Source organism: Poecile atricapillus, chromosome 1 (assembly GCF_030490865.1).
Source record: "Poecile atricapillus isolate bPoeAtr1 chromosome 1, bPoeAtr1.hap1, whole genome shotgun sequence".
Lineage (NCBI taxonomy): Eukaryota > Metazoa > Chordata > Aves > Passeriformes > Paridae > Poecile > Poecile atricapillus.
In genome coordinates, this window is record NC_081249.1 from 68,731,659 (window position 1) to 68,803,747 (window position 72,089).

General features: G+C 39.5%; 1 protein-coding gene across 1 annotated transcript; it reads left to right on the forward strand.

Moving 5' to 3' along the window:
* Window positions 1-1,135: 1,135 nt before the first annotated feature.
* On the forward strand, window positions 1,136-57,376 carry UBL3 (ubiquitin like 3). The gene is made up of 5 exons (XM_058848460.1): window positions 1,136-2,173; window positions 47,235-47,343; window positions 50,872-50,958; window positions 55,131-55,208; window positions 55,614-57,376. Exons 1-5 carry the CDS (start codon window positions 2,147-2,149, stop codon window positions 55,664-55,666), a joined length of 354 nt encoding a protein of 117 aa, XP_058704443.1. The 5' UTR covers window positions 1,136-2,146; the 3' UTR covers window positions 55,667-57,376.
* Window positions 57,377-72,089: the final 14,713 nt, after the last annotated feature.

Here is a 72,089-nt window from a genome sequence, read left to right on the forward strand (position 1 = left end):
ATCAGGCACTGCCTTTCTTTGTTGAATGTTGGTCTCCAGGAGTTGCCCAGAATAAGGGATAAAACACCAATTGTACACACAGTTTCTGATAACTTAGGTCCTTAACAAAATGCAGAGCTCCTCAGGAAGCAAGGTGGCTTTTGAGGGGGCATTTCACATGATGAGGGAGCTCCGTTTCTCCGGTGCTTCCAAGATGGCAGTCACTATTTGTGCTGTGAATCTTACAGGAGCCTTCTTTCATTATTAAAACTACAGAGTTTGGGAAACAAAGAAACAAATAATTAAAATAATAATAATAAAAAAAAAGACCCTAAAAAAAAAATCTGGAGAATAATGTGAGAATGAGAAATAGAAAAATGTAATACACAGGCCCAGACTTGAAGATCTGGGGTGCAAAACAGTTAAAACAACAACATGAAAATATCGCATATCTACAGGGAATCTGTAGAGGGGCTCTTGTCAGGAACCATAATGATAGGACAACGGGTAATTGAACAAGGAGTAATGGGTGCAAATATAAAGAGTGAAAATATAGATATTAGGAAGAAATTCTTTACTCAGAGGGCAGTGAAGCACTGGAAAATGTTGCTCAGGCAGGTTGTGGATACCCCAGTCCTGGCAGCGTTCAAAGCCAGCTTGGATAAGGCCTTGAGCAACTTGATCTAGTGGCAGGGTGGGTTAGGACTAGGTGATCTTTTAGCTCCATTCCAACCCCTTAACATTCTATGGTAATGACTTTTTTTTTGTCCTTGTTGGAATCTGTCCAAGAGGACAGCGCGGGCCCACACGCCGTGCACGGCACCCGCTATGGGAGGCAGAGGCTGCGGGGGGAGCGCCAGAGCCCCTGAGGGAGCTGCAGTTTTCCCGCGGGGGGAAAGCGCCGGTTCATATGGCGCTCGGGGGCCTCTGCTGCCCGGGGGGAAGCGGCGCCGCCGGTGCCGCGGAGCCCTCTCGATGCCGCCCTGGCCGACGCTGCGGGAGCGCGGCGGGGCCCAGGGGCTCCCGCGCTGGGCCGGGCCGGGCCGGGCCGGGGGCCCGCGGAGGATGTGAGGCCCCGCCCCGGCGGCGCTCGGCCCCGGCCGCCTACAAGCCCCATGGTGCCGCGCGGGGCGGCGGCGTGTGACGCGGCGGGAGCGGGGGTGGCGGAGGCGGCGGCGGAGGGTCCGTGTCTCCCCTGCCGCGTCCCCTCGCTCGGCTCGGCGGGCGCCATGTTGGCTTGAGCCGAAGATGACAGGGGGCGGCTGCGGGCGAGGATCGCGCTGAAGGAGCGGCACCTCCGGCTCGCAGCGCGGCTCTCGGGGGGCGGCCGGAGCCGCCGGCGGACGAGGCGGGGGAGGGAGGGAGGGCGGGCTGAGGAGGAGGAGGAGGCGGCGGCGGCGGCGGCGATGCGAGCGGAGAGCTGAGAGCTGAGACTGCGGGAGGCGGCCGCCGTCGAACGCCCCCCGGCCCCCTCCGAGCGCCGCGGGGGAGGGCTCTCCCTTCCGAGCGCCCTCCCTCCCTTCCCTCCCCGGCCCGCGTCCCCGCCGGGCGCTGTTGGATGCCGCACACCGCCTAGGGGGGGCCGCAGCCCGGCGTCCTCCCCAGCGGCCCCGGGCCCACCCCGGCCCTCCCGCCTCCCTGCCCCGCCGCCCAGGGCAGGAGCCAGGTCGTGCCTGCGCGCCCGGGTCGCCTGCGCCGACTGAGGAGGTGACTTGGACGCACTATTATCCCGTGTGAATCATCCTGTCGTCATTTGTCGAGGCTGGGAGAGAAGGCAGAGGGCGAGAAGGGGGGAAAAAGCCCGCACGCAGCTCATGTGGCGGTGTAGTCCTGCTGCCTGGTCTACCTGGCACCGCTGGTGCTGCTGCTGCCGCCGCTGCCGCTGACAGGGATCTGCTGCCATCTCTGGTCTCCCGCTGGCTCCTCCGGTCCAGCCCGGCACCGCTGCCCCTGGATATTCCTGCTTCTCAGCCGGCCGCCTTCCCCACTGCTTATCGAGCACCGCTTTCGCGTAGGGAACGTGGAAGCTGCTGCCTCCCATACTGACACCGGTTTTGCATCTTGAAGATCTCCGGCGGGCTGCTCTTGGTGCTGCTGCTTTTTTTTTTTTTGTTTGTTTGTTTTTGTTTTTTTAAGTTGATTTTAAGCCATTTAGGGTAACATCAAAATGTCCAGCAGCGTTCCAGCTGATATGGTGAGTGTTGTACTGTTTATTTAATAGTTTTATTACAGTATAACGTTTATTTCAGCCTGGTTTTGACAGAGAACATAGAAAGAAGAGGGGCGTGGGAAGGAAAAAAAGGTCTTAGTTGCATATTTAAGGAACATAAAGTTCCCAGTTAATTACATTCCCCCTCCCTCCCCAGATGCTGGTTTTGCTTCGCTTTTAGGTGGTGGAGTGGGAGATCTGCAACGTCGCCTCCAGTGTAGCGAGGGAAGGGGGATGCCAGACTCCCTTACCTATGGCAGTCAGTACCTTGAGTGCTCACGTTTGAGTCGTGTAGCACTGCTCTTCAGCTCCGTTGAGTATTTTTTGGGGGGGAGATAAATACGAAGCAGAGCATTCGGGATGAATTTCTCTACCCATTTCTTTCTTTCTTTTTTTTTTTTTTTTTTTTTTTTTGGTTTTCCTTTCTTTCTTTCTAAACCTCTTAAACTTGGCTTGTGTCTTGCCAACGCTTTGTCTTCCGATGTTGGTGGGAAGTTAATCTCTTCACTTGCTCTCGGCTCAAGAGAGAGAGAGAAATTTTCATGCGCTTTATTTTCATGGCGAGGTCCTTTGTGCACTAGCTGCAATCTGGACATTTTTCAAGGGCACTCCTAGTACTTCTTATGGCGGACTGTACTTCAGCTTGTATTGGATACTCGGCTCGGTACATTTAAAAAAGGAAGGTATAGCAAATCCTGAAGAGGTAGGGTGAATCAGGTCTGCCAGGTAATCTTCCGTTCGGCACGACTTTCTCCATTTGTATGTATTTCCATAAATCAGGTTATATTTTCATAAGTCACTTAATTGGAAAAAACACCCACGAACTTGTAGCTGCAGTTTGGTATGTTAATTCTTTATTCTTACAGCAGAATATTTTCACGTGTCTCTGCACGGCTGTTCACATTTAAAGGTACTTTTTTTCCTCCCCAAAAGCAGAGGAGTTGTCTGTGCTTTTTTTTTTTTTTTTTTTTTTTTTTTTTTTAAATTTAAGGACAAAGTTCTGTTTTGTGGGTAAAATCTGCCCTGGTAGTGAGAACAATAAAACCGAGTAGCCCTTGTTTAAGTCACTGATGTACAGTTAATTGTGATATGTATGGCAGCTAGGCTATTGAAATAATGGTATCTGTTTAGTTGCTTGCTTTCTGTATTTCCTTCACAGCTTTTGTACAGCAGTCACAATGAGTGAATTTTTATCAAATAAAGCAGAAACAGTGTGATACAGAGGATGATCAAACAGCAAGTTATAAGCTTACAGGTTTTTTCTTTTCTTCCCCCTGCCTTTCTCAAATACTATAAATCTATAAATAAATTTTACCTCCCCTGGATGAAAGGAGCAAGGAAAGGATTAAAACTCAGAGGCAATAAACTCCTCAGCTCTCAGTTTTCACGTATTTCTTTTTAGTGTTTTTCTCTCTCTGACTCTAGGAGCCTTTTGAACCCCCTCCTCTCCTGCACGTGGCTGTCTAGCATTATATCGCAGAAATCCTCGCCTGGGTCGTGGAGGATTAGGTGCAAATCTCTCAGTGCTGCTTTTTAAGTTGCCTGGAGGAGTCCCTTGACGGTGACATGAAGCACACTCCTCCTCCCTGTCACCCTGGGCTGAGCTGCCACCTCCGTGCTCCTCCTAGGGCCTGCCTGCCTGGGAGTCCCGGTGCTGCCACTAGGCTTGTAATGCTTGCCGTTTTCTACAAAGTACACAGATTTTAAGATAGGCAAAATACATTTTTTTTCTGTGAAAAGTACTTCCTTGTGTTGTTCTGTAATGAGAATACCACTGCTGGGGATAGCTGGGCCTAGTGCTGCTCTGTTTATTCAAATCAGGAAGAAGCTTGTTATGCATAGTGATGTTTAAATACTGAGTCATTACAAAAACATTTGAATGAAGATGTTACCAATGTCAGTAGAATTTAACTAAATAAATAGATATTTTCTGGCCTGTCAAGGGATCATTTTTCTCTTAGTTCCTGCATTATTAGATGCAGTTTCTCTCTGAAAGTTTGAACTGTGCTGTAGAAATTCCAGTTATTAATTACAACTAATAAATATTGCTTTATGAAAAGATTGCTCGAAAATTCATTTTTAGTCTCCTTTTGTTGCCATCCTCCATATTTGAAAGGAGTTTGTTCAGGAAGGAAAATGGGGTTGCCATTCCTTAGCTATTTGAAGAGGAGCCCTTACCAGGCTGTCACCATGTTTATATATGTTTTTATTTAGTGTAGGATTTTGCAGTTTGCATTTCTCTTACCCACCCACTGTTTAATTTGCATTTGCAAAAAAATTGATTTCCCATTTCTGTAGGAGCTGGCAGCAGTGTGATGGAGTGTCATTTTATGAAGACTCCATTATACTTAGTAAATCTGCTATGAATTACATAAGTATTATAATAATAACGTTTGAAACTGTTTATGCCAGATTCACGAACTAACCTGCTCATAATGATAATATTATAATTGCTGCTTCTTAAAAATGTGTTAATTTGTCTTCCTGTCTCACCTTTGAGAATGATCTGCTATGCAGGAATTCATAGTAAATTATGTGATTTCCAGTAAGCTTCGTTATTTCTAAGTAGACATAATTTGACCCAGCCTCCTGTTCTCTGACACTGAGTTGACTTGCTTCCAGAGCTACAGCAGTTTTTACCAGCTAACCATTTCAACATCACTTCTTAAATAATTAACACAGTACTTTATCACTTGCATTCCACTAATAGATTGGATGGTGACATACCACATTCTGGGTGTTGTAAGTTTGTGGTGCATTATTCCTTAGCAATGTGTGCTACTTACGGCTTAAAACTCCACTCCTGGAATGAAACCTGCTAATATTGACCTCTCTACCTGAGTAGTTTCATTAACTTCATTGGGACTAGATGTGTCTGGGGCAGTTCTTGAAGACTAAACTGCATATCTAGAGCCTAATTCTGTTCAATTTTTCACATAAGCACTGATGACTGTAGTGGCAGCAGGGCACCTCTGATTACATTCAGTAATTTAATAAGGTAATTTATCAATTTTACCATTTGGTAGCAGTTAGAGTTTGACTGTGAATAACAGCAGGGCTGTTTGCAAGTTGTATTTCTTTTGTAATGATAAATAGACATGCAGTGGTTTATGGGCTTGTGAAATTAATCACACTGGCTTTTTGAGTGGACCAAATGAAAATGGTTTGATATTTGTTTAAACATTCTAGCTGGCAATTTTAAAGCAAGCTATGAAAAACTTATGCTCAGTCCAGATGTTCTTGCTCAATTGAATAATCCCCTTTATTTTAGTGGAGTTATCATCAGAATCTGGGAAGCTTCCTCTCTGTATTTTGTGTGCCCATGGTACTTCTCCTTATGGTTAGAATTCTCCAGGGATTTTAAGAGTCCACAGAAAGCTGCCTGCATGACTAAAAAGTATTAACGGTGTCCACTGTTTCCTGTAGTCGGTGTGTTTTATGTCTGTATGAAAAGGTTCTGCCAGCACTTTCTTTCTGGGCAGTTCTTTGCATGCCCTCTAGGAGATCCAATTCTTTTTCTGTCTGAGTAGTAACAGAGGGTGATGCTTTTGGCTCGTGGTGGAGTTTTTCTTGTTGGTTTGTTTTCTTGTTGATTTGCTGGTTTTTTTTTGCTTTTGGTAAACAGCAAAATGTTGGAATCAACCAAACAATTAAAGGTTTTAATTTTAACATGCATGGCTCTTCAATCATATATACTGAAGAGATGTAGGTGGTATGGGAGAGGTTATTTTTAAGAAAACTGGATGTTTGGTACAAGACATTTGCAGACATAGAAGAGCATGGATATGTCTGTGGTTTGTATATGGTCTAAAATGGTTGTATGTGGTCAATGTTAAAAGGGGGCAGTAGGTGGGAAAGAATAACAAATAAAAACCCTGCTCAGTTCGCTCCTTGTTAGAGTCAGCATCTTTAGTGGAAATGTGTATGTACATCTTCTTTTTTAGGCAATTTAATATAGAATGTTGATGAATAGCTGGACATATATAGAGGCATTCTTTTTGATACATATTAATGGAGGATAACAGTGGAAAAGGATGGACAGAAACTGATGCTACATCAGTAAGTGCATCCAAGAAAAAGGTTCAGATATGAGAGACTTAAAGGAGCAGCTGGTTGTATGGCAGCTGAGTTTTGTTGTCCATCATTCAGTCTAAAAAATTATTTAATTTATGAATAATAAGTGCAGTAGCATTATAATGCTATATATATTAGAACATAGAAATAATTTGTTCACTATAGCATTTTAATGTATCAGAGCAAAATGTGAGAAGTCCTGTGTCTCTGTTCTTCTGTTTTAACTGCTTTTTCTTTTGCCTTCAGTAGATCCTTTTTGTGGTTTTGAAAATTATTGTATTCCTGTAGCCTTTGTGCATAATATTCTTAAGTTAGTCCCTTATGTTTTTGTAGCAATAGAAGTATGATTATTTCTCTGTATTTTTGTATTCCCCACATGTTGAAAGTTCTAATTCATTATATTCTGTGATAAAAATAGCTAATTGAGTTTTTCTGTATGGATATTTTTTCCTTCCCTTTTAAATTTTTTTTCACAATTGTTTGCTGATTGTAACATAAATGAGGAGCCTATCTTTTGCCATTCTCAATGTTTGTTTTGGGTTTGTTTTTCTCCAGTTGGGGAAGGAATTAGAGGTGGTGTCTGAGAAAGAGGAGCTTGGAGAAGCTTCTTTCTGACTCCTTGTATATTGAGTCAATATAGCCAATATTGACTCCCAATATATTGAGCTGGTTGAGCCCTTGTAGTATGTTGCAATGCTTCTTGTAATGAAATGAAGAACTTCTTTATTATCTGAAGCAGTGGCTGGGGATAAACTTACTAAAGGTCATCTTCGGTGTTTATATATTTGGGTGTACTCCAAAATTATTTGTATTTATCATTTCCCCCACCCACTTTTATTTTTTTTTTTTTTTTTTGTTTTGTTTCACAGGTTAAAAATGTATCTAATAACCAAAAAGAAACATCTTGGCAACAACTGACATTTTTAGGTATGGCACTGTAGCAGAAGCTTCATAACATGCTCATACATCTGACATATCCTGAAACAATGTTTGCATGACTTTCATCTCATTTTCTTTGGGGATGAGCAGCTGTAACCTGTGGTTGAATTGATCCTTGCTCTGGGCTGTGGTGCAGCTCTATACTTCAGATGGAAGTGCAGGCTGATGATATAAACTGTTCCTTCCTTCCTGCCACACACCCTTGTTGTTGTCATTACCTGAACTGGTTTCTTTCTGCTTTTGTTGTCTAACTTCATGAAATACTGGAGGGGATGTATACTGAAGGAGATTTAACTCCTCACATGTTGGGAATGCTGGGAAGTAGCTACTGGCAGGTTCCAGCAAGACTGGGAGGCAAAAAACAAATGCTGAGTATATGTGAATGTAGGAAAACGATCATATCTGCAGCAGAATCTGCAGCTCAATTCTGCACGTTAAAAAATTAGCAGACATCATCTGGTAGCTGGACAGGTCAGCCAGGGCCTGAATGAGGACGAGTTGCACTTCTCAGATACGGAATTAGGGACAATGTCAGGTATCTGTAGTGTTTCACCATGGAGCTTGTGACTACTTCATGCATACCTAAACCTAAACTTTCGATCATTCAAAGCCCATATCTCACTTCCTTGGTTTGGCTTAAGGCTGCAGGAGGAACTTAGGCTGTCTGAATGTGGTCCTTGCAGCGGTCTTGGTAAGAAATATTTTCATGATACTATAAACAAAATGACTAAAGGCACGCTTTACTACTTCTTTTAGTTGAGAGTTCCTCCTGGGTATAACTTCTGTGAATGTTGAAAGCCATGGTCTTGGTAGTTGTATGTGATTTACTTGTTTTCTGGTCAGTCAGCTTTGTTACTCAGTAAAACTCAGAATGTAAACTTCTGGAGATGTCTCTGTATCTACTTATGCAGTACTGAGCAGAATGGAGACCTTGGTTCTGACTCAACCTGTAAATGCTACACTAGCTTGCAGGAATCTAGAAATATAGATCTGGATTGTGACTAATCATTCTTGTAGTTTTATGTAAAAGAGATAATTCATCTTATTTTCTGTCTCTTCTGAGCGCAGTATTGGATCCACTAGGTTGGTTATTCCTTATTCTGAATATGGTGAAAGACATTCCTGCTGATCAGTATTCTTTTTCACATTAAGTCTGTTTTTACTGCAATTAATTGAGCCTACTAAAGTAGAAAGCCTTTCCTGACACAATTTTGCATGGGTAAGCTTTAGCTCATTGTAATTGTTAAAGGAATATGACTGTGTTGTTTCCATTTTAGAAGCATTGGAAAATGAGCAGCGTGTCAATGAGAAATCTTAATTTTGTTATGATAATATAAAATGTAAACTTTGAGACCCCAGTTCTTCACCACTTTTCACATCATTTAGAGATCTGTCTTTTGGAATTCAGTTATTGTTAAAAATTATTCTGTAATTTCTTCTAGAAGGCCAGTCTTTAATTTTCGACAGCTTCAGTTATAGATATGTTGCAGAACGTCTTAAAATAATGACTGAAATGTTTTTCATTTGGTATACCTCCAGACAAATATAGTCACAGATGTACTACTAAGTGTAGAAAGCACTGATTGTAAGGAAGGACTGAGGCAAAAAAATCCCTGAATAATCAAAACTTTGCCAGAGTTGGTAAAAGAAGGTTGCTGAGACATCAGTTGAGGTTCTGCAAATAGCATTGTGCACTTCAGTATCTGAAAAGAAATTTGAAGTGGGAAAAAACTTGCTATAAAATCTTCCTAACAATATAGATAAATTGTTTAGGAGGTCTGTTTGGTTTTGAGTGCAATACTTAAAGAAAAAGTTAAGACCTTATCTGTAGGTTTGCTTAGCCTGAAAAGTATAGTTCTGCAGAAATACTTAAATTTGCAGCTGACAGCTCTTATATGTTTGTGGAAATTTGGTGTATTTTGTGGTCACTAACTGGGATTGTGTTTAGCTCCTTGACAGAGGATAAATTTATTGCTCCTTGTAACCATCCACAGTGAAGGCCTGCTCTCAATTTGTAGTAAGACTCTGCCTGTATGGTAAAAGGCGATTAAAAAAACTAGTGTACATTTTCCACAGATAGAAATGTGTAAAATGAAGATTTGGCAGATTGCACAACACTGACACTGCCGTGAGCATCTTGGAGTTTTTTTCTTACTTTCTGTAAAGAAATTTGAAAATAGCTTGCCAGTGACAGGATCACTTTTGTGGGTTTGTTTTAGTTTGGCTGCTTACTTAAAATTATTTAGCAGATTCAGTTTAGAGTTAAATGGAAGGCTTGTGGCAGAGTTTAGCTAAGACTATTCCATGACACTGTTATAGAGGCAGAAGCAAGCAAGAAACTCCTTGAATTTTACGTATCCCATTGAAATTAGCCAAGTAAAACCAGAGATTATATCTAGGAGTTTGGTAGGTATGTTTTACTACTACCTAAGAAGGAATCTGTGCCTTAGTGGGATGGAGGTGCCAAAATGATATTTGATGTTCACACAAGGGATACAAACTGGAGGTGTTTGTGTTGGTGTCTACCTGCTGTGATGGTTTCGGACTCTTTCGGGGCTGGTCTGATTTATGTCAAGGGCTTGGAGCACTGCTGATCAACAAAGGTGGCCTTAACCTGGGGTGCTTTTTAGCTGCAGCTGAGGGTCTGGTTTGTAGTCTGTGACTCTGTGGACAATTTGGATGGAAAGTAAAGCTAAGCTTTTTTTTTTTTTTTTTTTCTTCTTTTTTAAAGGAAGTCCTGAGTTCTTCTGTAAGCTCTTTTGTCATCTTCATTATGCAATATTAACTGTTTCATGTTGCATAAGAAATTATCTCCAGCACTTGATAAAAGTGGGATAGTAATTTCAAAATAAAAAGAAGGAAGCTATATGTGTTCTTCTTTGAGACTGAAAGGAACAGTGTATTTCATCTCAAAAAGAACAATACTTCATAGCCATATACTGTAGCACTGGTTGGTATCTCCTCAGTAAAGTTGTGATGTTGCAATGCTCTGTGGTTTGGCAGAGACCCACATCACCATAATCTGTTTCTGATACTTAATATATGCTGTAGATGGTACTACCTAATTTGTCCCCAGAATCTGACATATGTTTTTAATACAGAGAAATAATGGAATAGTGATTAAATAGGGAAGTGCAGTGCTAGTCAAAAATCTTTCATAGCTGAGATTGTAAATTCAGGATTCTCTTCTTAAAGTAGATTAGTGCCAATCTATATGTGAATATATGTGGCATATACTAGTAAGCCTCAAAAAACTCACTATAAATTACATTACTATAAAATAGTTCTTCTAAAATAGCATTTCTTTTCAGTATTTCTTTGAAGATTAAATATTGCACAAGATTTTTAGGCATGTTTACCTTTTATATGCTATTAGAGAGTAACTTAGAAGCCTTCGTGTGCTTGAATACCTGGTTGCAGTATTTTCTTTTGTTTATAGAATTCTTACTTTGTATGGGCAGTAACATCAAAATAAAGTTAATTCTTGGACCAGTGCTTTGTGGTTGTATTTGATGCACAACACATTACTTAGGGCATATTACATGTGAATATTTATGTCATTTTGCCTGTGAGTTTATTTTTAATCTCTGCATCATAACAGTTACGTTGTGTGACAGTGAAAGCTTAGCTCTCACTTCTGAATCCAGGTTATTGATCTGTGATGCAAATAAACTCTATTGGACTTGCAAGTTTTAGTGATTTATACTTTGCATACTTGTGTAGGTTTGGTTTTTTTGCAATAAGCCCCAAACTTGCGAAAAGCTTTATTAAAATATTTTTCATGTGGGGAATAAATCCACGTTTGCTAAGTCCATATGATTTGGTGGTAATGATGTTAACATGAAGTCCAACACAAAATTAGTAACTTCCACCACCTATGTTACAGCACATAAGTGGAGTAATGTTTGACATGAATATTCAAAGATTTTGTACCAAAATGTGCTGTAATGTGTATTCTTCATGCTGTGGATTTCCAATAAAAGGTGTTTTAGAGACCATCTGTATAATTTAAAGATACGTTAAGTATTTTGTTTAAGGTCAGCTCTATGCACGTTCTTTTCAATCTCAAGAAATTAGGAAGGGAAGCTTTTATCTCAAAAAAACCCATTACACTAGTGAGTATTTCTAGTATTCTAGACATAACACTGAGGTTTTTGAGTGCAATAGGTTAGGTCTGGCACCGAGGCAACAGTTTGTTACTGAGATATTTGACTTTGTTTTGCGGATCTCATTTTCATAACTAATGGCAAGATAGCTGGGAGCTCTTAATAAAGAGAAAGTGCAACTGGGTTTGATTTCTGTCTTCTTACTGCATCTGGCCAGTATATTTCTGGATAAATCAGGATTTCATGTAAGTCTGCAAATGGAGAATTTTTTTTTTCAAATTACATATGTTTGGAATTATTTGGAGGTTCAGAATAGCCATTGTAGTGGGTGGAATGTTTGGTAAACTGCTAGCAAGGTTGTGATGAGTGCTCTGGTGAAAGCAGCAGCAGGTATTTGCAAAATAGTTTTAATTTGGAGAGGGTCAATTTTGAATTGTTTCTTCTCACTAGGAAGGGAGAAAGGTAGTTCAAGGGATAGCCAGGGAAATCCCTACAGAGGGCTGCAGCGCAGTTGCACAATACTTCTTGTTCCAGCATTCTCATACAGGCACTTGATGATCCCAGCATATGTGCTCCTTGCACTTAACTGCAGGAGTAAGGAGTGGAAAATTTTTAAGGGTGACTTTTGGTGGGGGTGGACTCCAGAAGGGCAGCTGTAACTGTCCCTGAATTAACTATGAAGACTGAAATATCTCTCTACAAAGAGCCTGGCATTTTTAAGCTGAGATTGTCTTTCAGTACAGATTTTGTGGCTTTCACTTTTATCTTGTATGCTCTGCTGCTGTGAGTGTGGTGTATGTACCATAGTGCTATGTCATACGTGGAAACTCCATATTGGGGGAACTCCCTTGCCTTGTTAAATGAAGTACAACCGGTCCTAAATATCTGACTGTTCAACAGTATTTATCCATCCTGTGGTAAATGCATAATTGTCTCTTCTTCCAGAACCATGTGCTTTTGGCCCTCCCCTTATTCAGCACCTCCTTATTGTTCAGAGACTGGATAGGTATCTTATCTTCCTGCACTGTTCAAACTTTTCTTGGAAGATAAATCTTAATCTTGAGCCTTTCTTTAATACTGGTCTTCTTAACAAGTACTTAATAAAAATCCATCTATTTTTGGGTAAGGTTATTATTTATCAAAAATGGTGAATGTTGTGGAAATGTAGTTTCACTCAAATATACTCTTATGCTAGATAACTCTGCAGCAGAGCTGCAGGGAATAAAGTCTTACCGTTTGAATTGGAGTGAATCAAACAAAATTCAAACAAGATCAAGGCTTTCTTGTGTTTTTTTGCGGTTTGTTTTTTTAAATGACATTTCATATTTTACTCAAATTCTGTTGAAATTTCTCAAGCCAGTTCTGCTCTTGTGCATCTCCTGTGCCTGTCAGTCTCAGTTGTTCAGAGCATGACTTTACCAGGATTTCAGTTAAGCCATCGTGCTCAGTGCTGATGTGAAGGGTTTATTTCAAAAGACTTTTGGACTGCGAGTTAATTAAAATCAGGCAAAAGACAATAAAATATTTATACATTGAGAAATGCTCCCAAGAACATTTGGGTAAAGGTTGTAACTGTATTTGGAAATAAGTTGTAAAAAGCAAGTTTTGTGGCTAATGCATATGGGGCAGCTGTTTTTTATATTAGTATTTCTTTCCACTCTTAATATTTGAGAATCACATGGTTTTGTTGATGTGTTTTTGTTGATCTTTTAATAGAGTAGTAGTTCTGAGCTCTTGATTGTCAAATATTTACTTAAAATATCTGTCAGTTTTCTTGTTCTTGCTTTTGAAATGGCATTCCTCAGTTTAAATCTGGAACAATCTCAGGAGAAGCAAAAAAACCCAGAGTAGCTCCCAGCGTTCAAGGACATGGGGATTTAGTTTTATTCTTAAATTATCTCCTTTAAATTCTGTAATTTTTTTTTTTTTTTTTTTTTTTCCAGGAAATGAAATGTAGGAAAGACAGCTTGCCCTAAGCATTGAGCACAGAATGATTATCAGTCAGTGCCTTTATCTCCAAATGTACTGCTTGGTAAATTTCAAAGTCAGCTTTAAAAAAGCCCACAACCAACAGACAAGCACCAGAGTGAATAATTCAGTGTGCTGAGTGGTGCCAGATAAGGCAGAATGTAGGTAAATAGTTTGCTGCCTTTCATACTTGATTCTGCTTCTGCATGTCTGTCCTGACTTTGATGCCTAAATAAGTGTCCTAAGTTATGAATTTTATTTATAATGAACTTGTGGTTTGGAGGCGATTTTGTTCCTCTTTATTGTTCTCTTCGGGAAAGAAAAAAAAAAATCTTCTTGTTTTTTCTTGTAATTCTTAGCATATAGAAATGAAGACCAGAGGGGAAGAAAATTGGTGTAGTTAGTGCCTCTGTCATTACAGTTTTGAAGTTGTTTTTTCTTTTCTTCAACTAGGTGTTGTTTTGCAGGAAATGGAAGACAGAGAATTATACTTGAATGAACACAGCATTTTCTGCTGTGTTTTGTATCACATCATAGTTCTTCTTGTAAAATCAGATTGTAACATGTTCCAAAAAATGGGATCCAGTTTTTAGGAAGACCCATAGCTCTTTGTTGTAACAATTTAAAATTTTCTATGCAAAAATCACTTACTCAAAATTCAAATATATAGTAGTCTTGTATTTCTGTCCTGTGTTTAACTTTTGGATAAAGCCAGCAGTTGTTCTGTGGTGCTCTGTTGGAAGCTTTATTGGCTAAGCCCCCCAGACAATCTGTGGAGCCATTGGGATAGGGAGAAGTCTTTTGAATTGCTTTAAAGTAGTTCTTGCTGAGTGGCTGGATAGGATGGCATTCATTTGTCAATGGACTACCTTAGCAGTTTATAGAATGGGTAGTGGTAGCAGCTGAAAGGAGTAAAAGGGAAAGACAAATCATGATTATGCAGTCAAGTAGTGATAAAGGTACAGACACTGAACTTATCAGTGTCAAAGCCATCAGGCTTATTTATGGACAGTAATTTGCTGTACAAGCACAATGGGCTGCAAGAAACAGTCATTATAATGAATTTCTCTTACCATGCATAGATTGTACTTGGAGTGATTGAATTCCATTTAATTAAGCTTTCAGTGTGTCAAATGATAACAGGTTTCTGATGTAGAACACCCTTGCTGTTCTTCTGCCTTCCAGACACAAACATATCCAAACCCATCACTTAATATTTGTATTTCCAGTATTGCTGCTGAATGGAGATAAAAAAGCAGTGTGTGTTACTTTGCTGGGTGGAAAAACTGTTAGAGAAGTGTCCATATAAACATTATCTCACCTTTTGGCAAAAGTAAATCTTACCTTACCAAATACAAGCTTTACAGCAATAAAGCTTTAAGCACATGATTTGGTTGCCTAAACGTGGCATCCAGTGCCAGTGTGCACATGCCAGTGTTCTCAGGATGGCCAGAAAGGGCAGGCAGCAATGACACATGAGCTGTGGGAGACCCACGCCCTGCAGGAGATGCAGCTGCTGCTCTGTATGAAGGGAATATTTCACGACACCTGGAAATAGCACTAGATGTATATATTTAGATAATTCTTCTGAGCTGTTGGGGCTTTGAAAAACCTCACTTCCAATCCTTTCATACTGTTTTTTGGTAGGTTGGCTTTTTGTAGCTTAAATTCATTAAGTAGTGTTTCAAAATTATTAAATGGTTCAATTTGCAGGTAATCACAGTTCTACCAGCTTTATTTCCTACAGAAAACTCTCACATCTACAGATGTGAACACTGCAAAAGAAAGAAAATTTTCTGGGATTCAAAATACATTTCTGACATTTGAGTGCAGCAGATCTTCTAATTACAACAATATGGAAATACTGTGCAGCTGCTTGTGGTGGTGAAATAGGTACAGTGTGGATGCAGATCTTTGCGAAGCATGATCCCATCTACGCTGTTGCACACGTCCTGTTAAAAAGAAGAAGAAGGAATTTCAAACACGTTGCCACAGTAAATTTTAAAATAACCTAAGGTATCAAACAAATGAAAATTGTGTTAATTTAATTTGGGGTAATTCTGAAAAATTTTAAAGAGCATTATCCATTCTCATCGTAATCTGTTGTATAAAATTGGACTTGAACGGTGTGTTCTAAAAACCACAGCAGAAATGTGGTGTGTTTTTGCCTAGGTGTGTAATCACACTTGTGGAGCAGGAGCGAAAGAACGCTGCCTGTACCAATGCTATGTTGTTTTAATAACTGAACTTTTTATATGGGAATCTTGCAAAGAAAGATATGGATTGCTTTGGGGGTTTTTGTATTAGATTAAAAGAAAGAGGCTTACTCCTTGAAGCTTGACAGGTCTCTCTTGACATTTGGCCTGAAATGTTTGTAAGATATTTCATATCCTCGGAGCAGAAATGAATATGAGTGGGTTGAAAAATTATGCTTACATAATTAAATAATGAGGATTCTTTGGCATTATGTAAGATACAAATGCAGGGAAGCTTGTTATCATTGCCCTAGGAATTCAATGTAATTTCTCCAGTTGGATACTGGAGTAAATTTCACACTTAAATTTTGATGAATATATTTTCCATTTATGTTTTGGAGGGCAGCTTTTGATACATGTGTACCGCTAATGATTAACTTACAGATTGAGAGGAGTCTTTCTGGTGTGTTTCATATTAGCACTTACGTCTCAATTTCAGTTTTGAAGCATTAGTTTTGTATGTGTGGTGGTTTTTGTTGCGTTTTTGTTGTTGCTGGCTATGGTTTGCTTTTTCAAGTTGAGATAGAAATCTAATGGTCATAAATGAAATTTTCCAGCATAAATTGTCACGAAAATTGTTTTGCTTATACCCTTATTCATGTTTTGAGGAACTTCATGTAGAGGAATCTTTACATGGTAACTGTGTAAATAGATATATATCCACATACAGTCTTCATTCCTTTGACAAAAGTTTTGTTTCAAGCACACTTCTTTTCTGTGGCCAGATTCCATTACTAAGAGGTGAATGAAAAATTGGCAAAGAATTGATAGATTTGGAACCCTGGAAATAATACTTGACCTGAAGAGTCAGATTTTTATTTTTTTTAAAATAATTTTAAATTGCAAAGGAACAAAGAACTATCAGCCCACAAATGTATTCATCAACTCCATCCCTTTTCTCTTGTGGGTACATGGGCTGTTACACATACCCTGTGTTTGAGGGTGAGTGTATCATAATTGTTAAATGCAGGCAGATTTGTTTACATGACTTCTTTATTGTTCAAACTAAGCTGAAAATTATCTGTAAGATAAAGCTGTAACATAGTTCTGGATTTCCATGCTTTGGGAAGCATTAAACTGCCAAATCTCTGCACATGTATGTCTATGTTTAATTTTATTTCCTTCTCTTTATATATTGATGATGCATAAATTATTTTATGTTTAGGAGTTACATGTCTGTTAATAGAATGTGCACAGTATTTTTTTTAATGTTAAATTTTAGGGTTTAATTTTAATGTGAAGAGAATGTTTCACCCAATGTAACATAATGGAGAGGTCAGCCTACCTAATTGATGTGGGCTCTGGAGTAAGTAGCTTGCACATTTGCGGCATCAGCATGTATTTAGGGAGAATTGACTGCCCAGCCTGTAGTGATAGGTATTTGAATTTTGTCAGTCTGATAATTATTAAATCATGGAATACATTAAGCTGAGAAAGACCTGTAAGGTCAAGTTCAGTTGTTAACCCAGCACTGCCAAGACCATCACTAAACCATGTCCCCAGGCACCACATCTACACTGTCTTTTAAATACCTCCAGGGATGGTGACTCCACCATTTCCTTGGGGAGCCTGTTCCAGTACTTAACAACCCTTTCAGTGAAGAATTTTTTCCTAATATCCAATCTAAACCTCCCCTAGTATGTATTCACATTTCTTTTTCAAGGATGGTCAAGCGACTATAAATGAGCAAATTTATTACTTAAATATTAGCATAAAGAATTGTAGTTAAGTAGTTAGGCTGTATTTTGCTTTCCTTTCAAATTCATGAAATATGCAGCTGTGTGACTTAATTAAGCTTGAGTTCAAACTGATCTTGTTTTTTTATGGCATTAAATTTGCTGATTAAGAGTTCACTGAATTGACAGATGTTATTTGCAAGTTTAATATAAAAAACGTTGTTTAAACCAATGTTTTTTGAGAGGATACCTTCATTTTTTTTCCTGTACCATGTGAAAAGCTTGAACTTTGATTTATGAAGGAATAGAAGGGAATGATCTTTGTTATTTATAAAAAACAAATCTCTTTTCCCCCTGAAATCCTGTAACACAAAACAAAGATTACAGCATTACTCTTTTCTCTGTGAAAATCACATGTGGTTGCATGGCATTACATTCCAGAACACCTATGTAGAAGACAACTTGGTAGTTATATGAATGAGAGGAAAGTTTTAACTGTTTGTATTTTTTTTTTAAGCAATATAATATTTAGGTACAATAAAGTCACCCTGAAGTCCTCACTTTTGTGAGCACAGATTTTTTTCTCAGATAACAGAAATGTGGAATAGGATATAATCTATATACACACATGCAATCCAGTAAGTACTTAGTTTTGTTTCATCTGAGATTTATTCTAAGGGTGTTTAAATATTATATCTCAATTATGTTAAAAAAATATTTGGAGACTGAAGCAAAGACCAATTTCATAACCTGTGTCACCATCTGTTAAATACACCAGAAGCTTATTTTTTTCTGGATGGGTTTAGCCAGCTGTCCATTTTATAATGTTGCCTGGATGGAGGCGTGCATTTAAGAATAACACAGTAGGCTTTCTGTGAGTTGACAAAAAGCTTTTTTATTTTCATCTGAAACTCCCCTAGCTTGTCTGACACTTCCTTATATTTAGTCTCTGGCTGAGGAATGTATTTGAAACCTTTTCCCTGTTTCACTCCTCTGTTTTGTGCTTTCATCTTCTCCCACTGAGGTCTGGAGCTGCCCCACAGGAGGAGATGTGCCTTTGCAGCGACCCCTCTGCGAGGCATGTGGACGTCTGTGCTCGGGCAACCAAAGTCCACTCTAATCCTATTGACATCCAGCCCACGTGGCGTTCACTTAATCTGTCGAGTGCTCTCCTTGCTTTATCTGACCCTTTGAGATGATACAGCTTTTTGTAACTTTATTTTCCTTTATATGAGTGTCTTGGGATGGTCGTTTAGACCATTAGAGTTTGCTGAAATCATTCTCTGGTTTCAAGTGTTGTCTTCACTTTAAAAAAGATCTATTCTGTAATGGTGTCAGGGTGACCTGGCAGATTTTAGTGTTATGTTGTTTGTGTACTTGATTATAATTTATATAAGGGATGATGAGACAAGGAAAAAAGTCAGTATTTGCAAAAGCCTGGAAAGAAGGTTATTGCAGGTCAGGCAATCATTCTGTTCTGCTGCTCAGTTTGCAGCAAAACAACCTGTATTCAGGAAAAAAATAACAAATTGTAGAAAATGATTTAGAATTAAAAACTTTTTGCTGACTACAATTTAGAGCTTGCTTTAAAACATAGTTTTAGAAGTTAATTTTCCCCAGAAGTTTTGCCTTTTTTAAATTGCAGAATAATGCCTTAGTAAAATTGAGCAGAAGTCAATTGAAGAAGCTACCTGAGGCAATGCACTGTATTTTCTGATTTGGATTTCCCTGAAACACATTCTGTGTTGTGTCTGATCACTCAGAGTGGCAAAGCTGCTTTCATTGGTTCACTGTTCAGGCAGGATGAGAATGCTGTGCTGGGAAAGATCGCAGTCCTCATTTCTTTATTCTTCATCACTGTGTTAGCTAGACTTCTGTACCACTTAAAAGCATGGAACTTCTCAATTCAATGTTGTGTATGAATACCCCAGTATATTCTTGCCCTGTTCAGCTTCATTTTTGATCTTCCCAGAACAGCAGCACTGTTTGTGTACAGCTTGATGGAATAGCATTTTTCTGTTTCTCTGAAACGTAGTTATGTTAGTTAGATGAAAACAAGAATTTGTTGTGATTGTATGGAGTACATCTGGACTAGTAATCAAGCTATGGTATCAAAATACTTGAAATGCTTGTGTTTTTTTAATGCATATGTGAGTCAGATAAACTGAACTTGAGAATTGATTGCATCCAGTCTCTGCTGTTTGTAGATGGTTTGCTTTGGCTTAACTTTATTGGCCCAGCTCATCAGAGGCTTATTGTAGGAAGATCAAGGACCTCAAATCTATGCTTTTAAAATCTCCTTTGCCCCAGCCCTTGTCTTCAAAATCTCACGGGAAGCTTTGTAGCTAAAACCAGAGTATATAAGATGATTGCAAGATGGTCCATTTATCTGTGTTCCTGGCAAGTGGACAGCCAAACCAAGCACCTCTGGAGCTCATCTAGTCCAGCCCCCCAGCCAAAGCAGGGTCACCTAGGGCGGGTTGTACAGGAGCACATCTGTGTGGGTTTTGAATGTCTCCACATGAACCAGTAGACAAAACTGTGCTGTAAACTCTGTTTCTCCCTCTACCTTCCCATCCAGCCATTATGTCTGTACATGATTAACCATGTAATACTTGCCCTCCACTGGCCACATTTCCACCACATCCTTGCAGGAGGATTTACAGGAGTTAGAGGTCCTACTGCTCCAAGAGGAATTAGCCAGTGAGTGATTTGAGGGAAAGGTAATCTACCAGAAATTCCCCCAAAGCTTTCCGTAGGTCCAGCTTAAACCCACTCATCAGGTGATAGTAGGTCATTAGATCTGACCCCAGCAAAGGGGGGAGAGCAGGAGCATCCCTTTTATCAATAGCCTGTGTCACAAGAGGTAACAGAAAATGCACACTTGTAATGAAATGACCAGCAAGCTGAATGTTAGAGGTCCAAGCCTGCTTACATTTATGTAACCACCACTGTTCTGAGACAATGCCAGTCTCCAAGTCGGATCATAGCAGAGAACATAGCTTAAAGGATTAATTGCTTGTCAGGCAAAACAGAAGCACTCCTCTAATTTTTTTTAATCTCATGAACTGAATATATTAATAGTGAAAGGCACATGAATCCCTAAATAGTCTTCATTTTAGGTAGTTATTTCTATTATTGACTTCTGATGCAATTGAATAACCAAGAAGAGAATTTAGGAAATAAACTTCTTTCATTTTAATACCTTTTCAATGCAATATTTACTCACTCTCTTCTCATATTCCTGGTGCCATATTTATCAGACATTAATCTCCCGACAAGTTCTGAGAGAGCAGGGAGGAAGTAAGTCAGAGGAACAGTGAGGAATCTGTAGCAATTTTTATTGTCAATTGTCTTTCTTTTGTCCATTGGCCTGAGAGAGGGCATGAGTTTGAATAAAACTGTGGTGTGCATGTGTGTGAGAGGCATTGGGCATGTTCACCTATTCTTGTAAAATGTATTTTTTTTGTTTTGTTAGCCCTTCAGCTACCACTTGTAATAGTGAAGCAATAGCATAAAATGTTAAGGTAGAATAAATTTATTTTTTTTCTTTTGAACTCTTGGAGTCTCATAGAAAATTTCTAAGTCAGAATTTGTTATGCCAAGTTACAGTTCTAGACTCATAATAAATCATTTTTCCAGAACTTACAGAGCTTAAATCTGTTGGTGAGGCTGCCAAACACGAACTTTGAAGCTCTACTCAGTTTATCAGTGCTTTGATATATGCAATATGTTTAATACAAATAATAAATAAAAGTAAGAAAATCTGTATTTGTAGATTATTGGGTCTTAAGATTAGAAGAGACCTCTGAAGGTGTGTAGCCCAAAGCATAGCTAGCTGTGATGGTGGTTCAGGGCAGGGCTAACCTCAGACTTAGGTCATGCTGCTTGAGCCTTTTGCATTTGAGTTCTGGCTGTGTCCAAATGTGCTGATTCTGCTGCCTGTTAGGGCCAGAGCTTAATCTGCCTTCACTGGGAAGGTTTTATCTGCATGGGCAATGGGAATTTCCCTTGCTGCACCTTGCCACCATTGAGATGGGAAAAATGCTCTCAGATACTTTTGCTCTTGGAAACCAAACTACATCAGAATTCCTTGCATTTTGAGGTCCATTTGTGATTGATTTGGCATCTGTAGCAGATAAGAAGTTTGCCTGTACATAGGAGCTTGCAGATATGTCTCTTGAACTTTTACCAAAATAGCCTATCATCTGCATTCCTCACTTCGTTTAAATGTTTGCCCTCATCTAAAGGTGGAATGGTTGTGATTATGTAGATTTGTATTGAAAATGAAGCTTACCTGAAATACCAACAAAAAAGGCCGTCTCAGTTACTTGGGTGGAAGTAGGAAAGAGAAAATAAATTTTTTTTTTTTTGGGTTAAGAGGGACTTAAATAGCAAGACACTTCAGTTGAAACTAGATAGCTAAATAGGAACAAGGAAAATAATTCTTCCCAAATGCTAAGCAGGCTATTGTGTGTTTGAAGTTTTGGAGAGGAGCACTTGATCAGATTTTTGTAAGGCAAAAAACAATAAACAAGGAAAAGTTTATTCTCTTTTTGCTGTTTGTAACAGGGAAAAGTGCTTTAAAAGTGTATGTACAATGTTATGTTCTCCCATCCAATCTTCTGGGTCAGAAGTTAGCCTTTTGTTCCTTGCATGTATAGTAACCTGTATTTTGTTCACTTACATACTTTAATGTGTTGGAGGAGTTTTTTGGTTGGTTGCTTCTTGCTTTTGGTTTTGTTTTAAACTTTATTTGAAGCATTCAGGCTGCTGAGAGAAACAAACAGAAAAAGGGGAAAAAGAAACCAGCAAATACCTTATTTATTCTGAAAGGTGTCAGTGATACTGAAAGATGTGGAAATTGTATTTTAAGTTGTTCACTGAAATGCTTTATTGCATGAGTTTCATAAATTTTTGAAAACAGGTGTTGCAAGGGTTGTCATCTCTGAAATATGCATCCTGGTGGAATTTGGTACTAATTACTGGAAAAGAGGGAGATCTGGAGCAGAATATTGCTCTTTGCTTTAGTTATCAGCTAAGAAAGGATCTTGTCCCTGTCTGGTCAAACATGTGATGTGTGTTTCACTGTCCTGTGCTTCACTTGAATGTCCACGCTGTCACTGTACCTTGCTATTTGTTCATAACAAACTTTTCCATTTGAGTGTCTGTTTCCCTGGCCTTATTTCTGAAAAGCCCTTCCATTTTCTGAAGTGATAAAACACAGCAGTTTAATCTTACAGGGTCACTGGGAGCTGTGCCCCTCAGGATAATGTCACATTAGATGTACAATACCTTCATTTGAGTGCTGTCAAGCAGTGTCATCCTTGCAGCAGGTTGTGTAGTATTTTAGGTGGTGTGACCGTACACTGGGTAGTGTTTTTCACTCTGTCACTGCTCGTGTGTGTCCCTGTTGCTCTCTCATTCCAATACCAGGTGTGAACAGGCAGTGACTCAGTGAAGAAAAGCATGTTTATAGCATTTGCATATCAAGGGAATGCCAGTGACTGCTTATACCTGGTGACTCTTTTGAACCTTTCAGATACAGGAAAAAAAAATACACACCTGGCATTCAAAGAAAAAAATTCAAAAGTGGAAATAAAATTATGACCTAAGAAAATGCCTGAACCACCCATAAAGCTTTGTAAAGGGTTTGGGTAATATTCTAGAAGAGCGATGCTTCTGAGTATCTTAATTGTAATGAAAATGGCGCTATGGGATATTTTTCCCTCCCTTCAAATATGGGCCATGAAGAGAAAAGTTCATGCTGTTTTAATGAATTCAAAAATGACCTTTTCATATTTGTAGTAGTTAGAGGAAGAAATCATAAAGGACAAAAAATACCTTCAAATCGTAAATTACTTTCTGAACAGGTATTTATTCCCTGCAATGTTTGTCTTTCTAAAGAGATCCAAAGATTGGTATATTAAATGTACATTTAATTCTCAGGGTCAAGGGAGGATTCTGAATAAAACAAGAATAATATATAAGTAGGTTTATATACCAACAGTTGAAAATTTTATGATTAGGCATACCTTTCTTCCCTGGGCTTTTGCCTGGCCTGAAAGTCCTAACATTCCTGGTATAGTTGTGGAGAAAACTTTCTTAATTCAGGTTTTCTGTAGAGAGACATATGGTAGGAGAAGAAACAGAAGGTTGTTTTTTGTTTTTTTTAATTAGATAATGGTGGAAATCCTGTAGACTGCGGCATCCTACCGTGCCAGCTGGAAACTGTGCCATGCCCCTTGCCAAACTGCTGAAGCTTCCCTTGTCTGAGCTTTCTTCATCAGGACTTTTTGCAGATTCCAGTTCCTGTAAGCGCAGAGATAGTCCATCCCAGGAATGGGGAAAATGAAGGGAAGAGCCCGTAGGCCGGTTGGTTAAACAAGGAACTCATGGTTGGATCATTAAACTTTAGAGGTTGTGCATAATGATTGGTTTCCATCCTGCAGGTTGGAAAGCAGACCTGCAGGGCTCTGTTATTGAACCAGGTTATTTAATATCTTATATCAGTGACCTGGAAGAGGAGACACTCCTGCCTTGTGAACTCTTGTGAACACCAAACTGCAGGTGCAGTTGACCTGATTGATTTGCAGGGCTGCCATGCAGAGGGACCCAGTCAGCTGAGGGAATGGACCAGCAGGAAGTTCAGAAGATTCAGCAAGAACAGATGTCTTGCACCCAGGGTGGACCAGCCTCTAGAAGGGATGCATGTTTGGGGCTGACTGTCTGGGGCCAGACATGATCTGCCAGAGCATCTTGGCAGGAGTGAAGGCTGACAGCACCCAGGTGATACCAAGAGGAGCATAAACCAGGGAATTAGGGGAAGTGAACATTCACCTTTACTTGGCTCTCAGTAGACTGCATCAGGAATATAGTGGCCAGCTTTGAACATTGTTTCCTGTACTGCACTGGAAGAGGAAGCGTGTCCATCAGCTGCAGCATGTTCAGCAGAGAGCACTGAGGTTGAGCACTTCTGTGAGGAGAGGCTGGGGGAACAGGACTGCTTCAGCCCAGAGAAAAGCTTTGGGGAGACCTCACACAAACCTCCTTGTATCCACAAGGAGGTTGTCTAAAAGCTGAATCCAGGCTTTTTACTAAATTAAAAGGGTAAAAGAATGAGTGACAGTGGTCATAAATGGGAACAAGAAAGGTTTTGAACTAGGGGATGGGGGAATACTTTTTTTTTTAATTTTGCATTCATCTATATGAATTTTTTTGACTCATTCATAAGCTTGATTCACATTATTAGTGTTCAGGTTTAATTTGTAATTATTTTTAATTAAGTCTAGGTATAGATAAAATTTAACACCCCCCCCCACCCCCCCCTATTTATAATCTTTCAAATAGAAAACATAAATGATGTAAAGGACATAACTACAGAAATGGAAGAGAGGGTTACAGTTAACTGATATATATTCAGATTGAGTCTGGAATACCTCCCTCTTATACCCAGATGGTTTGCCATATTTTATTTCTTAAAACCTACCTTGACAGGGATGCTGTCTTTTTTGTGTTGTGTTCCATATGTAGTTGCTTCTTCTGGAGCCTCTTTAACTTTTTTTTGCAATTTTATTTTAATTTCTGGCTTTTAAGTCCTGAAAGGCTGTGATTTAATCACCTCCTTTAAACATCTTAATATATGCTTCAGATAATGTCTTCTCTTGTGTTAATGCAAGTACTGTATTACTTTCCTAAAGATGGAATTGCAATTTTTTTTAATGTAATTTGCAATTGTTTTTGTCCTGCTAGGATAACTCAAAAAGGCTTTAAACTTCTTGTTCCAACTTTTGTGCCCACTCTAGTGCCTGTAAACCCTTGAGAGAAATGTCATCTTTAACTACATCTTATCTCTTTGTTCAATATTCATTAAATAATACCCTTTTTACTAACCTCTAAATGAGATGTATGCATATATCTCACTATTGGCAATAAATTACAGTCTTGGGGTCATAATGGATTTGAGGAAGTTTGTCCCTCAGAGATACTATAACATTATTTTCTCTTCTTTTTTTCTGCAGTATCTTTATTGCTTTAGATGGCTCAAACTCTTTCACTCCAGACTTTCTTGTAGAGGTTTCAAAACACACTGTCCTTGGTACTTTGCTCAGCTGTGTTTGTGTACGCGTCTTTGCTCTGTCTCTCCTTGCTACGACTTTCTCAAGCGCTTCCTTGTTCACAGAGAACCATCTGCTGCCAGGTTTGTGTGAAAACCTCTAGTCCAGGCTTGTCTTTTGGTCCAGCTAAAATCTCTGCTCCTCTGATACGTCTTTTATTAGCTGGGCAGAACTGGGCCTAAAGCTGTTCGCTTTGCCTATGTTCTGGTTAAATGAGCAGCACCAGCATTCTGATAATCACTTGGGCCTGTAATCTGGGTGACATTTTTGAATGGGTTTGATTGAAAGGCCTTAATAAGGTCTTCATCTAAAGCTTTCAGATTCTTCTTTCATAGCAACTCTAAGTAAGTTACATTTTCTTGCCCCTACAGCTTGTACTGTCCAGGTTCTCTAATTTTTTTATTTTTTTTTTAGTTGCTGCAGTATTCTTTTCTCTGACTCATTTTATAAGCTTTCAGAATGATCTACAAAGATAATACATGTAATGTTTGCATTCTTAATATGTCCATTCAATGTCTCTTTCTTCCCTAGTTCATGAAAAAAATAGATTGCTTATCTTTGTATTATACTCTTCTGTTTGCTGCTGGATTGTTTGTCTCTCACAGGCAGCTGCACGTGCACTTAATGATCCAGTGAGTACATCTTGACCTTTATCCCATACTGCTCATTCTGTTCAGAAAGATTATTGTATATGTCTATTGCAAAACTAATATTTTCCATTTTTTTTACACCTTGAATATCTTTTGCAAATTTCCGCAAGGATTTTGACAATACACAGGTGTTATTCTAAGACCACTAAGCATAATAATAGTCAGCAGTGCTGTCTTTGTGGTTTGTCTGTAGGGGTTTTGTATTTTTTTATCAACCTTGAGTTATAAGGGACAGCTTGTTTTTTCTGGTAGCTGTTAAGTGTGCAAGACTTGGATTTCTAGGCAATATTGTGATACAGATAAGTAAGGAAAAGGTGGTCAGTGTCTGTCTATGTTTGTAAGGGGCAAATGAAAATTGAAAGGTGCTCCTAGTGAGTCCTGGCCAGCAGCAACTCAGCAGTCAAGAAAATGGGACAATAGGAATAATTACAAGTAGGAATATGTACAAGTAGGAAAGAGTTTGAAGGCAAAACACAAGCTTACTTTGGATTGTGCTGAGACTGAGGTACCTGCAGGTGAAATGAATTGTCACATATGTAAGTGACTAAATTGAGTGAAAGTGCTTCAGTGCATAGTGTCAAATAAATGTGTGAACACAAATGAATTGCTTTGTACTGCGTGCAGATAATGAGCAAACAGGGCTGAAGGGGGGAAAAGTTAGGAAAATAAATAAGAAAACTGATGGGAAGCTGAAGTATTGTAAGAGGTGGAGAGAGCAAGGAGCATCCAGGATCACAGCAGATGACTCGGGATTAAATAGTCATCAGAGTGGTTTCTTGCTAGTTTTGTTCACCTTCTAGGAGTAAATGGGTTTTTGGCTTCTTGACAAGCTCCAGACAAACAGGAAAGGTGATATAATACATGTTTTCTAGTGATTTGTACTCTTTTTCCCATGGAGCAATAACTTACCCGTCTAGAAAAAGTGAAGTTAATTGTATAGGATGATTCCTGAGGGAAGCTGAATATGAGCTAGAATGCTTATAGAAAGATTTCCTCAGTGTTACATACTTTCCTGTATTATTGTGGATGCTTGGTCTCTTGAATAGTATTTACTTCTTCGTCTAGTTGCATCTAGTTCACTGTGAGCTAGGAAATAAACCTAAGCTACAGACAGGAATGTGGGCCAATGAATTAATTAGCAGAAAGCTGTCAGCTGAAATGACATCTGCAAAAGATGACTTGTCACAAAGCTTCCTTTTAAAATGTAACTCTTTCCGGAAAGACTAAATGTTGTGTTCTGATACAGTTTCCAAGATAACTGTAAAGAGTTTTTGTTTTTTTGGTTTTTTTGGTTTTTTTTTTTTTTTTTTTTTTTTTTTTTTTTTTGTGCTTGAGCTAGAAGGTGGCTATGTTAGATAAGAAACATGAAGGGGATGGAATGGGCCTTAAAGATGATCCAGTTCTACCCCCCTGTCATGGGCAGGGACAGATCCCACCAGACCAGGTTGCTCAAGGCCATTTCCAGTCTGGCCTTGAATGCTGCCAGGGTTGGGATATTCGCAGCTTCTCTGGGCAACCTGTTCCAGTGTCTCATCACCCTCACAGTGAAATTTTCTTTCCTAATCTCTAACTTAAGCTTTCCCTCTCTCAGTTTTCATCCAAAGCTCCTTGTCCTATCAGTTCCTCATGAAGTGTCCTTCTCCAGCTTCTCTGTAGTCCCTCTTCAGGTACTGGAATGTTGCTATGAGGTCTCTCTACATATCTTCCTCTTCTCCAGACAGAGCAGCCCCAACTTCCTCAGCCTGTCTCCATAAGGGAGGTGCTCCAGCTCTCACAGCTCTCCCTGGATGTGCTCCAGCAGCTACATGTCCTTCTTTGGGGATACCGTAACTGTAGCCAGTTCTCCATGTGGGGTCTCACAAGAGCAGAGTAGGGCACATGGTACCCAACACTTGAACATTACCACTGGACCTTTACGTTCCTTTCCATTTGTATTAATACAGTTGTTTCAAACTTTAAATTTTAAAAGTTGCTTTTTAAAAAATAAGTGGAAGTGCTTCTCCTTTTTTGTTGTTTGTTCACTTTTTTCAGAAGCAGTTACTTCATTCCAGATCTCCTTCTGGACATACAGAGTAAGCCCTGTCTTAAGTGAAAAGTAGTGTAGAAAATCTTAGTGTCACAGGTGCAGGTCTCAGAATATTAAGTGTGATCAGTGGAGAAGGTTTCAATGGAAAACCTCAGACAGTGTTAACTATCTCTTTGCTGCTAGCATTGTACGTGCTGGTAGTGCAGTGAATGTGGGCCTGTTTTTCTCTAAAAATGTTTTTCTGGAAAGATTGGAGTCAATGTACAACCTGCAGCTTTTTACAACAAAAATGTAGTTATGTTGTTTCTGAAGCAATTAAAATAATTGTGGCCATTTAAAAACCCAAGCAACTCTAACCCTTTATTTTACATAGAAGTATCTAATCTCTTAAAAGATATGTATTCACAAGCACTTAATGCTTTTCTGGAAAGGGAAGCAATCTGTTATTTTAATAAATTAAATATTTGTTCTGTGTTTTTTACTGCTTTCATACTTGAACCATGTGCAAAGGGGAAAATATTTTGGTTAGTAATAGGGTTTCTATGTTAGAGCACAATTTTAAGTGTTACAAAAAAAAGAAGAAAAAGAAGCCACCACAAAAATATACTGAAGTTCTTGAAGTACTGTGGGAAAAACGACAAATTGTTGTCCTTACTAAGCAGTCTGGATCAGAAGTCATAAGGTCTTTAAAATCTTTTCATTTTTGGAAGCTGATGGTTCAGTTCCATTCCCTGCACATTGAACTGCTGCCTGTGGAAGACTGGTAAAAGATATATGTTATTCTTTCTCTTAAGCTCAAACCAAGAGCGTCTACTGAGGGTGGTACTTTTACACCCCTTTCCAGGAACGTTATGTTATGTCTAATTAAAACTATTTCAAATGTGCACATGCACGGCACAGTTTTCAAAATGGAAATGGAAACCTGTCTCAATTTGAGGGTTATGCCTTTGGCCTGTTGTCATGAGCTTATGCTTCCAACTGTTAATCTTGCTGATTTGCCTATAGGATAATTTTCCCCCATATGTATTTCCTAGTGTTTCTGTCTGCACTTGTTTATGTGCAGGAGACAAATCATATGACAGCCTGTGTGTGGTTTTGGAGAGACAGAAGGGAATGGAAGGGGGTCCATTTAGCGGCTTGTCATCTTTAATATTTCTCTTTGGTCTTCTTAATGCTTTTCTACAGAGCCGTAACAGCTCTGTAGGAGAATCTGTTTGGCTTCAGCCCGTTGTTAGGAGGCAGCAGAAGCAGCAGCCTGGGGAGCTGCAAGTCAAACTTCAGGTCAGCCCCACCTACAAGCACATGGAAATGATGTAGAGGCCTCACTTGGAACTTCTGTTGAATCAGTGTCAGCTGGACACTCAGCATCCATTCAGAGCTTAGCTTGTTGAGAGAGGGGAAAAAATAATAATTAAGAGTCATAATGACTTTGTCTCTTGTGGTTTTAATGTCAGTTACACTTCCTTCCTTGATGAAACAAACAGTATCATAACAAGAAAGTATTATTTACTGTTGTATTTTCCTTTGGAAAGTTTGCAAGTCTTTAACTGATGAGTGTTTGTGAATGTAACTTGTGAAGCAGAGGAGGGTGAAATACTGTGTTGATTTATGTCCCTATAGTAATTTAGCTTATTGCAAGTACCTTCCCTCTGTTACCAAACCACAAAAGAATTAATTAGTAGGCAAGAAACATTTGGGTATATGCTGCAATTTGCAGAGTTCTTAAGAACTGTATTTTCTCTGTATGTGTGTGCATGTGTTTTTTTGGTAATGATTATCACTATTTAAAGAAAGATCAAAGTTAATGTTTTTTCAAACCTCCCAGTGTGCACCTTAATGCACTTGTATTTGACTTCAACTTTATCTATATGTGGCAATATCATATTATGAATTATGTTAACAATTAAACATTAACTGAGAAAATAATGGAGTCTGAGTTGCTGGGAATTGTTATTAACCCTTAAATTTGAAGAGAAGTGAGAACTTCATGAGTAAAAATACTGTTTTGGGAGTGAAAGGTTACTTTTTCTTGATTCCATACAATGTTTCAAAATATATCAAAATCAAATATGCCACATGCTGATTTGCTTCCTTTTAAAACATGCTTAAATCCCCCTTTTGAGGTAAGAAAAGGATGGGGAAATGCTGTAAGAGTTAATAACCATATAAGGTGTCTTTGGGCACTGAAGGACATTACTGGTCAGATTTCAAGAACACAGAGGATGTGCAAGGTAAGTATTCAGTGGAATTTACTGGTTTGTTTTAATGAGACAAAGGCTGGAATTTAGTAAGAATCATTGTGAAAATTATTGTCTTGATTTACATCAAGCAGGGCCGTTAATTTTCAAGAGCCAAAACCAGTCGTTGAAGGCAGGAAAATATTCTTCCGTTGTGGCACTGTGGAAATGAGACTCTCCATAAAAATTTTACTCCGTTCTCTGAGATATCCAAAATAGGTTTGTGATAAGGCTCCATCTGCAAGTTAATATTCTCCATAGGTAGAATTAATACTGAGAAGTAATACTATAATTAATAATTGTGGAACTTCTTGCTAGTATATAGACTTTACTATTGTTTATTTGGCAGTTTTTAATGGGGAAAGAGAGAGGTGCTTTTTGTAAAAATGCTAAAAATATTGGAGTTGCAAAGGTACATCTCAGAAGTTTAAGAGAAGTTCAAACTTGTGACCTGACAAGCATTCTAGAATGTAGGATTGAAATACTGCCCCGACTCTCTTTCTGAAAGCACAAATTATTAATATTGTATGTATTGTTAATATTCTCATTATTAGTGAAACTAAATTCTATGGGTATTTTATCTTAATTTTTCACAGTGACATTGCATGTGAGTTATTTTTCTTATAATGCAACCAGATTGCTTCAGTGTATGCTTAGAAAACTAGTGAGTTTTAGCAACACTGGTCACTTTTTTATTATTTAATCTGTTCTCGTATATACAGTCCTGTTTGTTTGGTGTTTTGAAGTTTCAGATCATATCCTGATGGAGACTTATCTTTTATGAAGACTTATTCTTGTCTCCATACTTAGTGTTCTGTTTTATTAATGTATTATATTTCTTGGTATATAAATGTGTGTAATGTAAGTAATATTATATTTATTAATGTAAGGATTTTATTATGGAGGAAGTCCATTTTCTTCACATTTAAAGAAAGGAAGGTGGATTATGGAGAACAGGTGTGCTCTCAGTTCCAGAGTGTGGATGGGTACAAGAGTGCAAGGTCTGTGCTGTCTAACACAGAGCAATCACGCGACCTTTCCTATGTTGTTTTGAGGTGGCACCGAGGCTTTTGAGATTTGACTGTTAGCAGGTAATCATGATAATGGTCTCTTCTTCAGAGAGCAAATAGTACCCTGATGACTTTACTGACGCACTTGGGGAGAAAGGTGAATATGATCAGCTGGTTCAGTACTTGCATAAAAAGCTAATTAAACTTTTTAATCCTACCTTTGAGGCATGTATTGGAAAGGTCCAAAATACCACGGGTTTTGAAGAGAGGAATTTTGCTTATGGTCTGCTACAGTTCTCTGTGCTGCAGTTATTAAAATGTGAAACATGTTTTTGCCAGGACAGAATATAAACTTTAATACTTTATTAGAAGTTTCTAAACATTTGCCTCAGAGGTACTTTGGCCAAGCTTTTATTTGGGGCATATCATGTTAGGTGTATTCACCTGCTCTTTCTTGGAAAGGTTTGCTACTCAAAATACTGAATTGATTATTACTTTGGTTTTACTTATTTCTAATTGCTTGGCCATGAATATTTGTGGCCAGTTACTTTTCATGGCTTAGAGCCTCGTAGGTTTCAGGGAGCTTTCCAAAGTTTGTAGCTGGTGGTCATCAGTCTTTGTTCCATGCTGTGTTGTTCATCACCACTGTTCCTGATTTTTGTCCTTTTGCTGCTGTTCTGTTTCCCTTGCTGATGTTATTCCTGTGTTCTTTGCAGTCTGGAATTGAGTTGGGTTTGGGTTTTTGTGGGGTTTTTGTTTGTAATTATTTTCTGCTTGTGTTTTGCTTTGGATTTGTTTGTTTGGTTTTTACCCAGGGAGACAGTTTCCAGGTTCCACAAGTTTTTGTAGCTGTCATCTTGTTTCACTTCTACATTTCCTTCTCCTCTCTGCGCTGCCTTGTCTACTTGCTTTATAGTGGTTTAAAGCTTTATTAAAAAATCTTGAATTTAAAAAAAAAGGTTTTGAGTATCATTTACAGTACAGATTAAAACGGAACTAAACTGTCCCACATGTGACTCACCTGTCAGATAGCTGACACATTAACAAATGTGTTCCTGAGGTGACAAGATTGAATGTTTGTGTAATGTGATGATGTTTATATTCTAGACAGTATCCAGCAGCGTATGCTTGCTTATTCAGCTTCTCAGACCCTTGACTTATTGTGTAAATACCACATAGTGTTTGTATAACACTTATTTGGTATGGTCTGATGGCCTGTTTGTTGCAAGTCTAGCTTGTTGAAGTAATCAATGGAATAGTTATATGCACATGAGAATTCATTATATTTCTGAAAAGTAATTTCTGAATGAGAATGGGAATGTGAAAAGCAGATGGTGCCATAGCTGTGTCTGGCACCAGTAAGGGACAGTATTACTTGTCGCAGGTTGATGCTGATTGACTCTCTGCTGAATAGTCACCCAAGCCTTGCAAAACTTAAGACAATAGTTTTCTTGATAGCTGGTTTGTATGACAAAAACACTCCTATTTCTAAATGCCAGATCTTCCTTTCAGCTTTGTGTAATTATTTGTCTCTCAAACTGATAGGGAAGAATGGAATAGATCTGACTATGTGGACTTTCATTCTCTTCCTATAGAGCGGCTGTATTTTTCTAGGCCATCTTGTGTGTATGTGCTAGACCCTTTGTAAGAAGTAGTTATAGCTACAATTCTAGTATTGTGCTGCAGTTTTGACTTGGTAATTAGCTAGACAATCATTTGCCTGACAACTGGAAACTTTTAAACCATAACACTGTTAGCATCATGTTGTATGTACAGAATTGACATTCAGCCAATTCACATATATATTTCCTTTAAAACATATTTATAATAATGGATATTGTGTCTCCTGACAGAGAGAGCTTGCTAAATTCTATTCTTATCCTCTTCTCTCCAAAAGCATGCTTCCAATGACTTTATTATGCCATGACAGGAAATGCAAAACTATAGCATCTTTCTTTCATCTAATGAAAAGAAGCCTTTATATATATATATATGTCTGTGTGTGTGTATTTATGTATAATTATTTGTGTTAAATATAGGTCATTGTTGCTGACATGGACATCTGTCCACAACTCTTGAGTTGAACATGTTGAAACCAAATAAGAAGGACAACTTTCTGGCTTGTTAGTTTTTGCAAGAGGTTATTCAGTTTCTTATAACATCAAATTAATGTTTCAATTGAGATAAATGCAAAAGTTTTGTAATTATCTGGGGAATCATTCTTCTCTAACTATAACTAGTTATAACCACTTGTGCCAGTGAGATTTTTCATGATGTAGACAGTTGATGCTATCACTCTAGATCATCAGGCCTTTTCCTTAATGAAAATAGAGGGTTAGAGGGTCTTTGAAACCTATTATAGCATTTGTGTAATTATTAATAAAACACTCTTAATTTTAAATCAGCATCTGTCCTATAGCCTGGAAGTAATATTATATGTCAAGCATAACAAATAGTTATCCTAAAAAGCTTAATAGCTTGAGTACACAAGAAACAAAAATGAGGAAAGAATCAGGTCATCTCTGATCGGGTCATCTCTAGGTCTCGGAGGACTTGGACATGTGGAGGTGATGAGTACTGTGTGCTAGCTGTATTAACCACATGTGCAAAAACATGAGGACAGGCAAATTTAGAGTTTTGGAATATGACTTAGGTCTAAAATTATTTTATTAGAGCAAAAGTCACAACATATGAGAAGAAAAGCATGTTAAATTATGTATTCTCCTGTTGCCTATGTATATAGATTCAAACAAATTAGTTCAGGGAAGTAATACTAATTCCTTTTTTCTTCAAAGGTAAGAATGATAGCTACTTGGGGAGCTGTCAATGACATACCTCTGTGGTTGTCCATAGTGTTTTGTAAACCATAATTGAGATGCAAGCTAGAACACATGTTGCCCCAGATTCACAGAAGCCAACCTTACTCACTGCTTTGACACAGAGCAGATGGCTTGTTATAATGTAGTTGTTGATGCAGTAAGAACTGAGAGCCATGACTGGTGTTGCTTATAATCACTACTGATTAGAAGACTGTATTGCCTTCAAGAAGGCATCGCTGTTGTCTCCTCGTGCTAAGGATTTAGTGAGATCCTAGACCAAGAGGATATTTATGCTTAGAAAACGTCTGAATATCAATTGGGTCTTAAATTTGTGCTATTTGTATGAAGACAGATTTTTCTGAAGGGGTGGAATGAAGCATTTTTATGTAATTTGATGCTTTTTGTGTAGATGCTGGGCATATAAGACAAATGAAGATAGAAGAAAGCTCTAAAAATCTTTTCTTATAATTTTTTTCCCCATCGTCACTAAAATCTGATTTTCTTTGAAGAAAACTCTTGTGTGGATGAAAAAGGCTAAGGTACCTTGCCTGGCAGAGTCTGCTTTGGAAGGGCTTGCCTACTCTGGTGGTGATTACTTCACAAAACCAAGGGGTAGTCATAAAAGGATACTGCATCAGGAACTACATCATGCAAGGGAGTTGGGTGGCAAATTAACAGCTGGTAAATTGTATGTTTCTGACTATGGAAGTCTTACCAATTCTGGAAAAGGAGGAGACCAACATGAAAGGGCAGCTTTAACTCTTTTAGTCATTAATAGGCGGTCTGGATGTGCTAGTGCTCTTCATGATGGAAACAGGATTAGAATTGCTCTTAGACTGACAGCTGGTTAGAACACAAGCACTTGACTGGCTTCAGAAAGAAAGGTAGATAAGCTGTGCCTTTTAGTGTTCAACAGTGAATGCAGAGCACAGTAAATAACTGGATCAGATCTTACTTGTGATGTCATTCCATTAACGTCAGTTGACTTCAGAAAACTTAGCTTGGGGATGCATTAGTGCCATAATGTTTAAACAGAAGAAAAATATATAAGCTTTCTATAAACATGGCTTAAATTTTTTTTTGAACATTAAGGGTAACTCATTGAAGAAAGAAAAAAAAGGGGAAGAAAATGTGTTCATTATTCTGTTCTGAGAAGTACAGGCAGAGGTCAAAGTCAAGCTGTTTGCTCTTGAAGAGCTGTATTCTGAATAAATTGGCATCAGCGTCAAAAGCCTTCTTTTTTATCATGTAATTCAGTGTTTTTCTGGACTATTTTAGGAGGAAAACAATTAGAAAAGGTTGTGTTCTCATTCATATATGAGTTGCTTGGTTTTGCTAGAGTAAATGAGCTCTTTGGTCACCGAAACATCCATTTTGATTAAAATATGAACTATATTTTGCATCAGAGACAAAAATGTATAATGTCCTGTCTCTTGCCTTTAATTATCACAGCTCAGTGATTTATATAGTGCTTTGGAATAGCAAAACTTTGGCTCACTGCCATGATACACAGTAAGCCCTGAGAAGCTAGGAATTGGTAGCTATTAATAAAAATTTAATTTTATAGTATGCCCACCCAAGTGATCCGAAATACATCTCTAAGTCAAGATTTTCCTCTTTCATGTTTTAAAAGAGTTTTATGATTTTTTTCTATCTTGTTTTTGACACATACTATCAAGACCTGAAAAATTTCGTACTTTAATGCTGACCAAGTTAAAGGACCTGTCATCAGAGTCCCAATATGAGTCTGAAGTGAGAAGCTGCAAATTTCTCCTCCTATTGCTGGTATTTCCATTGGGATGTAGGTCCTGAAAAATCCTAGGACAGTTTTTCTTTATTCCTGCAATGTACTTAGTAATAGCTCAGAGTTGATATGAGGGGACTTCCATAGAACTGTGTCACTCTTTATTTATCTTTATGGAGTGACTTTTTTCTCGTAAGAGTTTTTCAAGCTGTGTTTAGTTTAAATGGCAAAGAGTATTTATTTTAGCTATAATCTCCTACTTAGTCACAGTGTGGTGTTTTCTGTACTGCATAATAAACTGTATTAAATAACATATAATGCAACAGTTATTGCAAGAGAAAAGAGAAGATAAAATTTGATTCAGAAGGTTAGGTTGTTTCCTTGCTCTTGTATTATTTTTCTTCTGCTCCAAATCAGGCTATTTTTGTGCTTGGTTGTCGTTGTCCCTTTTTGGGAGCCTGAAGAGTAGCACATTTTAAATATAGGTTTTGTGTTGGAGATCAGTTTGTTTCTGAGGAAAAGTATAATCTCATGCTCTAATCTTCAAGAGATAGATCTCATGAATCCTTGTGCTCTCATATGTAAGGTGTATACTATTAATTTCCAGGACAGCGGGGTGATTTTTCGTGGGTTTGTATATATTTTTTTGTATATTTGTATGTTTTGTTTATATTTGGTTTTTTTCCTTTTTAAAGAAATGCTTTTTCCCCCCCTTATTTAAAGATTTTTCAAAAGATTTTCTGACTTGGCTAGTTACTTGTGTCTTTTTATGTATATGTTCATGTACTTGAGTATACACACTGAAGTGATCCTTAGTTAAGGATTTCTACCATGCCTCACATGGTGGAAAGTGGAAGCAAAGGGTGGAGCAGTTGGACTTCTGCAATAAAGTCTAGCTCAGGAATGCAGAGAGCCCAATACATCTTTATTATGTTTAGGTAACCTTTATATGAAAAATCATGTTTTAAAACTTCTTTTAAAAACACACAAAAAACTATAAAACCCTAAACTTTTCTCTGGAAAATTAGGATGTGGAACTAGATGATATCCATGAGTATGTGCTACTTGCAATTATTTTGATTACTCCAGTAAATAGCAGCTCCCTTGAAATGTCATTTTTTTCATGTATTTTTAATGTTTTCTTTGTGTTCACTTTTTTTTTTGCCCCCAAAGGCCTTCAGTTTTGGTCAGATTGAAGCTGATGTTTATATTCATCCAGGCTATAACTGGAAGACTACTTTGACTTTTGTCTGCGGTCTGACCTGTGTGGGTTATAAAATTGCAATACCTTCCAATCTAGGTAACCTCCTAGATACATCGTTAAATCAAATTGAGCCCTACAAAACTTGTTAATAGTAAGGAAAAAAAATTGACTGGGGATTATGAAGGGATAGAGAGTATCTATCTGCCTCTTGAAGTTGGAAAAAGTAACTGCGTATGGAACTGGTTCTCCTTTGTTAGCAGCAGCGGTAGTGTTCACTTTCAAATTGGAAGTTTTAGGCATTGCACAACATCAGTGTTTACGGACTTGGTGGTCTTGCATCAGTCTTTTAAAAGATGCCATTGAACTGTCCTAAATAATATTTTTAAATAATGCATAAATATTCTCTCTACAGAAGACATTAGAACAATTACTGACTTACATCAGAATTAAATCCAAATTTAAGTGACTAGAATTATCATTAATCATATTTGTGAGGTGGACTTCTAAGCTTCAAATATCAGCTTAATAGGAGAGGATGAAAACAAAGTGTTGGGCTTATCCAGGGGCAGCTCGTGAGACTAGATGGTAGAATGGTTACACAGACGGTACACGCTGATTTCAGTTTTAAGTTCTGGAGTCAAACATTGGGATGTGTGTCATTAAAAGATACTTTTAGGGAGACAGAGATTGAAAATATAGAAGCACACACCTTCTTCTCTCTATCTCCAACTCACGCTCTTTCCCACTTCAGAAAGAAACCCTGGAATGCTCTTCTCTGCTATTAATATATGTAAGTTCTGAAGACGGCATACAGATGCCTGTGTTAGCTTCAGCACTAGCTCCATGCACTACAGGCCAGTCAGGATATGTCACAGCAGGTTGTCCTAGTTCCTGTTTTATGGGTCCCTCCTGAGAACAGGGGCTGTAAACCACCATAGTTACCAAACCACCTCACTGTGGCTGTGCTGACCAGAGCTAATTGTTTCAGCCTGCAAGTATGAACTTCCCTTGTGGGCATTAACATTTGATGCAATTTTACTGCTGTTTCCACTCTTGTGTTCGGAATTGACTGGGTCAAAGTGGTATACTGATTGCTATAATGGTCTCTACCAAAATTTCATGTTAATCTGAGTATATCAATTTTTCTGTTCCATGTTTTAGCCACTTAATTCCTCAGTGAAAGTACACTTATTCCAACATTGAGTTGAAAGGATGAACTTTGAAAATAGCAAACTTTAATGCCACATGGCTTACTTTCTGCATTTTTTACTACCTATTTATATTAAGTCTTCTGGTCTTCTGACATGTGTTAAAGACAAATTAAAGGTCTTTTGTGTCTTGTAATTTGCACATTAGGATCACAATGGACTAAGACAATTATAATGTGCAGGGCAAAACTACCCTGACTATGGCTAGTGGGTAATCAGAGTAGGTCTTTGAGTCTCTCTGTCAGAGTGAATTCTCCTGGGGGACAGCAGGAGACAGTTTGTGATTAAAGTATATACTTGGGATGCAGTAGCCAAAATTCTAGAAGATCAGGTACTTGATCACTTGCCTTATTTCAGGTAAAGCAGTGTCTTAGTTTTCTTGTATTGCTGGGAGAGAAATTATGCTGTGGTAGAGTCTTATTTCATTAAATCATGAAAAAATATTTTGCTAATAGAACCAGTATGTTGTAAGGAGAAGTTACTCTTCTAGTTTTAAAGTCTTGTTAAAATTGATTTTCAGTGAAAATTCTTAGTTCTTAATTAGCTCCAGCAGACATGTTAGTGTGTTGTGTTTACCTCATCCCTCTCCACAAAACCTAAAAAAGCCAAATCAATCCAGAATTGTTTCAGGAATGCAAATAGCCAGGGTAGTAAAGGAAATGGTATGTAAACTTGACTGAAATCCATTGTATTTTGCTGGTTATTTATCACAGTGACTGTATTAATTTATTTTGAAGAAGTGTTTTCTAGATATTTCTTCTGAAAACAACCCTGGAGCTCATGGGAGGATATTGCCATTGTTCCTGTGTTATTTGTACTGAAGCGAGGAAATGGATGAAGTGTGACCAAGCCGTAGGATTTTAAGTTCAAGAGTGTCATGGTTTCCATAGAAACAGCTAGTTCTATCATAGCTACCAAATTAAATGCCTATAGGATTTTACCTTTTTTCCCCTTAAATGAAATTTGTTTACGCTTTCTTTTGGATTTCTCTTTCTTTTCACTTCAAGTTTCTGAAATTTGTTAACTAAATTTTTAGCAGTGCAAAGCTGCTTTAGCCATTCCTTGTTTGAGAAAGCAATTGCACATAAAACCATATTTGTTTTACTTTGTAGTAGTCTAAAGGTGTGTCATTGGAACTGGTATGAAGTTCACCTTAGCCTAGAATAAGTGACACAGGGCACTGGTGTCATGTTGGAATTGCCCTTCTTTCACAAGTGGTGTGGCTTTGAATGAGTGACGCAGATGGCAATGAAATTTCAGAGCTTTGTTCATTCACATGGACAGTTGATGTTTCTTCTCAATTTCCATGTCAATCTTTTTTTCATGATACGCAGTAAATTTATTACACGTACTGCAAGGTACTGTAGATGTAGAGCAAAGCTAAATACAGGGGTTCTGAGTGTTGCCAAGCGAAAATTTTAGGTGTTCAATTGAGGAAGCGTGGTTAAGTTACCTGTATTTCCTATAAAGTGTCTGGTGAAAATAAATGTCTAGAAGTATGATTTGTGAGAACTGTAGTTTTATTTACTTTACCAAGTGATTCTTGAAGAAGACTTCTGGATGAAGGATCTCGTGTCTCTCATTGAGAATGTCTGCATGGTTGGGCTACAAATTTTTATATTTTTGCTCTTTCTTACCTTGTGCGCCTCAGTCCCTCTACCAGCTAGTTTCTTGGCTGAGAAGGAGCTAATAATATTATTCTAGATGTGTCTCAAATTCCCAGAAAGTTCTGGAAGTCTTCAGCAGGCTGCTTGGGGAAATGATTTAGCTTCAATGTCCATGAGCTGATACAGTTAAAATCAAATGGAAGAATAAACAAAGCAGGAGTATATGTAAATGCTTTGGATTTCAAGGGGGCAGATGCTGATTAAACTAAATGTACTGGGTTAGTAATAAGGAGTGTATCTGAAGAATTTGCATGCTTGGTGTTTCTTCAGGTTGAAGAAATTAAGTTATAAAATACCTGCATGCTAGACGAGGGAAAAGATGTGAAGAGAGACTTTGAACTTGACAGACGAGTAACCATCTCGGAAAGGATGCTGAGAAGGAGCAGAGAAGAAATAATGGAATAAAATTAATGACTTATATTTATCCAAAATAGATCATGACAGATTCATCAGCCAATTTTCTCTGAAAGGAGAGTGTTTTCCACTCGAGGGAAATGCAGAGGAGGTGTGATCTGCCTGGACTTCAGTGAGTAGTTGATGTTGTGTAGGAAGGGATCAGCTGGGGAAGGCAGGGTTTGATTAAGTGTGTGACTTAGGTAGAGGAGATGGTAAAGGACAGTGTTCAGGATGTTTCAGGCTGTCAGTTGTGCTTAGTGGAATTCCTTAAAGATAATTTTGGGACAACCTGTCTTTGTAATGTTTTCATTTATGCCACTAGGACAAGGAAAATTGATATGCTGATGGAATTTGATGATGATGAATAGCATAGAAGATGATTGTGGTGTTGTGTGGAGATGGGATTATCTGAAAGACTGAATTAACAGGAACAGAATTAATTGAATTAAAATTAAAATATCTTGTGTATTATGGGTGCTTAAAAGCTGTATTTTGAAATCCAAACTTGAAAGTTTATGTCATAGGAACAACTAGGCTAGAGAAGAGCATTGTCAAATTACTGCATTGTAAATGTAAAACAGCTGTGATGTTTGTAATTGAAAATGGAGAGGCTTTTGCAGTCGATTTAAGGAGGTTCTAGTATCGTTTTATAAATCTCTGAAATACTGTGTATCATTCTAATTATGCATACTTAATAAAGTTTAATCAAAACTGAAGCAGATACGGATTAAAGTGGATTGTGGACTTGTTCACTTTGGGAAGGATTTTGAGCAATTTTCTAGCCCAAACTCCTGCTAGAAGTAGGGTCACCACTGAATTCAGACCAGATTGCTTGGGGCTTTGTTGGTTGGATCTTGAAAATCCACAAGACAAGAGCTTCCAGAGCACTGTTTTGAGATCCTCAGGATGAGAACTTTTTACCTTATCACAGTTCAGAGTCTCTTGTTTCCATTTATGATCATTGTCTGTTGGTCTTCTATCTTGGACCTCATGTAAAGAGGCCCTTCGGTAATTCAGGCATGGGAAGGCTGCTAACAGGTCCCCTCCAGGCATACCAAGCCCAGTCACCTTAATCTCTGTTAATGTGCTTCAGAATTCCAAAGACAGTGTTCCCACCAAGGGCCAGCTTTCTTACGAGGAAAACCTTTGCTTGTTAAATTTAGCTGTGTCCTTGTCTGCAGATGTAGAAGAAAGCCATCAAAACCCTAAGGTTTTTTTGGTTAAAACATGATGTGTGTGGGGCATCAGTGAGTGCAACATATTCAAGAATAAATTTAAATTGGGAATAAGAAGAAAGCACTTAGTGAAACAGCTCAGGTTCTACAACATCCTTCCAGGGCATGTAAAAACTGAAATTCTTCATTAAACTCAGGTGGGTACATTCCAGGAGTGACCTGGTATACAGAACCTGCAGATTCCTGCTGACTTGGCTTGTGTGATGCTGCTGTGATACTTAGACTGTTATTTGGGCTTGGTTCAACCTCATATGTAAATCTGGCAGAATTCAGTCACTAAAGTGGGGCTGGGGGTTTCTCTTTGGCCTAGAGCCATTAGGAAACATTAATGTATCTTTAGAGAGCCAACTTACTTCTTACAATAATGAACTTGAATAAGAAAGTAAGTGTATTGGTGGTTGAGGAAAAAACTGGGTTTTGTATGTATTTTAATCTTAAAACAGCTAAAGAAACCAGTTAGTTTAAACTTGGAGCTGCATATGATGTAGTGATATGACACTTTTCCTTCTCTGCATTTTAATTTTAAGTTGAGGAGCAATCTTAAGCTGCTACTGGAGCATAAAATTGATAACCTATTAGCTTGTTTAACTGAATAGATGAGAAGTCACTTAAACATTAAGAAATGGGATTTCCAACCTACACAATGTTTATTGATATTAAAATGACTTCCCATTTATTTACCATTAGCTGTGAAATTAGAAGTACTGTGGGATTTTGTAGGTGTGCCTTAAAGAATGAACAAACTATGCAGATGCCTAGAACAAAGAAAACACAACTTACTCTATGTCAGCATATATGTGACCCAAATTTCTCTTCCAAAAATTGTGGTCACTGTAATCTTTTCATGAATATAATTTTATTTTTGGGTGGTTTTCTGTTTGGTGGTGGGGTTTGTTGTTGTTTGCAGAATATAGTCAACACTGAAAATTTTTATTGTGTATGCAACTGATGGGGTGGTTACTGGAGTTGTGATTATGAGATTGGGGTGGGAGGGAGGTGGTGAGGTTTGCCTGCTCGAGATCACAAACAGAATGTGCTATTACATAACTGTGCAGAGGGGATGTAGTCTGCAAATTCTGTTTAATCCTTCTTCTGATACTCTGGCTGCCCTTGACTGCTTTCAACAGTAATGTTGCAGTTGATACTACAATGCAGAAGTGTGAGGATATGATCTCTATCACTTTGTTGTAGCAAAGGGCTGGAACTCCCTTTGGTGCCCCGAAAAAAAGAAAAACCATAATCAGGACAGTTGTTGTAACATCCCCATTTGAAGAGCAAACTTGTCAGGGCTATGAGAATTGCAAAAGTTTTTTATGACCAAGACACTTGACAAGAATAGGTGGAGGGGCTTTAAACATACAAGGAATACAGATACAACCTCCTTGGCAACTTTTATTATAGGAAATAGGAGACAGGATAGATTACTACAAATCCTTTCTTAACTTGAAAAACAAAAATTAGATGCTTTTGTGTCAAAATTCTTGTACCTAACCAAGATTTTTTTCTTCACTTTGAGTAATTCTGTATACATATATGCTCTCACATTTTCTTCTTTTAGTTCTGAGGTTTCTGGAATTTTGCCAGAAATATTTTTTTCACATCCCCTATAGTTTGTTTGCAAGATTAAGTAGTACAGCAGTTGCAAGTCGTTAAATTTACCAGTATTCTTGAGGGAAATAAGATTGGACTCTAAATTTAGAGGTAAGTTTGGGGATTGCTTCAAACCCTTTGGGGTAACATGATATGCAACTCAAGAATAAGATTCCTTCAAGCCGAGATTAAGAAACATAAATATATATGTGTGTGTATATATATATAGAGAGAGAGAGAAACATTCAAACTAAATGTGTCAGTGGCATGCTGTACTATAAATAAGAAGATATTCAAACCTTTCATTAGAACAGCTATTTCTTTGCACTTGATGTAACATCTGCTTGACTGACTTAAAAATTAAGTTTGGGCTTCTGCTGATATGTGATGATTTTTTTTTTTTATGAAAATATTTATCCTGCATTTTACACATACTTTGTAATATACCCTGTAAAATCATTATCTTATCTCAATATGCCTTTTGTATTTCATAGTAAGACTATAAGAAATGCTCGTCAGCAATAAGAACCTTATCTATCTAAGGCAGTTAGGGGGAAAGAAGGATCTAACATTTTTCATTCTTTTTTTTCCTGCCTCATGTTGCTTATATTGATTTTATGGTGTATATTAACTGCAAAGGTATGACTTAATCAAATTTTCCAGGAAGCCAAGTTAGCTTTGGTTATTTTTTAGTGATATTCATCTCCTTTCTGTGTTCACTTTAGTGTGTCTGGTGATCTCAAAACTCAGTAGTGAGAATAAAAAGAAATGTGTCTCCCTAATGTAATGGTAGAAGAATAACTTCACTTCTGTCTTAATGCAGTGCCATAATCAAACTGAGCAGGGCTAATCTTTTGGGGTTTTTTTAGTCATCTCCTTGTAGAATCCAAACTAGGTAGTTCTGGGAAGCAGATGATTTGGTTTTATGTCTAATGGCTAGGAAAGTGCTACGGTCTTCAAAACAGGTAACCCCCACCTAAACTACACACAGATGAAGCAAAATAAATCCTCAGATAAATTATATAAATTCAGAGTTTGGGAGCTGCTTAGCCAGAGGGACCAAGCTAAGGGAGGTGTCTTGTGAGCCAGTTAGAGTATAGGAAACAGATATTGGGAATTGGAGTGAGAGGCAAAAGGGTTGCTGGGAAAGAAGCTAAGGTGTAGGCACTGGTGCTGAAAATTTGGGGTTGGTTTGTTAGCTCTTTTAAACAGGCAGCCCATTCCAGGCACAAGTAACAGTTTCTGATTTGGTCTGAACTTCTAATTTTTGGCAGTATGTTGGTATTGTGAAGAGGTGCATTAATGCTTAAAAAATAGTTAAAAATAATGAGGTATAGAGAGAGTGGAATCAAATGCAGTATATCCCACTTCCAAAAGCTGGAGCATGGCAAACTGATGAAAAGAACTTACTTTCTACATGCACATTTTTATAGTGTCATCTGAATATGTGCTTAGTAACTGATGTGGTGCTGTTTTGCAAACCGTTGGTTAAACAGGAGAAATTACAAAGTTTTTGAGAAATTGTGTGTCTGTGAGCCTCGTATAAAGGACCTAGGTGAGAGGGAGGAGGCAGCTCAGAGAGAGCTTGTTATTGAATTCATTATGAAACAACTGTCAGATGAATTTTGATGTTTCCTGAGTCATTTAATGACAAAGGTAAGTGTAATGACATCTTGATGCTTGAATTCATTGGTGACATGAAGTGTGAAAAGTGCTTGTAATGTAGAGAGGAAGAAGAACTTTGGGGGATTTCTTAGATCCAGTGCCCAGAAATTGGGGGAAATCGGAAACATCTTTGTGATGTATAATGCTTCTTTACACCTAACGTCCTTTCTCTCTGAGGGATGGAGTAGTAGGAGTGGGATGAAATTTGGAGCCATGTGCTTTTAGGGTGATACGGCCAAGATAAAAGCTTGGAGGCTGAATAATTGAAAGGATCAAAGTAGAAAAGGGTGCAAAGTAACCGAACAAACAGCGTGGTGCAGTTATGAAGAAGGTATATGTGCTCTTGGGATACAGTCACAGAAGATGTTTCCAGCAGACAGAGGAAATTACTGGTGGTGTTATACAAGCATCTGGTGAGACATCATGTAGTACACTTGTCGTTTGTTTGAGGAGAAAATAGAAGAAATTGTGCAGAGACAGGCTCCTAGGATGAAAGGAGGTCTCACTAGAGAAAATTTGAAGAGCCTATCTAGGGTAGTCCAGCTAAAGAAACTGTATCTGTGAGTGTTGTCTATACATACACAGGTGGAGACGGTAAAGGGGGGCGAAATACTGAAACTGAAAGACAATATAAGCAAAACAACACCTGAGCATAGTCCAACTTTTTGAAGCTATAGTTTCATCACAGTAGTCAGGTTTTTGGAGTAAACAGAAACAGTAGAACTTGATTTTCTCTTTCTGCTAAATATTGGTGAAATTTGAAAATAATTCCTAAATCATTATGGAAATTTCAAAGGAAACAAAACTTTGTGTATAGCCAGATATATTCTGAATTTTATGAAGAATTGTTTTTGAAACAGCATTAATTCTCTCAGTTTCTCTCTTTCAAGTTTTTCTTATGATTTCCTGGTATGCAACAATGCTCCTGGAGTGGCTGTGTTCCTTTCTCAGAGACATCTACCACTTGGCTGCTTTCCTGGGCTAATGGGAGAACTTGTATTTTCCAAAGGGTGTTAGTAGGAGGACAGGGAGGAGAACCTAGCCTTTTATGCTCACTCTTTTTATACTTGCTACACTTTGAAACAGACACTGAATTGCTTTTAAGAGGGGTCAGTTCCTTCACTGACCTTGAAGTGTGCTGGATGATAGAGATTGTAATTTGGATACCTCCATTAGGTGCTTAAAGATAGGTAGGATGAATCCAAGCCAAAGCATTCAAGAGGCAATAGATGGTCTGTCTGAAGAGCTTCTGAAATAAGTGGAAAGTAGGCAGCTGAGGCAGGGCTCTTATGTACAGTGGATATGATGCACAGAGATTTTTTCAAGAAGTCTGGAAAACTTGGACACTGCTGTAAATTTTTCACTTGATATTTGATGTAGAAAACAGTTTACCAAATTCCAACAAAGAAAGCTTTGTTGCAACTTAACTAAAGAGAGAGCCACAGCTTGAGTGTGACTTGGAAAAAAGTATCCAAGCAGTTAGTCTGCTAAAGTCTCACTGAAGCTTGATGAAATGTGGGCTTGTAGGTCAAAGTACAAGAGCAGCTAGACTCCTGCTTGCCTTGGGCATTGCTAAGTGCTAGCTACCCAAATGTCTTTTGTGACGTTGCTAACAGTTGCTCGAGGAGCCAAAAATTAATCTCTTTTGCATTGTAAATAATGTCATAGTGAGCTCTTTATATGTGTTATTTTAATGCTATATGGAAAATAAATTCTATTCAGTAATTTGCAAATAGAAGAGAGGAAAATTATGGCTGAAGGTGTTGGTGATTATATGGAGGAAATTAATGAAAGAAAAATTATGGTGTGATGTCATTACTGTGTTGCATGTGGACCTCACTTTGCTTATGGTGAAAGACAGTAAGACAGGGGGGAAAGTTTTCAATTCAGAAGACTCGCAGAGGGAGTCAGGAAGGCAGCTTTGTGGCGGCTGGGAGCAAGGAAGGATGTTCCTCCTGACTCCCTGGCATTTTGTAGGAGATGCACTGGCTGAGATTGGGAGGGAGCATTCTAGGGCTTTTTTTTAGGCTCACAGGCTATTCAGGTGCAGATTTTGACATTTTAATTCTCTCTGTTTAAGTTAATTTTTCAGGTTTATATTTTTCCTCTTCATTCAGGAGCTAATGTTGCTTATGTGTCATTGCTAGAGTATGTTTCTACCTTATTGAAAGCTATTTTTTACTGGCACAGTTGCTTCAGTCACCAACAGAACCTTCTGGTGTTTATAATCAAAAATACCAGCTGTTAATATAATCTTCCTAGATTATGGGTTTGTGAACAACATTTTATTGACCTCTTTGACCCTCTTTTTAACATATGTTAACATGTTAAATTGTTTTCTCAAATAATTTGGATCAGCCTTCCAAAACCAATAACAGTTTTTAGTAACTGTAAAAAATAAATAATTTAACTCGTCTCTGTAAACTTTCCTAATACTGATGTTTTGGGTTTTTTTACCAGATAAATTTGCGCCTCATCTTGGTAAGCGGGAAAACAAAAGAGTTCCTGTTTTCACCGAATGACTCTGCTGCAGATATTGCAAAACATGTGTATGACAACTGGCCAATGGGTGAGTAGCAGTGTGGCTTTGGCTTTTTAACTGGCGAGCGAGGAGCTTCCCTGTCTATTCAGACTAAAGTGTCAGTAAACTGATCTCTTGCTCAACATTCAAATTAATTACGTCTATTCACTATCTGGACAAAGGTTTATATAGAAATTCAGGTGTTCTGCCTTCTTTTTCACAGTTCCTTCAGTTGGGCAGATTTGTAGATGTCAGGACTATTTCCTACTTTATTTCTAAAATTTGTTTCCCCAAACTGAAGTACCTCTTTCCCCCTATCTTTAGACATTTTCCTTTATCGATCGAGTTAGCAGATCTAGTAAGTGTGAGGAAATGTTGGAGATACAAAACCTCTTACATGAGGACAGTTAAAATAAAGCATGGGAAGTCACAGGAATGCATTAGTGAAATTGAGTCTGAAGTACTTTTTCCTTACTGCCTTATCTTGGGAAGGATCTGCAATACTGATATTTTTCCCGGAGAAAAACAAATATAAAAGCCCATTTTAAGAGACATTAGAAGAGTGGATGCTGTTTGTGTAAATATACTTGGTGTCATACAGGAATACTGGCTTCAGAAAATGGACTTGAGAACTTAAGATGTGTATTCACATATGTGAATAGTTCCCCAAAACAAAGTGCTTCTGTTCTCCCTGACTATGATTTCATGGGAAAATAGCCAAAACACAGACATAGCATTACATACGATGAAAGAAAATGCTTCTTTTGGTACAGGACTTCATTTGGGTTACTGTTTTGATGTTAAAAAGACTACTATTTAGGCAAACTAAAACATTGCACTATCTGTTTCTGTGGTGCCTTTGTCAAAGACATATGGTGGATGATAGTTTATGCCAAAAAGTTAATGATGATAATCAGTATTTTAGGCCTTAAACTGGTCTTTGAGGTCAGGAAAAAAGTTCAGTTTGCTGTTTGATTTGCTGGGATGCAGTATTATGTATTTAGTAAAATATGTAATGAAGAAGGAATTTTTAAGTCCTCTGAAGTATTAGATACAGATGTAAAATGCTTTAAAAAATAGGTTAACATAGCGTCTGTGCTGTACATATTTTAATGTGTGTGTATAACTTAACTGTTATAACCAAATGTTCTTTGTGTACATTTATCTGAATTGGTAGAGGCACAACTGGATTTTTTTTCTTTACTCAAGTTTATGCCTGTGAACATGTGAGGTCATGTTCACAGTCTTGTGAAGAGCTTGAAAGTTGCAGATTGTGAGTTTAGAGTTGGGAAGAAACACAGACTTTAAAATCTCTTCTTTAAAAAAAAGTAGAACCAGACATGGAAACCTCAGTTCAAATACCTGCTGTCCTGAGGGAGTACTCTAAATTTTGATGAATATTTAATTGCCTTTGCAAAGAAGAATAGTCTCAATTTAAAAGAAAAAACCCAAAACAATCTCACTTCAGAATAGCATGTAGATTTTCACAAACATTAGCCCACTTGCTGTTTTCAGACTGAGAGTGCTCCTCTTTGCCACAGGACTGATAAATCTTGATGAGGACTAATGTTGCCTTGAAACAGATGTTACAATGGTTTTTACCACTGTTTTGACTTGTCATTATCTTGTGGGGGGAAAAAAAAAGGAGTAAAATAACCTCTGTCACATGCTGGCAGGATTAAGGGAAACCTCACCCCACCTCTTCTGGCAATTGTTGTTAATTAAGTATTTCTAAACTTGCAGTAGAAAATGCCAAATTTATTTTAATGCATATCATCTAGATAGGTTACCTGTTCTCTTCTTACCCTCCCCCTTTTCTTCTAAAATATTAACTTTTTTCTTGTACAGCAATTATCTGAACTTTTTTTTTTTAAAAAAAGGTAGGTTCATTGAGTCCTTGGCTCATTTAGTCATCGGTGGAAATTAAAATTTGAATTCATGTCAGAAAGAAATGTTTCAGACTTCCAGCCAAGAAGCAGAAATTAAAAGGATGGGTAACTTGGCAGCTTAACAGTGAGAAAATACCTGTGCCAAAATCTAGTCTGTCTTCTTTTGGTTGTGGTTTTACATCATTATGGCACTGTCAACTGGCTGAATTTCTCCTCTTTACAGCAACAGTATAGTGGAGTTCAGACTGTATGGAGTAAAAAATAAAACAAAACTGTTATGGTAGCAGTGTGATAATTCAGGTCCTTGATGTAGTCTACTTCACAGCACAGCAGAACGGACATGTGCTTGAACAGCAAGACAATTGAATCAGACCCTAAGTGGAAATACTTGAAATTCAAATAGCTTTGGTTGCCTAATTTGATCTAATCATATAAATCAGGCACATGGGAGCACCTGGGAGTGTTGTAGCTTCTGCTGTTGGTAGCAGCCTTGCTCCTGCCACGGTCTGGGGCTGAGATGGCTCCTGCTGCCCAGTCTCTGCCTGCTTGCTTTTTGCACCAGATGCCTCTCCTCAACACTCTGCAGCTGTGGCTTTTGTTTTAAATGCGAAGCCCTTCTACCCTTTTCAGTTCTTCTCCTTTTGTGGTGCCAGTTGCTATTGCCTGTATGTTAATTGTGTGTTCCCAGTGAACAGGTTGGTTTCTGTGGCTTGTCCTGATCCCTTGCTGAATATTCATTTTGTTATATAAACCCTACAAAAACAGAGAGAACATTTGTGAACAACTGATGCCAGATATCTGGTCATCTAAGAAACATCTAAGACACTCTATTCCCAGAGAGACCATTTAAATTCAACATTTCAAGGCTTTATGATACTTGTTCTGAAAGCAAAGTGCATATTTATTTGTTCTTCATATTGTGACAGGGAATGGAAAAAGAGTAGGAAAAGACCATTAAAGCTTATAATTTATTTATGATGGCTTAAGTATTATAGGAAGATGCATGCTTGCTTTTTTTTTAACCACTGTTTACCACATAAAAACATTCACGGATGGCTCCTTAAAATGTATTGGTGGGTGTCTGCTCTGAGAGAGCCTCTGTTCCGGCTCTGTGGTGGCAGTCAGGGGCTGCTCAGGTCACTGCCCCCTCCAGACATGGAACTGGTTGGATCTGGCCATCATCGAACGGCGCTGAGCTGCCTCCCGAGCTTTTTTTCAGTGCTGTGATCTCAGAGTCCTGTTTCAAGTGACCCATCACATGTGCGCTCTCTCTCTGTGTGGCAGCTTCCCGTTGCTGGAGAACAGCTCCAGTTAGTCAATTAGCTGGTGACGAGGAGTGTGGCTTGGGAAACTTCAGAATGGCCTGCATATCAACAATCAGAAAGCAATTATGAAAGCATGTATGAAATATTTTCTTTAGGACTTGTGTATGTGCTAAATATATCCTGCAGTCTGTGACATCAGTAATATTTATACTTGCAGACATAAAATTACGTGTTTCAATGTGCAGTGTCAAATAATAAATTCAACTATAGATTTCAGGAGTGCTGGCCTTGAATTATCTTCCTGTACCTTCAGCCTGTGTTCTCTCTTTAGTGTTCCTGATTTTCTTCCTGGGTAAAGGTGAGAGAAATGACAAAAGATGTTTTTATTACAGTGTAACTGTGGAAATTCTCTCTTTCTTCAGATTGGGAAGAAGAACAAGTCAGCAGTCCAAATATCTTGCGGCTTATTTATCAAGGGAGGTTTCTTCACGGCAATGTGACATTAGGAGGTATGAAAATAATTTTCACTATACATATTACACTTAGGCAAAGGGGATATTTATTTACAGTTCAGTAAATACTACTTTACTGTTCAAGATCACAGGATGGCATGCTTTATACTGTTTTTCTTGTGCAGAGTGACATTGTGCTTTATTGCATATTTTTCCATCTTGTTAACACGAGTTGTTAACTTTGTGAGGTACCACCTGCTAAGTAAAGTCTCCTCTCACACAAAGAAACTGTAGCGCTGCTTTTATTTGTTGTCTCTCTAAATGGAATATTTTGTTCCACCTCTCTTACCACATTTGCAGGACAAGCTACTTAATAAATATCTGAAGTATTTTAAAATGCTTGATAAACTTTATGATAATTAGGCAAACAATACTTTAAATCTTAGTGCAACGCAGGAAGACACCCTATGAATGAGAATGAGGGGAAGCATTCTTGCTGTCCAGTGCTCTCCCAGGGATACAATTGCATAGTTATGTGAAAACAACAGTAAATGGCTTCACTTCGTTTGCTAAGGAAATGCAATTCAACTGTGCCCCCTCGTGGCAACTGTTTTCCCACAATTACGCATTTTGGTGGGAACCCTTGATAGAGGTGTGACACACATTTGTTAAGTCGTCTCTCCTTTTGTAGGTAGCATTTGCCATTAGAAATACCAGTTGTATCAATGACTAAACAATATGAGACTTTCCAATCTGTGCAAGTTTAAAAACAAATTAATGCTTCTACTTTGTATGTTCAAATTATGCTTTGGTACCTGAATGCAGTACAGAAAGGAGAATGTAATATAATACAAAATCACCAATGAATTTTGAAGTTAAGAGGAATCTTAAATTAATATTTCTGGACTGCTTATGGTGATGCTTCATGTAGAATTGACTGGGATGATATAGCAATTGATTCACTTTTTTACCATTCCTGGTGTTGCCTAGTGATGTACTTATAGATTTACTCTCCACGTATATAAATTTTTAATGCTTCTATATATACAAACAAGATCATTGTCAGCTCAGCTGGAAGAACTCTGAAATTTTTATTCACTCTTTAATTTGTATTTTTACCAGGTGACAGTGAGTGCAGCTAGTAGCAGTTGGAGTAGAGTTGAAAGACAAATGTTAAGTCTTGGATCATCTCTGCAATTAAAGATGCTAGTCTTACCCTACATTTCCAGGCAAGGATAGCTAACTGGGATTTACTTTGCCATTCATCTGAGTGTTGCTCTTTACCACCAGCATTTTTTCCCTTTAGTGACATTTGTCTAAATCTGAAAAAATGTTGAATATTTGTTTAATATATTTAATATTATATTTAATTAGTTAAGCTGAAAAATAGTAGCTGCATGCTGCTGACTCTTGCATTAACTTCGGTCTGTGAATTTTGAACACTTACTTGGGTTCAGGGCATTTTAGTTCATTCTTAATCGTTCATGCGTTGTGATTTAATCATCATATTTTTACCCCAAGGATCTTACATGTATATTAGTGTTTTTCAAAAATATTTTTGTTGCTGTATTGTTTTAAGAAAAAGAATCCCTAAAACATTGGCTTAACTTCAGCACTAATGAAGTTATCAGGAGTAAGATAACTCACAGCTGAAAGGGGAATAGGAATTCATGAAACAGACTGAAAAGACTCTTACTTCAGTTTGTGTTGTTCATTAGAGGTAACCTTAAGTGAACTAGTTACCTTTAAAAGGGAGGTGGAGTGGGGGAGGTTTCTTGCTAAGCACAATATTTATGTTGTTTCTTATTCTATTCTAATACACTTTCATTAAACTTTTCTAGCTGCAGTTCTCTTTGACTGAGTTATAGCACTTAGTATTGTATTTGTTTTAGGTGATTAGGAAATATTGACTGGAATTTGGACCTCCTGAATCATCCAGAGAAACAAAAGTTTCCAAGGAAACAGTTTGTTGTTTTCTTTTTTAACTGGAGTTCATTTTTTTCACTTTTACCTTACATGCCTGTGTAGTGGGTTATGAATTTGAGACTCAAATTCATAAGCTCAAATCAATAAACCAAGAGGCCTCAAAAATGAGAAATTGATAAGAAAAAGTGCTTTTGAGTGAAAAACTTTATTTTCAAGAAATCATCCATTTTGATACCTGCTCTGAATGGCTTGTCACTACAAGAACAGCAGAGCTAATGGCACTGGAAGCAGTGTAGAAGAGACACCTCTGTAAAGCTGCACCGCTCTTGCCTGCGGTTCTTGAGCCACACTGTTTTGTTATGTCCTGCCTGTGCAGAGGGCTGGGGAGTTGGCTAGCAAGGCAGAGTCTGTTGTTCAGCTTCCAGCAGGAAATTTAATCCTTTAGCTAAATATTTGTTCTGCAGTTTGCATTTCAAATAGTATTAATTAGGGAAGTAATACATAATCAACAGTTCGCCATTTCTTGGTAGATAATAGTAATCAGCAGCATTTGCTTCCTTATTTACTGGGAAAGGGAAGTCAACCCACCATGTGCCATCCACATTCTAAAAGGGAGTGAAAAGTAAGTTTTGATGATAGAAAATACAGAACAACAATAGAATTGAACCGTTAGGAAAGGAAATAAATACCATTTTAGTGCAAGTGAGAGAAAGGGGTGAGAGCACAAAGAGAAGAGCAAGAAAGGATTTCTGAGTATAGGCTGCTCAGGTGCTGTCATAGTGCTCCAAGCAAGGAGCTGGAAATTTCTATCAAGAACTTGTGTAAACTATGCAAAGTACTAGTTGAAATCAGTTAATATAAATATTAGCATTGTTCTACTTGATTACTGTAAATAGTTAATCTCCACAACTCATTAATCAAGTCTCCTGAATTGTGTTGATATTATGAAAGATGTTCCTCATGTTATTATTTTGTAATTCAAGGGTTTATGTTAAGAAGACAATCCTTTCCCATGGAGTTTGCGAAGAGCATGTTAACAATCAGAATTTTCAGTTGTATCATGGTATTAAGTATCCAAAATACATCATCTTTGTCAGAATTCAAGCTGTCAATATCTTCTAGTTGCAGGCACAGGCAGTGCTGCAAGTAAACTAAGCAACTTTGAATTTGCCTTTCCATAGAGATGGCTTTTCCCAAAGTACAGCTGCGTTAAAGAATCTCGTGGAATTCTATATCAGTTTGTGTGCTTACACCTGTGTTTGAACCTGTATTTTAATCATAATTTGCATTTTTAAAAATAAATATGTAGGCAATGAACATGATTTAATTGTGGTGTTGTAGTGAGGCTTTTTATTAGTGAATCTTTAATCTATGCTGTAGTGATTAAAACAGAGACGCATTTGTCACTTCAGTTGCCTTCAGGTTTATTGGCCATTCCTTATTCATTTATTCACTTAAAATGCCATTTCACCGTATGTGAAAATAAAAGTTGTAATTTGAGTTTGATAGGACAAAGTCTACTCAAATCAGAATTATTTGTGTATTAAGGATTAAATTCTTGTTAAATTCATCGCTGACTTTTTTCCAGTATAAGGTGGGAAGGACAGAACTTAGATCATCTTTGCCTTCTATTTTTTAGAAAAACAATCAAGGAAGATACTCCAAGTATACAGTGTATTTGTATACTTAAATTGGAATGTAAAAATTATCATTTTTGTTTCAGACACAAGCAGAATGAATTGTGGAAAGAACAATTTTTTAAAATTTTGTGTTACTAAAGCTCACAAAGGCAGCTTTGTGAGAACTACTTTAAATCTGATTTTTTTCACATGCAGCTGATGTTACAGATTAATATTAAAAGGCAAGATGCAGACATTTTGTATTTTGAAAAATCTGTGTCATGGATCAAAATGTTTTAGGAAAATCTGTTTTGCAGTAGAGGCTTAGTGTTTTGATATTTCAGGCATAACAATTTGGTGGCTGCATTAGCAACTTTTTGGCATCCTTATTATTAAAGAGTGCTTAACACCTGAGTCTTGGCATGAATGTCTACTTCACTTTTTTACTCAAAAGAGAAGGGCTAAGTTTCCTAATAGGAGTATGATGTCTTTAAGAATTCAATGCTCTAAGTGACTACTGTCATGCCCTGTGTCCCTGATTTACCAAACTTCAACCAGTAAGCAGTTCAAACCTAGCAGTATGAACTTATAGGTGCTAATCCAATTATAGTTAGTTTCAACTGGGTATTTTGGAGAAAAAAGGCTAATATAATTGTTAATAACTCTCCCTTTCTCCTCTTGCAGCATTAAAACTTCCTTTTGGCAAAACAACAGTGATGCATTTGGTGGCTAGAGAGACACTGCCAGAACCAAACTCTCAAGGTAGGCTGGGCACTAGAGGAGTTTCTTACTCGAGTAATGGCAAAGTGGTCAGGTCTCTTACAGGCTTTTTGAGTATTTCATAGTAGAGAAAAGTCAAGTCATTGTACACTTTTGTGAAGAGGGTAATGGAATGCTTTTATACATGTTTGTAGAAAACTAAGAAATTAACTTTCTGGTTTAGCATTTTTATATAGTGCAGAAACTTACTCAGACATTAAAAGCTCTTGTTTTTATTGTGAAAAACTATTCCTGATTTATTTTTCAGTTATGTATGTGTAACAATAAATAATATTTTACTGGAAATAATTAAGAACAGACTTTTAATAAGCATACTCTCACACAGAAAAAAAGCCTCATTGCTTTAGAAAAGGAATGTAAGTAAAATAAGTTCCCTCTTCTTTGCAGGTCAAAGGAACCGTGAAAAAACTGGAGAAAGCAATTGCTGTGTAATCCTGTAAACCCTGTTAGCTTTACCTGCTAAGTGTGATGTAATATAGTCTTTGTCTTTCATGCTGCTGGAATAGAAGAGGCCCTACCTTGCTTCAAACACCTGTAGGAAGAGCCTGTCTGTAAATCCATGGAACTGAAATAATACACGAACACTGTCTCATTAGTCTTTTTTTAAAAAAAAAGTGAAAGATCTATGAACACTTTAATTATTTTTTTCAATTCCTCCTTTTTGTTTGTTGAATAATCTTACAGTACATCACTTTTTGAAAGAATTCAGTCGCCAGAAAGGTTTATGTTCTTTTCCATAGCAGGAATCTTTTTGCTACCACAAAAATCTGCATTAACCGGATCTAACCAGTCAAGCTTTCTAGATGCAATTTGCACTAAATATGGTTGACAGTATATTTCTCATCAACAATCTCTAACAATATTTGAGACATCTAGTAATAACCCACAATGTATAATGCAACACTGGAAAATAGTATATTAATAATTAAAACAAATCTCACTTATGGCCAAATCAAAGGAAAAACTGTTAAGTCAATTCTACCTAAGTCAACCTCGGTGGCCAAACTGGCACAGAATACTAACTAAACCAAGTCTAAGTATATATATTTTCACTACAACAAAGAAAAAATACTATGTGCCTGTAATTTAAAAGCACTCTGTAGAGGGCTGATGAAACTGATTTTTTTGTTACTGTGTGCACTCCAATCGTGTGTTAGTTGAGTGCTTATTCAGACAGCACAAACAAGTGCAGAGAGTGCATTTCCTAGCCTTAATATGGGAGGGGTAGTTTCCTGTAGTTCATAGGCTTTTATTATTGTGCATAAACGTTAGAAAACATCATTTACTGATCAATTTTATGTATTTGAATATTGGCAATTGGTGTTTTTCAGTCATTTTTCTCATCTGTACCTTAGACTCCAGTGTCATGCTTACTCATTAGAGATTTCAAAAAGAATTATTAAAATTTAAAAAGCAAAAAGAAAAACTTCTGCCACAGTACTAGTTTTTTTTTCTTTACGTAATCTGCATTTGGTATTAGTGCTTGCAATGGTATTAAAATCAGAAAGCTGATTTTTGAAGGCATACATAATTGAAAAGGATGCCATTCTTTTATTTCATATCAATAATTTAAATGTTGATATGCTAAAGAAGTTTGCACAGCACTAAAGCATGAGCTAGTTTCATCTAAACCTGTAAAAAATAAAAATAAATAAAAATTAAAAAATATAAAAGATTTTATATTTTTTCACTGGGGAGGAATTCTTCCTGGGTGAAATTACAAATATGTGTAGAATATATTTAATAAAAATCTTATAAAATACATAACTATAGAAGTTAAATATAGATTGGCGTGTAGTATAATAGAACAATATTCCATATAAATAGCTTTAGCCTTTAAAAAACTGAGTCACAGGTTGACATTGTGTTCTGTACTTAAGTGTCCACAACTCTTACAGATGTTCTGTGTAATCGTTTTTCCGAATGATTGGCATCATTCAGATGTAAACAGGTTATTTTATTCATTGTTACTGCTTTGATGAAATGCTTTATATGCAGTAGATTTACAAAAATATTGTTCATACTGATCAGAATTAAATTTGTATAGAGCAGAGTTTTAAAACAAATTGTAAATAGCACTAAACATTTTCTTTCTGCAACCTGTACTGATAGACACTTCTGTAAACTAAATAAAAGAATATTGTAGTGCATTTCAGTGGTGTTTCAAGGGTTGTAATTGGGTCTGAACTGCTTTGAATAGCACTTCTTAATCTGGAAGTAAGGACTCCATTTTATTTATTTTTTAAAAAGGAGGGGCACAAAGCCTGCTGAAAAATGCTAATGGGATTTATCACTTCAATATTTGTTTTCCTTTCACTTCATAAGTGGCCTGGAAGTCTTTTTTTTCTGTTGAAGAGGAATGTGAGTTTGAGCAGTTGTAAATGTGCAGCTCTGTCACACCCTTGAGTGCCTCACACACCCATACTGTGAGTTTTTGCAGTCTTCATTTCCTGATACGTACCCCTTGAGGTGCTGAGAACTGAGGTGACACCATTATGTGCTCATTACCAAAATGAATCTTGGAAGGGGGCATTTCCTTCTACTCTGCAATGTGGTTGCTAAATAAGAAGCTGTAGGGACACAAACCTTCTTCTTGAAAAAGACAGAAGTGTGATAGACTTCCCTTTTCCAAAACGCTGACCACCCAAATAACAGACTTAGATGGGAAATGGCTATGACAGCAAAAGAAAAAGAAATGGTCTGAGACAGGACATGCTCAGTTAGTTAAACAAGTCTTTCAAATGTATTGATTTTGAAAAAACGAATGCATGAGATGTAATCCTGGGTTGAAAGAGTAGCCAGGTATTTAAAACAGATTGAAGACATGAAAATCCAGAAGCTTTGAGTTAAAGTATTTGGTGAGGTTCTGTAGCAAAGTATGTGGAGTTCTCTTTGGTTAAGATGAATAAGATGCATAAATGCACATGTCCAAGCAAATCCGTAAATACTGCCTGGCATTTGAAGCATGCCAAAATGACTCCTGCAGAAAGTGGTTAGAACATTTTGCCTGTATTTTCCCACCAGTTGTCAGAGTTCTGCCCTTGGAAGAGTATTTCTGTTGTGGTGTGAGGTGGGTGGAAAACTGGGGCAGGGGGATTGCTAAAAGATGTGTGCATTTTTCCTTGTGTGCTTTGTATTGTGGTTTGTGTATTTGCCAAAACAAAAACTGTAGTTCTTAATCCCACATTTCCCAGCCTTGCTAAAGCTCATGCATATGCTTCTCTTATACTTTGATTGGAGTAGATACTAGCAGCCCAAAAAGATTAAAGCTAAGTCTTTGCAGGGTCAGGCTGTTGGATGGTGTGACAAGACACTGAAGAGTTTGATACTTGATTTGCACTGCTAGATGGAAATGATCTTGTCCCTATGCATGAGTTCAAAGATGTCATGAAGGAGAGGAAGGAGAGGATCATCTGGAGCCCTTCTTATTCTGAAATACCATGAAGGGACTACATCTGTCACCTATACCATTGTGTGTGTTATAAACAATTTATTTATATAAAATTATTATTGTAATAAACAATCACACACATGAGGAGGAATATTGTGGCTGATAGCCCAGAGTGCTGTGCGGCCCTTCAGAAGGACCTTGACGGGGTGGAGAGATGGGCAGACAGGAAGTGTCTGAAATTCAGCAAAGGCAAATGCAGGGTTCTTCCCCTTGCAGCAGCACAGGCTGAGGGAAGGAGCTCTGTGGAGAAGGACCGGGGCTTCTGGTGGACAACAAGCTGTCCCTGAGCCAGCAGTGCCCTTGTGGCCAAGGCCATTGGTGTCCTGGGGTGGATTAGGATGGAAGAGCAGTTGCCAGCAGGTCAGGGGAGGTGATCCTGCCCCTCTACTCTGCCCTGGTGAGGCACATGTGGAGTGCTGTGTCCAGTTCTGGGCTCCTCAGGACAAGAGAGACATGGAGCTCCTGGAGCGGGTCCACCGGAGAAGAGCAAGGATGCCTGGGGGACTGGAGCATCTCTTACAAGGAAAGGCTGAGGGAGCTGGGCCTGTTCAGCTGTGAGGAGAGACGACTGAGAGGGGATCTCATCAGTGTCTGTGAGTATCTGTTGGGAGGTGTCAGAGGACAGACCCAGGCTCTGCTCAGCAGTGCTGAGCAATAGGGCAGAAGGCAACGGGCAGGAAGTGACGCACAGGAACCTTCACCTGAACATGAGGAAGAACTTCTTTACTGGGCAGTGACCACACACTGGAACAGAACGCCCAGAGAGGTTGTGGAGTCTCCCTCACTGGACACATTCAAGAAATGTCTGGACACAATCCTGTGCCATTTGTCTGGGATGGCCCTGCTTGAGTAGGGGGGTTGGATCAGATGATCCACTGTGGTCACTTCCAACCTGGCCCATTCCGTGATTCTGTAATATCTGGTAGCAATGAAAATTCTCTACAACTTCTGTTCTCTTAAAGGATAGCAAAATTATAGCTGTGGAAACAATCATGGAGATTAGCTCAGCTGCTGGAAAAGGAAGCACGGCCACTGTAATATTAGAGGCTTTGCTAAGGTGCTGCATCAAGGTTAATTTAATGCTGATCTCTGCAGCGTATGGATACCATTCCTTAGTTCACTGCATTTGCAACAGAAGGAACAATGATTTAATTTAGAAGAGAAACATACAGCACTTGGTAAAAACTTCCTTCCTCTCTCACAGGTAAGAAGGCAGGCAAGTGTTTCTGGGCTAGCCAGAAAACAGGAGTGGCTGCTTCTGCTGCTTTCCAGGGGCATAAACTTGTGTGTGCTTTGATAAGATTTCTTACACAAATCTTGCTTCAAGAAGCAAACAGAGGGGTGGACTACTTCTCCATCTTAAACTTTCTTGCTAACTTCACGTTAAGTGGTTAAGCTTAAGCAGATTTTGAGCTATATGTCCTGTGTAAATTGGCATTTAGACAATTAACAGCAATTACACTATTGAAACCTGGGGGAATTCTGTGCCTAAATCAGAGGAAATGCCAAGATCTGTTAAGACTCATAAAGGAGAGTTCCTTCCCGCTTTATTTCTGCTGCAGTACTGAGGTTCTTCCCAGATACCCTGTCTTGGTCATAGCTTTGAGTTTCAAGTTTCTTTTCAGAGCACAATAAAAGGCTTGTTACTCAAGAGGATGATGGTAATATATAGTTCATGATAATAAGCTGTTAACAGTCCTCATAAAGTAGGATAATAAAGGCATATTTGTCCTTCTGTGCCACATGTACATACCTGTGAAGAGATTTAAAATGTGAGAGCTAATTTGCTTACCAATTTATTACACTAGACTGTATAATTACAAAACCCTTTTTACGCTCTGGGTTTTTCCAACAGTTTATTATTGACTTCTGCTGGGCTTTTTTTTTTTTTTTTTTAAAGTTGATAATGGTTTGGTTTGGGGTTTTTAAATTACTCTGGAAAAAGAATGACCAGTGAGATAGAAAATAATGAAGGTTGTGAAAATCAAGCTCAAATTAAATAAAAAAGAAACTGTAACGATACCTTATCAAGGTTATGGAGTGGATCACAGTGACAAATGAAGTTGCAGTTTGGAATGTGAAGGACAGCATAGGTAGAGAAAGCAAAGTCTTCTGACAACTCTTATTTTTTAAATTACCTGGATCAGTCCAAGTCCGAGTTCTGGGCATCATGGGCACATGCTTTGTATTTCAAGTTCCTTAGGATTTTGAAAATGCTAACAAAAAGTAGTGAGACAGCAGAAAGATTACAGAGAGATTGAAGAGAATGAGAGGTTAAAATAGCTACAGTGATGATCAACACAGACAAAATGGATGGAGAACTTCTATTTTTGTCTTGTAGCTTTATAGGCCCAGTTTTTACATTTGTAAAGCAGAGGTGACAAATTCAGATTTGATAGAAACATTTTTTTCATTAAATGAATGGCACTCACTGCCACCAGAAGTAATTTGAGGAGAATAGCTGAACTAGATATAAAAGTAAAATGGATTATTGTATCAATGAAAATGGATAGAATTTCCAGAATTAGCAACATCAGTGATGCCAAACTCCCAACAAGGCAGTAATTTTGTCCTTCAGACATTATGTTACCTTTCAGTGAAGAGCGCAGCTTTGAGGGCAAAAATACTTCTGGCATGTTACCACCTCCATTATGTACAAGCAAGTGCATAATATGAGCCCCAGGGCCAGCATATCATGTACTCCAGCAGAGTTTATCTCTACAAACCTCCTGCTTCCCGACAAGAAATTTTGGTCAGAGTCAAGCTGATGTTTGTGCTTTCCTGGAGCAGGCTTGAGGGAATAATTTACTGTCTTTTAGCTGGTAGAGAATGTGAACTACAGTTCCTTAGGGCACAAGATGCTGCCTCTTGAGTGGTGCCAGATGTAAGCACCCTGCTTTTATCAATTTCAAGGGTACTGAATTTACAGATAGTAAATGTTTTGACACTTCTAACAGAAAATGCCCTTCAACTACTATTTTGTTTGGATAGAGGCAAAGTAGTGGGATAAACCAACAATTTTCCTTTTTTACTTTCATCTATTCCTTGAACTAAAAATCAGGAAGAAACAATAGGAGAAGTTTTAGGTACCTACGATAAGATCAACCATCAAATGTCTGGTGAAAATAAACTGACCAGCAGCTATTCATTCAAGAAAGAGCAACTGTAGGAAAGAGGTGATCACTGCCCACAGTCAGCAAGTGATTGCCAGGGTGAAGTAGCTCAGGCTGAGAATGAGAGGCAAAAGGGGGTGACATGTTGTAACTTTGGGACTTTTAGTTGCTGCCTGGCAAAAAAGGGGAATAGGATCTCACACCAGTCATTAGGGAGCAGAATAACAGAGTAGAACTGCCTGTAGAAGTTATGTTGGAAAATCAATGTTTTAAAAAATCCATGATCCTGGAAGCCAACTCTCTATTGGATGGATGATACTGGACTGCTAGAACGAGGGAAATGCATACTGGTGTATGTCTTACCTTGATCTGTCTGTTACCTGTGCTGGCTATATTAAAGAAATCTTTGGTTTCAGTTCTTTAATTTGTGCAGCTCATGTGTGCCTAAATAAGGCACATTAATTCCCGGTGGACCCAAGGTTATGGCTCTGCTGGAGCTGGCAGTGGAGCTGGCAGGGAGCTCCAGGGTGCCCTGCAACCTCACCAGGTGAAAAGTCATCACTGTAACTGTGCCCACTGTGTAAGAATAAAAGCACCAAGTCGTGAGTGGGATAAAGTGTCAGTGTGGTGACTTAGCAGGTGTCCAGGCTGGGGAACTCCACCAAATCCATGGGACTGTCCCAGCTGAGCTGTCTTTCAGTGAATTTGATGGGTACTCTGGAAAGCAAATAGGCAAGAGTCTTCTCTTGCACTCTTGCATTAATCAAGTGATGCCAGCCAAACATTTTGGTTCCTGTCACCATGACTGACCGCATCCCAAGGAAGGGTCTGCTCTCAACAAACAGATATGAAGGCTGCCTCAGGCTGTATTTTTCTTGTCCCCTGAGCAATGGCCATCTCTGGCTTCATCTCCGAGGTCTTTGGGAATCACATCATTCTCCCACCCACAGACAGGACTGCTCCATTGCTCTGGTTGTTGATGGTAGTCTGAACTGCCTAGAGGAGAGAAACACATTCTGAGCTTCCAAGCAAAGTGTAGACCCACTGAGCATGACACAGGCCAGCCCCTAGCTCAAGCTGCATTTACCCCTTTCCTTTGGGTAAGACTGTGTTGCAGCAGAGAACCTCACTGGTGACCAAACTAGTGAGAGCCACTGTCCCTCCTGCAGCAGGGAGGCTGTGACTCCTGAGGTGCTTTTCCAGGTCTGATCATGAGAGCAGATGCGGGTCAAGAGCACCCTAAGTTCTGCCTCTACTGCAGGGCTGAGTGCTGTGCTGCCTACCCTGGGGACCATGGGGAACAGGCAGGGAAGAGACCTTGGGGGGGATGGTTTAGGACCTGGCCCTGTTCTTCTCTGCTGCTGGAACTCCTTGTCACAGTGGACCAGAGCTGGGATCACAGGCCCTGGCTTCAACACCCCGAGCTGCCCTGGGAGGAATTTGCCTGGGGGCTGCTCAGCTGCCAGTGCATTTTACCATCTCAGTGCGATGATTAGAATAATCCTGAGCTCCCGGATGGGAGGCTGGGATGTAACTGCGGGGCTGGGACAGCCTGAGGCAGCCCTGTCCTTGGAGAGCCGCTGGGGAGATGCAGTCAGTGCAGATCGCTTCTGCCAGCTCCTCGTGGCTGCACAACTGCTCATCTGTGCCCCAGCCCCTTTCCAGAAGTGACCTTGATTACCACAGTGCTGCACGGCTCAACCTGACTACCCAGGAGCAGCCTCGCTGCTCCCTCCTATTCCCAGATCCAGCACCCACACCTCAGCTGGTAACTCCTCAGGAATCAAATGCTCCCATGAGGTCCTGGTGCTCATGGTGAGTTCCCCCCATGCCCACCAGCAGGATGGAGGGAACCTGAGCTTCCAGAAGGTCTTGCAGGTACCAGGACTAAGCCTGTTGCTTTCCTTTGCCTCATTGGCCTGGCAGCTTCCCCTGGGCTTTAGGGGTGTGGGGGTTTCATCTTCAAAGACATGGTTTCTTCTCCCTTAAAAGGCTGAGAAGACTTTTGTTCATGTTAGATCCTATGTGTGCCTGGCTGTTCTTTTCCACCTGAAAGTTAATAGTTAAGCCCTGGAGACTGCAGCCAGGCACTGAGAAGCCTCTCATTACCTCTGGAAATTAAAGCAGCTTGAAGGTGTGGTGGCTTCTTGCCTGTGTACGTGCCAAACGCCCACCCTGCCTTTGAGGAGGGCTGGGTTATCAGCGATGCAGGCTTGTGCGTGGGTGGGAGGATCCGTCTGTGGCAAGGCTTGCATGCACAAGTTCGTGGGCTGCTTGAAGGAGCCTGGCCTTAAAGACTTTGGGTTGGTGCTGCGGTATCTATATCTCTAATCCAGCTTCCCTTTGATTCAGGAAAGGACTTTGGTCCTCTTTCCTGGAAAGGGAAACCAGTGTGTGGAAGTTAGTCAGCTCTGGTAACAGTTCTGCTGGAAATAGCTGCCTGGAGGGCAGGTGTAGGCATTCCCCTGTGCTCCAAGAGGGAAAAGTTGGCCACAGACAGCAAACATGGAGATTCCTCGCATCCCCTTTAGAGTGAAATATTGCTGCTGCCAGGAAAAACCTGACTGGTTCCTTTGGTCCCTGTAGGCTGATTCCAAAACCTGGAGAGACGGCTCTCCTTTCTCAGGTGAAAAAATGAAAAATGGAGACAAGAGACATTTTTGTGTTGGTGGATTAGGGCAAACACCAGAGCCTGGAGATAATGAAGCTTCTGAGAGCATGACATAATTGGCGTTCAACAACTCACCTTTTCAAACACTGAGAGCTATTTAAATGTGAGTGCTTCAGTTCCTACCCCCTGGGATGAACACTCCCTGACTCGCCAGATGTTTCTTTGAAGATAGCCAATGGGATTTGCAAAATCCCAGACCGAAGCTTATTATCTGCTGAGTGAGAAGACAATGGAACTTGAATAGTCCTCCAGAGCTCCTGGCCTTGTGTGGGGCCAGAGAGTCTCAGGCAGCCCCAGCCCCACTGGCACCTGCGTGGTGGAGCTGCCTCAGCCCTGCTCACCTGCATAAGGAGGTCTAAATTAGGAATGTGGGCATCCCTAATTGCACTGTCAGGCCAAATAAGTCAAAAGGGTTTGTGAGCCAAAGCTGAAACAAAGTATTTGCGGAAGGAGAAAGAGATCGTACAGCCAACTCCCCTGAAGCAGCATTACTGTCAGAGATGCCAGTTTCCAAGGTGAAAGGCAGCACGGTAATGGAAGGGGAGGAAAAAGGCAGAGTGCCATTCAGCTGGGGAAGCAAGCAGGCTACCGCAGCGTCTCGGCATCAGCAACGAAAGGCTGCTTGTAAATAATGCTGCTTCCAGCACTCTGGGAATTTGCAGACTGTCATATTGGGGCTATATCGATCCCTGGATACAGGTGCTGAATTTCAACATCTGATAGCCTGTTACAGCTGCAGTTCTCGAGCTCGTTTCTTTATAGAAGTACAGTTTCTACTGCTGAAAAGAGCTTTGCACTAAGAAATGCTCCAAGGAAGATGAGCTGGGTTTGTAAGGAAGCACAGAAGTGACTGGTGAGGGGAGCTGAGGCCATGGCCTTTCATCTGACATTTGTGTCAGGTCCTGACAAGGGACTCACAGCACCTGCAGATCAGGACTTTCCCTCCTGTACCTGCTGCCATTCCTGCATCAGGGTATTTGTGCTTACTGATATTTTCCTAAGGGTGAAAATTAAGGTCTCACCAAAGGATAATTGCCAGAGCAGGTAGTTTCTGTCACCTTTACAGTATTGTAAAAGTGGCCTGACTTTTGGTCCTAGTTTTGTAATGAAAACAGTATTTTTCTACTGAAAACTGGAAAAAGAGGATTGTTTATTACACACTAAAGATGCAGAAGCTTGTAATAGATGCTCTTATTAATTTCTAGACTGAAAATCCAGCCACGATGTTGGCATCTGATTCAACAAAAATTTCTTCTTTCCCTGTGTGATGTGCCTTCTTTACACCTCTTTTGAGCACTGAATTCACTGGATCAACATGAAAAATCACTTTTCTGGGTGATGTGACATCTTGGCAATGCATGACCACCAGTCCTGCTGTGGAGAGAAGTATTTCTTTCTTAGGGCTACTCCATCACTGCTCGCTTTTGGGACTGCTGGCCCGGGCATGGACAGAGGTCACCACCTCTGGTTCTCAATCACACCCTGGAGGAGGCTGCCGGTTTTCAGGTGCTATCAAGAAACTACAAATGGACCTCTGAACTTTAGGAAAACTCTCTAATAATTCCCCAGTTTGTGTCTCTGCATAGATCCTGTACCAGTGCTCTGTGTCCTTATATACTCTTGTTTTTTGTTTTTTTTTTTATTTGGCAACTACAGGATTTGGTTGCCCGAGCTGCGGCAGCGTCAGTCTCCTTTCCTCCTGTGAGGTAGGCATCTTTAGGTGCAGTTGTGTGCAGAGCAATAGCTGCTCTGCTAGTGCAGTCATTACCAAGCAATCACAGGGAAGGTTCAGCAAAACCAGCTGAGAGCTGCATCACAGACATCACCGGGAAGGAGGAGATAAGACTGCTGTACTCCAAGACCGTATAGAAAAGGCTTTAGTCTACAGATGGGAAGGTGGGCCGGTGTGCAGATGCATCACGTGATGACTGACTTTGGGCTGGTGTAAATTAACATATTGGAACACTGGGGACCAAACCAGAAGGCTGACTGCTCTCACCAGCAGCTGTTTCATAGCCACGCTCTTAGATTCTTCTTCCAGCACATCCTCTCTTTTGGGCTTTTTGCATTTGTCTTATGCTAAGCTGCACGATTGCATTCATCATGTGTTGAGAAGGAGGGAAGAGATACTTTTCTCTGAGCAAGTTAATACAACTCCAAGCTGACGTAATATCCCTGTTAGGGAAAGGGCAGACAGTAAAGGAGCTTGTAGTGACTTAGTTGCCCTGTTTAGTTTCACTCCTGTGTTAGTCCCTCAGTGCTTTTTTGCATGTCTGAAAACCTGAGGGTCCACCTTATATGAGTACTTGAAGCTCGAGTGTTAAATGTTGCTCCTGTGCAAATTAGTCTGTTAAATCTGTCAAGCCTAACTAGCCTGTTGGAGAGCTACGGCTGTCAGAGAGATTTTGCTCAGTCCTCCTCTTCCCAGACTACCCTGGGATTTATCAGCAAACTGCGAATTTCTGCACAGTTTCCTTCCCTTCAAAGGCTCCTTGGTCAGCTGTTGGGAGCCTTTTGGTTTGGCAATTTCGTGTTGTTCTCTCAGCAGGCACCTGTTCTGCTGAAAACATTTTGGAAATCAGAAAGGCTGATGCTCATTTACATGAAGGACTGCATGTGCCATGAGGGAGGTTTCAGCATTAACAGATGGGAAATTTGCATGTGGATGGAGCCTTCCTGCCTTTGTGTCAACAGCGATGCAAAGGGCTCACAGCCCATTGAACCTGATGACATCCCCATCCTTAAAATCAAAACAATTCCTAATGGATATGGGACAGAGTCCTACCTGAGCACCACACAGGAGCAGCAACTGCAAAAAGACTCATGAAGGAGCTAAGGTCTTTTGGAGTCTCTTCCAGAAGAAATCGTTTGAAATGGTTTACAGAGTACTGGAGACCCAGTTGTCAACACAACTGTTTTACAGTCTTTAATTAGCTGAGACTTCATTTTGTCAAGCTATCCTTGTTGCAGGAAATGATAATGCACTAACAGAAGCAGCCAGTGCAAGGCTATTGATTTTTAGATGTGTGCTGAAAAATGAGGAGCACAGGAAGCAGACTTGGCTGGTCTCCAAGGACTTCCAATAGAGAGGAGTAGCAAAAAGAAGAAGGTACTGAGAAATGTGGCCTTGTTTTGTTCCTATAGTAGCTCATGGAAAGTTTTCTGTTGACTCCAGTCATTACTTTGCATTTGGCCTGTGTACCAAACATGGTGAGAGATCTGATGGAAGTTCCCCAGTGAAAGGCTTTGTCCCTTTCCTGAATGCAAGATATCTCTATCCTTCTCAAGACCAGAGTCAAGTCACTTTGGAGGACGGTCCCCCTGGATATCTGAGTAAGTCAGCAGGCTGGATCAATCTTCCCCTCCCACAGTTCTCCTTTGAGCACTTCCTGCAAGAGTCTAGGAGAGTGCAGTCTTTCTTTCTCTTGGTGGCTTGTTGCTTTCCTCTGCCCATGGTACAGATGCAGCCATGGATGGGACCTGAGGACACTTTTATCTCCCCAGATTATTATAGTACCACTTCACAGGTTCTGTTTTATTCCTCTTAATCTTTGTCATGTCCTCTCTTTGAGAAAGCAAGCTACCGATCTCACAAAGACTATTGTTAGCACACTTCTAAATAATTACTGAGGACAAAATTTGTGAAGAGAGGAGAAATTAGTAGTGCCACCAGAAACCAGCTTTTCAAATTTACCATCCTCTTCCTACTCTCTGCTGTGCTAAAGAGTAAAAGCAAAACCCTGTCTAGATGGTCAGAGGATAGGTCAGAGGATAAAGGGTTGTGCTGTACCCACAGCTCTGTAGGTGGGGTAACAGGGGCTATCGTGGGGACCTGTCCTGTTAAACATTGTTAACCAATCACCTGCAGGAGGCAACAGAGGCCACTTGTCAAGTCTCAAAGCTGACCTTGCTCTGGGCAGCAGATTGGACTAAAGAGCACCTGAAGCCCCTGCCAGAAGTATCCAAGGATGAAGGATGAAGATGAAGAAAATGCCGAACCATTGTTGGAGCTGCAAACTATAGCTTGATGCATTACTTACCCTCTCACACATGCAGCAGCCTCAGCCTTGTTTGGTGTGTCTCTATTTCCAAATGGTTTCCTGACAATTACAAAAAAATCCAGAGATACTTCCATTAAAAATGTCTCCAGTGTGAGCAGTCATACCAAATGATGTGGCTGACTGCTAGGTCCAAAAACTATTTACTCATAATTTTTCCCAGAAACTTTCTTGCTTAAAACTAGGGAGAAATACAATACTGGTTGTCAGTATGGAAAAGGCAGCCCTGCTCTTTGAAGTGGCCCTGGGGAAGATGGGAGGAGCAGGAATAGCTGCAGCATCCTCTGAGGATGAAAACAGAAAATGAAAACAGTGATGTGCATGCACTGGGCAAGAGGAGGAGGGAGGCTCTCTCTGGCCCTGCCTGGAATGATAGCAGGTGATGAGGACCCCTGCATACTTAAAAGCTTTTGCCTTCCAGATTGGAGTGAGGCAGGCAGTCCACATTAAGGTAAACGTAAAAAAGGTCAGTCTGAAAAGGGTAATTTATTTTCTCTCTTACATTTAACAGTGTCTCCAATTCAGGTGATTCTGCCAAAAAAATACATGGGTAATGACACAGGAGTAGGAGGCAGTTAGTTTCCTGTCCAGTCCATTTTTTCCTCTGGCAGATATCTCATAGCTTAAAAAAAAAAAAATGTACAGTTTCTGCTAAACAGCCCTGGCTTTCCTGTGCATCCTCTGCATGAAAGTGGTCTCCAAGCCCCTAAATCAATACATTCCTTCCTGTCCTTCTGAGATCACTTATCTGCCGTGACTTCACTGCTCTTGCTGCAGACTGCTGAGCTTGTTGCTTTGCCAGTTGAACTGAGTGCACAGAAAGAAACCTTTGAATTCCCATGCCCCAGCTCAGTTTGCTGGTTCAAAAGCATTTTCCTCCTTTGACACAGCAAATCCCAGTCCCTGGAAGCTGCAATTCGTGCTGCCACTCCAGGCCCTGCCATGTCACCATTTGCCACCGGTGGCATAACGAGAATGCAATCCTTAATGGATGAAAAAACCTTCTTTACAATTGACCGAAAGTGCTCCTAGCCTTCACTACAAGCCCATGCAGTGGAAATCCAGTGTTTATTTTGGAAGGTACAGGCAGGGGCAGTGCTGGATCCCCCTCCTGTCCCTGGCTATGCTGTACTCCCAGTTACTCCTGCACCATCCTGCAGCTGGCAGTAGAGGTGACTGAAGACGCTTTTACTCCCTTTAACGTGGTTTTGGCTACCACTTAGCTGGATTTTGAACTTTTGGATTTCAGAGTCAGATGACTTTAGATTATACCTTGATATAATGTTCATGGAATGCCTGGGGAAAACCCTCCTGAGCTCCATTCAGTTCCCTCTGGGTGTGGGCCCCATGCCAGGGGCTGCTGCCTCTGCCTCAGCTCTCTGCCCTTGCCAGGACCTGCAGTGCTGCTCCCAGGCTCCACAGCAGGGACAGGAACCAGGACATGTGGCACACACCACAGCTTTCACAGGATCAAATGGTTTGCTTGTCTGCTTGTAAGGAAAGGGCAAAAAACAAATGCATCTATTTCACAGCAGTTTGTGCAGAAGGGCCACTCATGGTGGAGCTTCAGGGACAGAGAGAGCAGCTTCCCACTGCTGCAGCCCTGAGCCTCAGACAGACCCAGAGGCACCTCCAAACCAGGCAGCAGGGGATGAGGGGGGATAGCTGTCCTAGGGTGACTTTATGTCCCTAAACCAGGACAACAGCTCAGCCCTGGCCCTTCCCCTACCACAGACCATGTGTGCACACATAGGTCTGTTCTGGCATGTCTCTCCTAGGGGTGAATCTCATCCCTGATGCAGAAGAATTCCCAAGCCACAGGCATTGGCTCTGTGGTGAGAGGTTGGCTCCAGGAGGCTCTACTGGCACTTACAAGCTTAAAAACTTTCCCTCACCTTCTTAATTGACATAATTATCCAATTACAGGAGTGAGATGACGACTGAGATTCATGTCAAGGGGGGAGCCAGGAGGATGGCTGCAGTCAGGTGAAATTCTGGCTGGAAAGCAAAATCCCTCAGCCGAGGCTTCTGCTTGAACACCAGGAAATTTCCCCTTGTCCCTGCCATTTAACGGAGCCACTTCCATTTTCTGGTGTCCCTGGTTTTCAATAGGAGCCAGCCAGGACTCCTGGCAGAGGGTATGTGTTCTTTTGTGATTTCAGGAACACAGAAAGCTTGTTAGTGTGTCCTTGTAGGAAAAGCCCCTGATGGGCTTATTCCTGCCATGGGAGAGCATCCTGAAGGCAACACATGAGTGTCAGGGTACAGGATGTGCTTCATCTCCTATAAACCAGGAAGAAGAGGGAGAAAATGGGTGGAAATTCATCCTGGGGTGTGTTTTGCTTATATGCAAAACTTTCTTGGCTATTTCATGATGGCAGAGTCTGCTCCAGTTCAGAAGGGCAGCTTGGCTGCTGATGCTCTGCCTGCAGAGAAGGGCATGGCTGGCTGCGGTGGCTGAAGGAAATTGTTCCCTGTTTCTCTGCACAGTGTTGCTGCCTCCTTGGCACCAGCAGACTGCAGTGAGACAAAAAGGGGAGTCTGCACACATCCCTGGCAGTGCTGAGCATGCTGGCTGCAGGAAAGCAAAGGAGGGATGAACAGTGACCCCTTCTCTGCCTGAGGAACCACCCCTGGGTTTTGCACATTTATTTTAAAAGAACATTTTGTTGAAACTGATCTCTGTGCTGTGGCCCAGAGCCACTGAAGAAAAGAGAGCTCTGAGGAAAAGAAGGCATTTGGGCTCCTGAACAGCCTTCACTGAACTGAAGTTGCCAGAAGCAAGTTTTAGAGGGGCTTCTGGCCCCTTCCCTGCCTGCTGCTCCTGGCAGGGCCCTAGCATCCCTCTTCCTGCCCTGGCCTATTGACCCTGTGGCTGGACACAGGAGATGCTAGTCTTGTTCGTGTCTCTGAACTGTGTTTTTAAATTTGCTTTTCGATCTCTTTTAGTGACATAGATCTAAAGGCTGTCATCACCTGTTGCCCTGAAAACTCAGCTTCTGAGCTTGCTGACATGGTTTTCTAAAGACTTTCCCAGGACAGTAACTGTAAACATAGATATGTGTACATTCTTTCTGTTACACGTCTTGTGATGGACATCTCTCATGGCCAGTGCAGTGAGAAAGTGTTATCCTGACCATCCAATCCCTGGCCGTGGTCAGAAGCCTATAAATCCTGGGGGGAAAAATAAACCTCTTTTTTTCCTTCACCACACCTCGACCTGTGTCCGTGTGATCTATTCATCTTCAGCAGCAACAATCACCTTGTAGGGCAAAGCCTCCTGTGCCTTCCTCCGAAGAGAAAAGGCAGGGTTGGCATAAGTTATCCTTGGGGTAGAGGTGATGGGCTGGTTCCCCTGGGCCCCTGGTCATCTTTGCTGAGTGGTGCTCTAGGTGTGCTCTTTGGGGAGTGCCTTGGGTGTCTCTCTCTGTCCTGGCAAGGGGGGTGAGAAGAGAAAAGCAGAAAGCTACAGCTGCAGAGAGCTCAGGGGGGCTCTGGGCTGGGCACCACCTGAACACTGTTAATGTTGTTTTGCTGTGAGCACTGCCAGGCAGAGCAGAAGGAAACACG

Bases quoted from the DNA above. Each gene is read 5' to 3' on its own strand.
- UBL3 (XM_058848460.1), top strand. From the start codon at position 2,147: ATGTCCAGCAGCGTTCCAGCTGATATG. The intron at 47,344-50,871 runs GTGAGTAGCAGT...CTCTTTCTTCAG, and splicing joins GTATGACAACTGGCCAATGG to ATTGGGAAGAAGAACAAGTC. The intron at 50,959-55,130 runs GTATGAAAATAA...CTCCTCTTGCAG, and splicing joins CGGCAATGTGACATTAGGAG to CATTAAAACTTCCTTTTGGC.